Below are 72,089 nucleotides of genomic sequence, written 5' to 3' on the forward strand. Positions count from 1 at the left end.
TTGATGCGGAGTGCTACTTGGCATAATTTTAGTGTAACTCTTCTTAATTGTGGTATGAATATTCAGATCTGAAAGATTCAAGACAAAAATTCATATTGACATAAAAATGATAATACTTAGAGCATACTAACTAAGCAATTATGTCTTCTCAAAATAACATGGCCAAAGAAAGTTCATCCCTACAAAATCATATGGTTTCGTCATGTTTCATTTTCGTCACACAAGAATGCTATCATCATGCACAACCTTGATGACAAGCCAAGCAATTGTTTCATACTTTAGTAATCTCAAACCTATAAACTTTCACGCAATATATGAGCGCGAGCCATGGACATAACACTATAGGTGGAATAGAATATAATGAGGGGGGTTATGTGGAGAAGACAAAAAAGAAGAAAGTCTCACATCAACGAGGCTAATCAATGGGCTATGGGGATGCCCACTGATTGATGTTAATGTAAGTAGTAGGGATTGCCATGCAACGGATGCACTAGAGCTATAAATGTATGAAAGCTCAACAAAAGAAACTATTGGGTGTGCATCCAACTTGCTTGCTCACGAAGACCTAGGGCACTTGAGTAGGCCCATTGTTGGAATATACAAGCCAAGTTCTATAATTAAAAATTCCCACTAGTATATGAAAGTGATAACATGAGAGACTCTCTACTATGAAGATCATGGTGCTACTTTGAAGCACATGTGTGGCAAAGGATAGTAACATTGTCCCTTCTCTCTTTTTCTCTCATTTTTTGGGCCTTTTCTTTTTTTATGGCCTTCCCCTTTTTTGGGCGTTCTCTTTTTTATGGCCTTTCCTCTTTTTTTTTAATATTCCTCACTTGGGACAATGCTCTAGAAAATGATGATCATCACACTTCTATTTATTTACAACTCAATGATTACAACTCGACACTAGAACAAAGATGACTCTATATGAATGCATCCGGCGGTGTATCGGGATATGCAATGAACCAAGAGTGACATGTATGAAAGAATTATGAATGGTGGCTTTGCCACAAATACTATGTCAACTACATGATCATGCTAAGCAATATGACAATGATGAATGTGTCATGATGAACGGAATGATGGAAAGTTGCATGGCAATATATCTCGGAATGGTTATGGAAATGCCATAATAGGTAGGTATGGTGGCTGTTTTGAGGAAGATATAAGGAGGTTTATGTGTGAAAGAGCGTATCATATCATGGGGTTTGGATGCACCGGCGAAGTTTGCGCCAACTCTCAATGTGAGAAAGGGCAATGCACGGTACCGAAGAGGCTAGCAAGGATGGAAGGGTGAGAGTGCGTATAATCCATGGACTCAACATTAGTCATAAAGAACTCACATACTTATTGCAAAAATCTACAAATCATCAAAAACCTCGGTACTACGTGCATGCTCCTAGGGGGATAGATTGGTAGGAAAAGACCATCGCTCGTACCCGACCGCCACTCATAAGGAAGACAATCAAATAACACCTCATGTTTCAAATTTCTTGCATAACATTTACCATACGTGCATGCTACGGGACTTGCAAACCTCAACACAAGTATTTCTCAATTTCACAACTACTCAACTAGCACGACTTTAATATTATTACCACCATGTCTCAAAACAATCATCAAGCATAAAACTTCTCTTAGTATTCAACACACTCATAAGAAAGTTTTATTATTAATCTTGCATACCAAGAATATTAGGATTTTAAGCAAATTACCATGCTATTAAGACTCTCAAAATAATCTAAGTGAAGCATGAGAGATCAATATTTTCTATAAAACAAATCCACCACCGTGCTCTAAAAGATATAAGTGAAGCACATAGAGTATTCTATCAAATTCCAAATTATGTATGGCTCTCTCAAAAGGTGTGTACAGCAAGGATGATTGTGGTAGACTAACAAGCAAAGACTCAAATCATAAAATACGCTCCAAGCAAAACACATATCATGTGGTGAATAAAAATATAGCTCCGAGTAAAGTTACTGATAGAAGTAGACAAAAGAGGGGATGCCTTCCGGGGCATCCCCAAGCTTTGGCTTTTAGGTGTCCTTAGATTATCTTGGGGGTGCCATGGGCATCCCCAAGCTTAGGCTCTTGCCACTCCTTGTTCGATAATCCATCAAATCTTTACCCAAAACTTGAAAACTTCACAACACAAAACTTAAAGTAGAAAACTCGTGAGCTCCGTTAGCGAAAGAAAACTAAAGACCACTTCAAGGCACTGTAATGAACTCATTCTTTATTTATATGGGTGTTATACCTACTGTATTCGAACTTCTCTATGGTTTATAAACTATTTTACTATCCATAGATTCATCAAAATAAGCAAACAACACACGAAAAACAGAATCTGTCAAAAACAGAATAGTCTGTAGTAATCTATAGCTAGAGCAAGATCTGGAACCCCAAAAATTCTAAAATAAATTTCTGGACGTGAGGAATTTATCTATTAAACATCTTCAAAAATAATTAACTAAATAACACTTTCCAAATAAAAATGACAGCAGTTCTCGTGAGCGCTAAAGTTTCTGTTTTTTTACAGCATGTTCAACAAGACTTTCCCCAAGTCTTCCCAACGGTTATACTTGGCACAAACACTAATTAAACACAAAAAACACAACCAAAACAGAGGCTAAATAGTTTATTTATTGAATAACAGTAAGGGAAAATATTGGGTTGTCTCCCAACAAGCGCTTTTCTTTAAAGCCTTATAGCTAGGCATACGATTTTAACGATGCTCACAAGAAAGACAAGAATTGAAGCACAAAGAGAGCATCATAAAACATGTGACAATCACATCTAAGTCTAACATACTTCCTATGCATAGGCATCTTATAGGCAAACAAATTATCAAGGCAAGCAAAAACTAGCATATGCAAGGAAGCGGAAAGAAACAATAGCAATCTCAACATAACGAGAGATAATTTAGTAACATGAAAATTTCTACAACCATATTTTCCTCTCTCATAGTAATTACATGTAGGATCATAAGCAAATTCAACAATATAGCTATCACATAAAATATTCTCAACATGATCCACATGCATGCAAAATTGGCACTTTTTCAAAATAGTGGGATTAACATTAACTAAAGTCATGACCTTTCCAAACGGGCTTTTATCAAAAACTTCATAAGATTGAACATTCTCCAAATACGTGGGATCTAACGTTGATATTCTTCCAAACCCACTTTCAATATTATTGCAAACATTATAATCAATCTCATATTCATCATGGGGCTTAAATAATTTTCAAGCAAAACTCACTAGCAATTGGTTCATCACACTTTTCAGATTCACGAATTTCAAGCAAAACTTCATAAAGATAATCTAGTGCACAAATCTCACTAGCAATTGGTTCATCATAATTCAATCTCTTAAAAAGATTAGCAAGTGGATGAGGATCCATAGATCTTAGGTTCTCTATTTAGTAATAAATAAACAACTATTCCAACCATACGAGCGGGCAAAAAGAGGCAAATAGAGAAAGAGAGGGAGGATAGAGAGAGAGGGCGAATAAAACGACAAGGGTGAAGTGGGGGAGAGGAAAACGAGAGGCAAATGGCAAATAATGTAATGCGGGAGATAGGGATTGTGATGGGTACTTGGTATGTTTACTTTTACGCAGACTCCCCGGCAACGGTGCCAGAAATTATTCTTGCTACCTCTTGAGCACTGCGTTGGATTTCCCCGAAGAGGAGAGGATGATGCAGCAAAGTAGCGTAAGTATTTCTCTCAGTTTTTGAGAACCAAGGTATCAATCCAGTAGGAGGCTACGCACGAGTCCCTCATACCTACACAAAAACAATAGCTCAACGCAACCAACACGGTTAGGGGTTGTCAATCCCTTCACGGTCACTTACGAAAGTGAGATCTGATAGAGATGATAAATAATATTTTTGATATTTTTGGTATAGAGATGCAAAGTGAAAAGTAAAAGGCAAAGTAAAAAAGCAAAGCAATAATAAAGTGATGGAGATTGATATGATGAGAAAGATACTCGGGGGCCATAGGTTTCACTAGTGGCTTCTCTCGAGAGCATAAGTATTCTACGGTGGGTGAACAAATTACTGTTGAGCAATTGACAGAATTGAGCATAGTTATGACAATATCTAGGTATGATCATGTATATAGGCATCACGTCCGAGACAAGTAGACCGACACCTGCCTGCATCTACTACTATTACTCCACTCATGGACCGCTATCCAGCATGCATCTAGAGTATTAAGTTAAAAACAGAGTAACGCCTTAAGCAAGATGACATGATGTAGAGGGATAGTTTCATGCAATATGATAAAAACCCCATCTTGTTATCCTCGATGGCAACAATATAATGCGTGCCTTGCTGCCCCTTCTGTCACTGGGAAAGGACACCGCAAGATCGAACCCAAAGCTAAGCACTTCTCCCATGGCAAGAAAAACCAATCTAGTAGGCCAAACCAAACTGATAATTCGAAGAGACTTGCAAAGACAACCAATCATACATAAAAGAATTTAGAGAAGATTCAAATATTATTCATAGATAGACTGGATCATAAACCCACAATTCATCGGTCTCAACAAACACACCGCAAAAAGAAGATTACATCGAATAGATCTCCACGGGGGAGAACATTGTATTGAGATCCAAAAAGAGAGAAGAAGCCATCTAGCTACTAACTATGGACCTGTAGGTCTGAAGTAAACTACTCACACTTCATCGGAGAGGCTTGGATTATGATGTAGAATCCCTCCGTGATCGATGCCCCCTCCGGCGGAGCTCCGGAACAGGCCCCAAGATGGGATCTCGTGGATACAGAAAGTTGTGGCGGTGGAATTAGGTTTTTGGCTCCCGTTCTGATCGTTTGGGGGTACGTGGATATATGTACGAGGAAGAAGTACGTCAGTGGAGCAACAGGGGCCCCACGAGGGTGGAGAGCACGCCTGGGGGGGGGGAGGGCGCTCCCCCTACCTCGTGGGCTCCTGTTACGTGGCTTGACGTAGGGTCCAAGTCTCCTGAGTTGTATTCGATGAGAAAATCACGTTCCCGAAGGTTTCATTCCGTTTGGACTCCATTTGATATACCTTTTCTTTCAAACCCTAAAACAGGCAAAAACATCAATTCTGGGCTGGGCCTCTGGTTAATAGGTTAGTCCCAAAAATAATATAAAAGTGGATAATAAAGCCCAATAATGTCCAAAACAGTAGATAATATAGCATGGAGCAATAAAAAATTATAGATACGTTGGAGACGTATCATTGTGATCAACACTACTGGTTGGAATGGCTTCTACCCGTTTAGTAATATAATCGACAATAACCAACATATGTGTATACCCATTAGAGGAATGAAAAGGTCCCATGTAATCAAATCCCCAAACATCAAATGGTTCAATGGCAAGTGAATTATTCATAGGCATTTCTTGACGCTTACCGATATCACCTATTCTTTGACATTCATCACAAGAAGAGACAAACTTATGGGCATCCTTGAAGATAGTAGGCCAATAAAATCCAGATTACAATACCTTGTGAGCAGTTGTATCTCTAGCATGAGGCCCTCCATAAGCCTCGGAGTGACATTTCCTTAGGATTTGTCCCTGTTCATGCTCAGGACACAACGTCTAATAATACCATCTACTCCTTTATAAAGATGTGTATCATCCCAAAAGTAATGTCTTAAATCATAGAAGAATTTTTTCTTTTGCTGGTATGTAAAGCTAGGTGGTAAATATTTAGCAACAATGTAATTAGCATAGTCAGCATACCAAGGAGTACCATTAGCAACATTTATTGCAGCTAACTGCTCATCAGGAAAACTATCATCAATAGGAAGTGGGTCATCAAGCACATTTTCAGGCCTAGACAAGTTATCATCTACGGGGTTCTCAGCTCCTTTTCTATCAATGATATGTAAATCAAATTCTTGTAACAAGAGAACCCAACGAATAAGTCTAGGTTTAGCATCTTTCTTTTCCATAAGATATTTAATAGCAACATGGTCTGTGTGAACAGTTACTTTGGAATCAATAATATAAGGTCTAAATTTATCATAAGCAAACACCACTGCTAAGAATTCTTTTTCAGTAGTAGCATAATTTCTTTGAGCACTGTTTAGAGTTTTACTAGCATAATGAATAACATTCAATTTCTTATCAACTCTTTGTCCTAGAACAGCACCAACAGCATAATCACTAGCATCACACATAATTTCAAAAGGCAAGTTCCAATAAGGTGGTTGAACAATAGGTGCAGATATTAAGGCTTTCTTGAGTGTTTCAAAGGCTTCTAAACAATCATCATCAAAAACAAAAGGAATATCCTTTTGCAAAAGATTAGTAAGAGGCCTAGAAGTTTTAGAAAAGTCTTTGATAAATCTCCTATAGAAACCAACATGACCTAGGAAACTATGAATACCTTTGATGTCCTTAGGACATGGCATTTTCTCAATTGCATCAACCTTAGCTTGGTCCACTTCAATACCTCTTTTAGAAATTTTATGACCCAAGACAATGCCTTCATTAACCATAAAGTGGCACTTCTCCCAATTCTAGACAAGATTTGTTTGTTCACATCTCTGCAAAAATCGCCCAAGATTGCTTAAACAATCCTCAAAAGACTTCCCATAAACAGAAAAGTCATCCATGAAAACCTCAACAATATTTTCAAAAAACTCAGAGAATATAGCAATCATACATCCTTGAAAGGTAGCAGGTGCATTACATAAACCAAAAGGCATACGTCTATAAGCATAGGTTCCAAATGGACAAGTAAAAGTGGTCTTTTCTCGATCAGGTTGAGAAAACAGGTATTTGTGAAAAGCCAGAATATCCATCTAGAAAGCAAAAGTGTGTGTGCTTAGATAGTCCTTCAAGCATTTGATCAATACAAGGCAAAGGGTAATGGTCTTTTCTAGTAGCTTTATTTAATTTTCTAAAATCAATTACCACTCTATAACCTGTAACAATTATTTGTGGAATGTGTTCATTCTTATCATTAGGAACAACAGTAATACCTCCTTTCTTAGGGACACAATGAACAGGACTTACCCATCTACTATCAGCTATAGGATAAGTTATACCTGCTTCCAGAAGTTTTAATATTTCCATTCTTACCACCTCTTTCATCTTCGAATTTAACCGACGTTGGTGATCAACAACTAGTTTAGCATCAGGTTCCATATTAATTTTGTGTTGACATAGAGTGGGACTAATGCCCTTTAAATCATCAAGAGTATATCCAATAGCAGCCCAGTGCTTCCTTAGAACTTTCAATAATCTTTCTTCTTCATGTTCTGAAAGGTTAGCACTAATAATTACAGGATATATCTTCTTTTCATCAAGATAAGCATATTTCAAAGTGTCTGGCAATTGTTTTAATTCAAACACAGGATCAGCTTTAGGTGGAGGAGGACCTCCCAGAGTTTCAATAGGCAAATTGTGTTTAAGTAGAGGACGTTGTTCAAAGAAAACTTTATCTATTTCATTTCTTTCATGCACATGTAAATCATTTTCATGGTCTAGCAAATATTGTTCTAAAGGATCACTAGGTGGCATAGCAATAGAAGAAAGACCAATTAATTCATCCTTACTAGGTTGTTCTTTTTTCATGATGATTTCTACTAAACTTGGAAAAATTAAACTCATGAGACTCATCACCAAAGCTAACACCCATAGTTTGTTTCTTGCAATCTATCTTAGCATTAACTGTGTTCAAGAAAGGTCTACCAAAGATAATGGGACAGAAGTCATCTTGCGGGTTACCAAGAACAAGAAAATTAGTAGGATATTTTATTTTCCCACACAAGACTTCAACATCTCTAATAATCCCATAAGGTGATATGGTGTCTCTATTAGCAAGTTTAATAGAAACATCTATGTCTTCTAACTCAGGAGGTGCTATGTCCTTTATAATTTCTTAATATAGAGTGTAAGGAATATCACTCACACTAGCACCCTGATGTCTACTACGCAACTTTATTCTTGTAGACTCGTGTTGGGCCTCCAAGCGCAGAGTTTTGTAGGACAGTAGCATTTTTCCCTCAAGGATGATCTAAGGTTTATCAATCCGTGGGAGGTGTAGGATGAAGATGTTCTCTCTCAAACAACCCTGCAACCAAATACAAGAAATCGCTTGTGTCCCCAACACACCTAATACAACGGCAAATTGTATATGTGCACTAGTGATACGTCTCCAATGTATATATATTTTTTGATTGTTCCATGCTATTATATTATCGGTTTTGGATGTTAATGGGCTTATTTATACACTTTTATATTATTTTTGGGACTAACCTACTAAGCCAAGGCCCAGTGCAAATTGCTGTTTTTTTTGCCTTTTTCCGTGTTTCATATAAAAGGAATATCAAACAGAATCCAAACGGAATGAAACCTTCGGGAGAGTTATTTTTGGAACAAACGTGATCCAAGGGACTTGGAGTGGACGTCAAGAATCAACAAGGAGACCACGAGGCAGGGAGGTGCGCCTGCCCCCTAGGCGCGCCCCCACCCTCGTGGGCCCCTTGTGGCTCCACTGACCTACTTCTTCCTCCTATATATATCCATATACCCTGAAAACATCCAGTAGCACCATGAAACCCTATTTCCACCGCCGCAACCTTCTGTACCCAAGAGATCCCATCTTGGGGCCTTTTCCAGAGCTCCACCGGAGGGGGAACCGATCATGGAGGGCTTCTACATCGACACCATAGCCTCTCCGATGATGTGTGAGTAGTTTACCACAGACCTTCGGGTCGATAGTTATTAGCTAGATGGCTTCTTCTCTCTCTCTTTGGATCTCAATACAATTTTCTCCTCGATCTTCTTGGAGATCTATTTGATGTAACTCTTTTTGCGGTGTGTTTGTCGAGATCCGATGAATTGTGGGTTTATGATCAAGTTTACCTATGAACAATATTTGATTCTTCTCTGAAATCTTTTATGTATGATTGGTTATCTTTGCAAGTCTCTTCGAATTATCAATTTGGTTTGGCCTACTAGATTGATCTTTCTTGCAATGGGAGAAGTGCTTAGCTTTGGGTTCAATCTTGCGGTGTCCTTTCCCAGTGACAGCAGGGGAAGCAAGGCACGTATTGGATTGTTTCCATTGAGGATAAAAAGATGGGATTTATATCATATGTTTATCCCTCTACATCTAGTCATCTTGCCTAATGCGTTACTTTGTTCTTATTAACTTAATACTCTAGATGCATGCTGGATAGCGGTCGATGTGTGGAGTAATAGTAGTAGATGCAAAATCGTTTCGGTCTACTTGTCGTGGACGTGATGCCTATATACATGATCATGCCTAGATATTCTCATAATTATGCACTTTTCTATCAATTGCTCGACAGTAATTTGTTCACCCACCGTAATACGTATGCTATCTTGAGAGAAGCCACTAGTGAAACCTACGGCCCCCGGGTCTATCTTTTATCATATAAGTTTCCAATCTATTTTATTTTGCAATCTTTACTTTCAATCTATATCATAAAAATACCAAAATATTTATCTTATTATTATTATCTCTATCAGATCTCACTCTATTAAGTGACCGTGAAGGGCTTGACAACCCCTTTATCGTGTTGGTTGCGAGGTTCTTATTTGTTTGTGTAGGTACGAGGGACTTGCGTGTAGTCTCCTACTGGATTGATACCTTGGTTCTCAAAAAATGAGGGAAATACTTACGCTACTTTGCTGCATCACCCTTTACTCTTCAAGGGAAAACCAACGCAGTGCTCAAGAGGTAGCAACTAGTTCGGTGAAGAGATGATAATAAAAGTGTAATATGGATGGTAGAAATATATTTTTATAATCTGAATAAATAAAAACAACAAGGTAGCAAATAGTAAACGGGCACAAAAACGGTATTGCAATGCTTGAAAATGAGGCCTAGGGTCTGTACTTTCGCTTGTGCAATCTCTCAACAATGCTAATATAATTGGATCATATAACCACCCCTCAAAGTGCGATGAAGAATCACTCCAAAGTTCCTACCTAGCGGATAACATAAGAATAAATTGTTTGTAGGGTACGAAACCACCTCAAAGCTATTCTTTCTGTTCGATCTATTCAAGAGTTCGTACTAAAACAACACAAAGCTATTCTTTCCGTTTGATCTATCCTAGAGTTCGTACCAAAATAACACCAAAGCAAATTCATATTCATAATACTCAATCCAACACAAAGAACTTCAAAGAGTGCCCCAAGATTTCTATCGCAGAAACAAAGACAAGAACATGCATCAACCCCTATGCATAGATTACCCCAATGTCACCTTGGGAATCCGTGAGTTGAGTGCCAAAACATATATCAAGTGAATCAATACGATACCCCATTGTCACCAAGAGTATTCAATTGAAAGACATATATCAATTATTCTCAAATCCATAAAAGTATTTAATCTGACAACAACGAAATATCAAAGGGAAAAACTCAATTCATCACAACAAGATAGAGAGGGGAAAACACCATATGACCCGACTATATTAACAAAGCCCGTGATGCATCAAGATCATGACATCTTAAGAACACGAGAGAGAGAGAGAGAGAGAGATTAAACACATAGCTACTGGTACAAACCCTCAGTCCCGAGGGTGGACTACCCCCTCCTCATCATGGTGGCCGCCGAGATGATCAAGATGGCCATCGGAGATGATTCCCCCCTCCGGCAGGGTGCCGGAACAGGGTCTACATTGGTTTTCGGTGGCTATAGAGGCCTGCGGTGGCGGAACTTCTGATCTAGGTTCACACCAAGGGTTTCTGGAATTTTGGGGAATTTATAGGGTAAAGAGGGGGTGCGGGAGGCCACCGAGGTGGGCAGAACCCACCTGGGCGCACCTGGGCCCCCTGGCGCGCCCTGGTGGGTTGTGCCCCCGCCCCCGGGGGAACCCCCCAGGTGCTTCTTTGGCCCATTGGAATTCTTCTGGTCCATCAAAAATCCACAAAAAGTTTCGCGGTATTTGGACTCCATTTGATATTGATTTCCTACGATGTAAAAAACAACAACTGGCACTAGGCACTAGGTCAATAGGTTAGTCCCAAAAAATGATATAAAGTTGCTATAAAATGATTGTAAAACATCCAAGAATGATAATATAACAACATGGAACAATAAAAAATTATAGATACGTTGGAGATGTATCAGCATCCCCAAGCTTAGTTCTTGCTCGTCCTCGAGTAGGTAAATGATAAAAACATAATTTTTGATGTGGAATGCTGCCTAACATGTCATCTCATATTCCTTTCTTTATAGCATGGACATTTGGACTTTTATATTGTTCGAAGCAATAGTCTAGTCTTGTCATGATAACTTAAATACTCAAGCATATCAACAAGCAACCATGTTTTTCAAAATATGAACGCTAAAATAAGTTATCCCTAGCCCATCATGCTCAATCATTGATCCATTCACGAAACACACTCGTATATTAGCTACACCCAATGCTCAAGTACGATCATAGTGCCTCCTAGTTGGTGCTTTATAAGAGAAGATGGAGACTCAAATTAAAAAAAATTGCATAAAGTAAAAGAAAGGCCCTTCCCAGAGGGAAGTAGGGATTTGTAGAGGTGCCAGAGCTCAAAGCGAAAATTGTGAGATAAAAACATTTTGAGAGGCATACTTTTCCCACCAACGAAAACGACTTAGAGCTCCCAACAGTTTCCATGCTAGATATATCATAGGCGGTTCCCAAACAGAAAATAAAGTTTATTCCTTTTTCCACCATACTTTCACTTTCCATGGCTAACCGTATCCACTGGTGCCCTCCATACCAACACTTTCCAAGTAATTTATTATTTGACAACATAAAGTAATTCATTTTTCATTTCGGGGCTGGGCATCCCTAATACCTTTGCCTTACTCTCGTGCAATGACAAGTGAATAAACACTCATCGTGAGAATAACACATCTAGCATGGGAAATATTGGCCACCCCTCACTGCCTCGCGAGCGGTACGAGCACACAAAATAGAAATTTATTTTGAAAATTAGAGATGGCACATACAAATTTGCTTAGAACGGCAAGAGAATACCGCATATAGGTAGGTATAGTGGACTCATGTGGCAAAACTGGTTTAAAGGATTTTGGATGCACAAGTAGTGATCATACTTAGTGCAAAATGAAGGCTAGCAAAAGATTGAGAAGCGACCAACCAAGAAATGAATAATCTCATAAGTTGGCATTGAGCATAATTAACACCAAATAATGCACCACAAGTAGGATATACTTTCATTGCACAACTATTGACTTTCATGCTTGCATAGGGAATCGCAAATCTTAACACCAATATTCTTACTAAAGCATAATTACTCATCAAGATGACTCACATATCACATCATCATATCTCAAAACTGTTTATTATATCCTTCTTGGAATGAAGTTTATTTTGTCAAGTTTTTATTATATCCTTCTTGGATATCTATCACTTTGGGACTAATTTTCAAGTGTTGCTTTTGATAAGCTCAAAACAAATTATGTGAAGATCATGAGCATAATATTTCTTTCTCTAAAATTAATTTAAGTGAAGAAAGAGAGAATTTATACAAAAATATTAAAGCACATCGTCCTCAAAAAGATATAAATGAAGCACTAGAGCAATTCCATAAAAAAGAGCTTCATTGACGGGATGTGAATGGCGCTTACTTAGCCTCCCTGGTAACTATTTGAGGGCTCTATTTTATTTAAAAAAATCAGATCTAAGTACTTTATTAAAATAGCAAGAAAAAAATGACAATCCAAGGATAGCACACATCATGTCAAGAAGCAAAAACTTAGGCTCAACCGATACTAACCAATAATTGTTGAAGAAAAAAGGTGGGATGCCTACCGAGGCATCCCCAAGCTTAGATGCTTGAGACTTCTTGAAATATTATCTTGGGGTGACTTGGGCATCCCCAAGCTTGAGCTTTTGTGTCTCCTTAATTCCTCTCATATCACGGTTTTCCTAAATCTCAAAAACTTCATCCACACAAAACTCAACAAGAACTCATGAGATAAGTTAGTATAAATCAATGCAAAACCTTATCATTCTCTACTGTAGAAAATCACTAAAATTAGTATTCAACATTTTACACTAAATTCCTCTTCATATTAAATACTCCTATACTCAAATAGAATCATTAAACAAGCAAACATATGCAAACAATGCAAACATAACAGCAATCTGCCAAAACAGTACAGTCTGTAAAGAATGCAAGAGTATCAATACTTCCCTAACTCCAAAATTTATGAAAAATTGCCACACTGTAGAAATTCATCATAGCTCATTTTTCAAAAAAATTCAACATTATATCACATTCTTAATTTTCTAGGGAATTTTTGCAACAACAGTAAACTTTTTGTTTTCAAACAGCAACATGTATACTTGCAAAATAAGCATGGCAAAGGCTATAATTGCCACTTTTATTGAAATAAAAGATGCAAAACATTATTATAAATAACATAAAGCAAATCCTAACAAAATAAAATGATGCTCCAAGTAACACTCATATCATGTGATGAATGAAGACATAGCTCCAAGTGAGGTTACCGATAATGTTGAAGACGAAAGAGGGGATGCCTTCCGGGGCATCCCCAAGCTTAGTTGCTTAGATCTTACTTGAATATTACCTTGGGGTGCCTTGGGCATCCCCAAGCTTAGGGTCGTGTCACTCTTTATTCTCCTCATATCGACATCTCACCCAAAACATGAAAACTTCAATCACACAAAACTTAACGAAACTTTGTGAGATAGGTTAGTATGATAAAGAGCAAACCATTTCACTTTTGGTAATGTCATAGACAAGATTCATAATTGTTATCACACAATTCCTAATGTATCATATCATTTCCAAAATTTATATTGAGCAATATAAGCCATGGAAATTAGAAAACAAGCAAACTATGCATTGAAAACAGAATCTGTCATAAAGAGAACAGTCTGTAGTAATCTGTACTCCAACCATACTTATAATACTCCAAAAATTCTGAACAAATAGGAAAACCTGTCCAATTTGTCTATTAATCTTCTTCAAAAAGAATCAGCATTTTATCACGCTTCTGTTAAAAATGAGAATTTTTTCCTGAGCGCAAAAGTTTCTGTTTTTCAGCAAGATCAAATCAACTATCACGGTAAGCCATTCCAAAGGTCTTACTTGGAACTTTATTGAAACTAAAGCTATAAAACATGATTACTACAGTAGCTTAATCATGTGAACACACAGAAACAGTAGGTAAAAGTATTGGGTTGTCTCCCAACAAGCGCTTTTCTTTAATGCCTTTTAGCTAGGCATGATGAATTCAATGATGCTCGCATAAAAGATAAGAATTGAAACATAACAAGAGCATCATGAATCACATGGCAAGCACATTTAATTCTAACCCACTTCCTATATATGCATAGGGATTTTGTGAGCAAAAAATTTATGGGAACAAGAATCAACTAGCATAGGAAGGCAAAACAAGTGCAACTTCGAAACTTTCAACATAAAGAGAGGAAACTTGGTATTATTGGGATATGTAAAAGAAGTTCCCCTCTCAAAATAATTTTCAGCAGAATCATGAGTGAATTCAACAAAATAGCTATCACATAAAGCATTCTTTTCATGATACATAAGCATAGAAATTTTCTCACTCTCCACATAAGTAAATTTATTCTCATGAATAGTAGTGGGAGCAAACTCAACAAAATAACTATCATGGGATTGAAAATTAAAATCATGATGACAAGTTTCATGGTTATAATTATACAATATAGCATACATGTCATCACCATAATCATCATAGATAGAAACTTTGTTGTCATAATCAATTGCAACCTCTTCCAAAATAGTGGATTCATCACTAAATAAAGTCATGACCTCTCCAAATCCACTTTCATCATTATAATCATCATAAATAGGAGGCATGCAATCATATAACAAATTTGCACATCAAATCTTGGGGGACTAAAAATATCATCTTCATCAAACATAGCATCCCCAAGCTTATGTCTTTGCATATCATTAGCATCATGGATATTCAAAGAATTCATACTAACAACATTGCAATAATGCTCATCATATATACCAAACATTCTATTGAATTCTTCTTCTATCAACTGAGCACAATTTTCCTTTCCATCATTTTCACGAAATACATTATAAAGATGAATAATATGATGCAACCTCAATTCCATTTTTTTGTATTTTTCTTTTCATAAAGCAAACTAGTGATAAAACAAGAAACTAAAAGATTCGATTGCAAGATCTAAAGATATACCTTCAAGCACTCACCTCCCTGGCAACGGTGCCAGGAAAGAGGTTGATGTCTACTATGCAACTTTATTCTTGTAGACTCGTGTTGGGCCTACAAGAGCAGAGTTTTATAGGATAGTAGCAATTTTCCCTCAAGTGGATGACCTAAGGTTTATCAATCCGTGGGAGGTGTAGGATGAAGATGTTCTCTCTCAAACAACCCTGTAACCAAATACAAGAAATATCTTTTGTCCCCAACACACCTAATACAATGGCAAATTGTAAAGGTGCACTAGTTCGGTGAAGAGATGTTGATAAAAGTGTAATATGGATGGTAGAAATATATTTTTATAATCCGAATAAATAAAAACAGCAAGGTAGCAAATAGTAAACGGGCACAAAAACGGTATTGCAATGCTTGAAAATGAGGCCTAGGGTCCGTACTTTCGCTAGTGCAATCTCTCAACAATGCTAATATAATTGGATCATATAACCACCCCTCAAAGTGCGATGAAGAATCACTCCAATGTTCCTATCTAGCGGAGAACATAAGAATAAATTGTTTGTAGGGTACGAAACCACCTCAAAGCTATCCTTTCCGTTCGATATATTCAAGAGTTCATACTAAAACAACACAAAGCTATTATTTCCGTTCGATCTGTCCTAGAGTTCATACTAAAATAAAACCAAAGCAAATTCATATTCATAATACTCAATCCAACACAAAGAGCTTCAAAGAGTGCCCCAAGATTTCTACCGGAGAAACAAAGACAAGAACATGCATCAACCCCTATGCATATATTACCCCAATGTCACCTCGGGAATCTGCGAGTTGAGTGCCAAAACTTATATCAAGTGAATCAATACGGTGCCCCATTGTCACCACAAGTATTCAATTGCAAGACATATATCAAGTGTTCTCGAATCCATAAAAGTATTCAACCTGACAACAATGAAATCTCAAAGGGAAAAACTCAATTCATCACAACAAGATAGAGAGGGGAAAACACCATATGATCCGACTATATTAACAAAGCCCGCGATACATCAAGATTGTGACATCTCAAGAACACGAGATAGAGAGATTAAACACATAGCTACTGGTACAAACCCTCAGCCCCGAGGGTGGACTACTCCCTCCTCATCGTGGTGGCCGCCGGGATGATGAAGATGGCCACTGGAGATGATTCCCCCCTTCGACAGGGTGCCGGAACGGGGTCTAGATTGTTTTTCATGGCTACAGAGGCCTGCGGTGGTGGAACATCTGATCTAGGTTCACCCCAAGGGTTTCTGGAATTTTTGAGAATTTATAGGGTAAAGAGTGGGTGCGGGAGGCCACCGAGGTGGCACAACCCACCTGGGTGCGCCAGGGCCCCCAGGCGCGCCCTGCTGGGTTGTGCCCCCCTCGGGGCACCCCCCAGGTGCTGCTCTGGCCCATCGGGAGTCTTTTGGTCCATAAAAAATCCAGAAAAAGTTTCGCGGTGTTTAGACTCCGTTTGATATTGATTTATTGCGATGTAAAAAACAAGCAAAAAACAGCAACTGGCACTAGGCACTGGGTCAATAGGTTAGTTCCAAAAAATGATATAAAGTTTCTATAAAAATGATTGTAAAACATCCAAGAATGATAATATAACAAAATGGAACAATTAAAAATTATAGATACGTTGGAGACGTATCACGCCCATATCACATAAACCATGATAAGAGTGATCTCCTATTTTAACTGGAATAATAGGCATGCCAACAACAGGTCTATGTTTATCTTTTCCATCAGGTTTAGCAATTCTAGCAGCTTCTTCACAGAAGTAAATAACATGCCCATCCATATCTTCTTCCAATAGATCTTTAAACATAGCAATGCTAGGTTCTACTTTAATTTTTTCATCCGGTTTAGGTGTTCTAACATATCTTTTGTTAACCACAGTTGAAACTTTAGCATGCTCCTTTATCCTAACAGGAAAAGGGGGTTTCTCAATATAAGGAGAAGGAACAACTGGATCAACATTATAAAATATAGTTTCTTCTTTAACTGGTACTGGTTCTTTAATTTCTTCTTTAGTAGGTGGGTGATATTTAAACCACTTCTCTTTAGGGAGTTCAACATGAGTAGCAAATGATTCACAAAAGGAGGCTACTATCTCAGAGTCAAGTCCATATTTAGTGCTAATTTTTTTAAAAGCATCGGTATCCATAAAAGATTTAACACAATCATACTTAAGTTTAATACATAGCTCTTTACCTTCGCCGAGTTCCCAATCTTTAGAGTTGTGTTTAATTCTTTCCAAAAGATCCAACCGGAATTCAATAGTCTTCTTCATAAAAGAACCAGCACAAGAAGTATCAAGCATGGTTTGATCATTATGAGAAAGCCGAGCATAAAAGTTCTAGATAATAATTTCTCTTGAGAGCTCATGATTGGGGCATGAATATAACATTGACTTAAGCCTCCTCCAAGCTAGAGTGATACTTTCTCCGTCACGATGCCAAAAATTATATATATAATTCCGATCACGATGAACTAGATGCATAGGATAAATTTTTTGGTGGAACACCAATTTCAAACGATTCCAATTCCATGTTCCAATATCATCACATAGCCTATACCATGCCAATGCTCTTCCCTTCAAAGATAAAGGGAAAACATTTCTCATCACCTCATCTCCGGGTAAACCTGCAAGCTTAAACAATCCACAAATTTGTTCCACATATATCAAGTGCATATCAGGATGTTCGGTTCTATCTCCTACATAAGGATTAGCTAGCAGTTGTTCTATCATACCCGAAGGAATTTCATATTCAATATTTTCGGTAGGTGCAGTAGGTTGAGGGGTTGCTAATTGTGGTTCCGGACGAGGTGAAGATACCCCAAACAAACCGCTCAAAGGATTGTTTTCCATAGTAACAGGTGATAATAAATTTCAGCACACTATGTAAATGTTTCCTTACCGAATTCCACTTACCAAAGGCGCTTCACTCCCCAGCAACAGCGCCAGAAAATAGCCTTGATGACCCACAAGTATAGGGGATCAATTGTATCTCTTTTCGATAAGTAAGAGTGTTGAACCCAACGAGGAGCAGAAGGAAATGACAAGTAGTTTTCAGTAAGGTGATGTCTACAAGTGCTGAAACTGTAAGTAGCGAGTAGTTTGATAGCAAGATAATTTGTAATGAGCGAGTTACGATAATAGTAACAAGCATGCAGCAAGGTAGCCCAATCCTTTTGAGGCAAAGGATAGGCCCAAACATTCTCTTATAATAAGCAAAGCGTTCTTGAGGGTACATGGGAATTTCATCTAGTCACTTTCATCATGTTGGTTCGATTTGTGTTCGCTACTTTGATAATTTGATATGTGGGTGGACCGGTGCTTAGGTGTTGTTCTTACTTGAACAAACCTCCTACTTATGATTAACCCTCCCGCAAGCATCTAAAACTATGAGAAAAGTATTAAGAATAAATTCTAACCATAGCACTAAACTCTAGGAACCTATCGGCCCCTTACGGAATAGCGCATAAACTGGGGTTTAAGTTTCTGTCACTATCGCAACCCATCATCTATTTGCTACTCCACAATGCACTCCCTTAGGCCCAAATATGGTGAAGTGTCATGTAGTCGACGTTCACATGACACCACTAAGGGAATAACAACATACATACCATCAAAATATCGAACACATATCAAATTCACATGATTACTTGCAACATGATTTATCCCGTGACCTCAAGAACAAAGGTAACTACTCATAAACAATAAACATGCTCATGATCAGAGGGGTATTAATATGCATAATGGATCTGAACATATAATCCTCCAGCAAATAAACCATATAGTAATCAACTACAAGATGTAATCAACACTACTAGTCACCCCCTAGCACCAATCTACAGTTCCTGTAACAAGATTGAATACAAGTGATGAACTAGGTTTTGAGATGAGATGGTGCTGGTGAAGATGTTGATGGAGATCTCCCTCCCCAAGATGGGAGAGTTGTTGGTGGTGATGATGACGATGATTTCCCCCTCTGGGAGGGAAGTTCCCCCGACAGAATCGCTCCGCCGGAGGGCAAAAGTGCTCCTGCCCAAGTTCCGCCTCGAGGCGGCGGTGCTTCATCCCAAAAGTCCTCCTCTTATTTTTTTCTAGGTCAAAACCACTTATATACCAGAAGATGGGTACCAGAGGTGGGCCGAGGAGGTCACAACCCACCAGGACGCGCCTGGGGGGGTGGGGGGTCCTGGCGCGCCCTGGTGGGTGTGCCCACCTGGTGCCCCCCTCTGGTGTTTATTGACTCTAGTATTTCTTAAATAATCCATAAAAAATCTCCATGAAGTTTCTGCTCATTTGGAGTTGTGCAGAATAGGTGGCCTGACGTAGCTTTTCTAGGTCTAGATTTCCATATGCCGGAATTCTCCCTATTGGTGTGTTCCTTGCAAATTATGAGAGAAAATGCATTAGAATTACTCCAAAAAGCATTATTATGGATAAAAACATTATAAATAACAGTAAGAAAACATGATGCAAAATGGACGTATAAAAGCCATGGTCAGATAATAAGCGAGATTAAGCTTAGAGCGGAAACTTCAACTGTATCTTCACTTTTGAAGGACAAGCTTCTAATTTTGAAGCTCATTTGTTAGCCAAGTACTCTCAGTCTTTAGGTCGGGGCCGCCATCTTTGGTTGGGACAACCCCACGATTCCTTTTGTATTCCAAACTCTGTGATCTTTGAGTAATAAAGACTTGGTTTCCCTCAAAAAAAACTTGCTCCATTTTTGCTTCATTTCTTCACACTCGAGTTGCTGCTCATTTCTCAATCTCTCTCGTGTGAGCTCCGTTTGCAAATTCCTTTGGCAATATTGTTGCTTGGTATGTGGCTCCTCCACCCATCCAATTATATTTTTGATTGGTGCCCCATGCTTAGAGATCCTAGATACTATTATTAGTGATGAATTTGAGCTTGCATGGTGAGTTGAGATTTTTTTTGTTGTGGTTTTGATGCATAAGGAAGTTACTAGAAGCTTTATTAGAGTGGTTACCCCTAGTTTATGTGTGTAAATTTTACTTTTTTTACATGTCCAAAATTTTTAGAACATAGGCACTATGCTCAAGAGCTTAAGAAAGAAGCTCATGGGAGTTCATCCTCATCTTCTTCAAGGAAAATTTGGTCTCAAAACATGGACGATCCTCCCGCAAGACTAGGATACTTTGAACCACCGAGAAGATCCGTGAGGATAGCCAAAGTGCACAACACTCTTTTGGTCAGATTTTCCCTTATCGGAAGCTACAAATCAAAGAAAACTTCATGGATCTTGTCTTCATTGGGTTTGAGTAATTTTATTCAAAGTGAAGTTCCTACTTATGTTGAGCTCACCAGAGAATTTGTAGAAGTTTCTCTGTGAGGCTATCAATGTCACAAGCTTGTGAGGCTATCAATGTCACAAGCTTGTGAGGCTATCAATGTCCCTTGTGAGGGGAGTGTGAAACAAAGTAACTGATGAAAATGGTCATATATTTGTGAATGGTGGGAGTAGGATATAGTGGCCTAGAAAAATTAAGAGCATAGTTCTGGCTCTTCCAATTAGGATTATACTCCCTCCGTAACAGACTTGAAAGTCATACATATGTTTGACCATGATTATAGAATAAATTAGCAACATCCGTCAAAATAAATAAAAAATAAAAAATTCTTTTCATGATGAATCAATTATACAATTGTGGAAATATAGATATTAATACTTTTTTTAATAAAAACTTGAACAAACAGCCACAAGTTTGACTTTTGAAAACCCTAATACACCTTACAAGTTGAAACGGAGGGAGTACTAGTCTCACCAGCCAGAGATTCGTTTCTAAGTGCTTTGATCAGTTAGTTCAGTCCGTACTCCGCAAGTCTTTTTATTTAGGAATTACTCAAACAAAGGTTTTCTCAACAGTACAATAAATATTTTATGCCCCATTTACAGGAGTAAGCGACGTGCTACAAACTAAAAACAATTATGCATACATATTGCTTCTAGATAGCTCTGTATCAAGGTACTCTGAAATATCAACGGACGGACATATATCAGTTTTATACTCACGTGAGCCCAACAACTGAATTTTATGTTTTGTTTCAAACAAAAACTGCATTCATTATTCTCAGATTTTAACAGTACAAAGAGGAATTCCCCTGGGCAGGAAAATTCCCTGTCAAGAGCCAAAAAGAATTTTCGGATAACATAAAAAAGGAAGGAAGATGAAGGCATTGCAGCCTGGCTGCTGGGGTAAAGCTTTAAAAACTCATGAGCTTGTGGAGACACGTACACAGGTACATGTAAGAAGGGGAATAGGGCTACAGAAGAATAGGCAACTGGAGGCCGTGATTGAGCACATGAAGGTTTCAGATCTTCCCATTTCTGTCTAGCACTTTCTTCAGCACCACGGAGAACCCCGGCGATCTCACTAGTCTGATGGATGTTATGCTCCTTCTGTTCATTGGGCAGCCGATGCAATATAAGTCTAGCCATTAAAGCAGGAAGATACAAAAGGCTACCATGGAACATTCTTCTTACACTCTTCTGGGTAGGAGTACAAATGATAAGGCCCCAATGGCGAGGCCCGTCGTTAGAAGCGATGCTTCAAAACTAAACCATTCAGATGTTAGACCCTCCCACAAAGCATTAGTTCCTAGAATAAGAAAGATCCCAAGTTTGACCAACTTTATTATGAATAGAAGCAAATGGAAACTAGAGAACATGTATGATTAGTACTTACAGTTGTATGCAAATAAACCCAATGGTAGCATGTAGAGGCAATTTCTGAGTGAAACCCATGCAGTTCTCTTACCAGTAGGATTAGCAAAAGAGAGCATTCGGTACCTAAATCAAAAATACAATCACATTGAAAGGTTTCATAAAGCATCTCAACTCCCATAACATGGGAGCCCGCATGTATTTATATTCATATTGGCGAGGCCAGCTCTCGCAGAGGCATACATCGATAGATTACATTGTTGGTTTAAACAACCAGAGAGATATGGGGAGATAGAGAAGGATTACATCATTAAGAGATAAAAAAGTGCTAACAAACTAGATCCTCCTAACTAATCTATGTGAGACCCAAGTCATCTGTAGTGTGACATGTTTAACACTCCCCCATATCACAACTGTATCAAGTTGAGATTACGCTTAAACTCTTCAAAACTTCTGGCGGGCAATGCTTTTGTGAATCCATCTACAAGCTGATTTTTGGAAGGTATAAATCTGATATCAAGCTGTTTGTTGACAACACGTTCTCTTACAAAATGAAAGTCTATTTCAATATGTTTTGTTCTGGCATGGAAAACTGGATTGGCAGACAAATAGGTAGCACCAAGATTATCACACCATAGGCAAGGGGATTGATCTTGTGCTATTCCAAGTTCTTTGAGCATGGACTGAACCCAAATGACTTCTGTTGTTGCATTTGCTAATGTCTTATATTCTGCTTCTGTGCTTGACCTGGAAACAGTAGCTTGTTTTCTTGCACACCATGATATTAAATTTGACCCATAAAAGATACCAAAACCACATGTTGACCTTCTGTCATCTAGACAACCAGCCTAGTCTGCATCTGAGAAGGAACTAACAAGTGTGGAAGAAGACTTACTAAATGTGAGAACTGTGGTTATAGTATTCCTTATATACCTTTGGATCCATTTTGCTGTTGTCCAGTGAGCTGTGGTAGGTGCATGAAGGAACTGACACACCTTGTTAACTGCAAAGGAGATGTCAGACCGAGTGAGAGTCAGGTATTGCAGACCACCAACTAAACTTCTATAACCAGTAATGTCCTCTTGGTTCAGTGGCTCACCTTCTGTCAGAGATAGAGATTCCGAACTTGACAACGGTGTTGGAGAAGGTTTACAGTTTTGCATGCCAATTCTACTTAACAGTTCAGTGGCATACTTTGCTTGAGATAGATGAATACCATTACCATGTTTCTTAACTTCAATACCCAAGAAGAAATGCGGATCTCCCAAGTCCTTGAGGGCAAACTCAGAGCCTAGGTCTTTGAGCAGTGCTTTCACAACTCCATCAGAAAAACTAGTAACAATAATATCATCAACATATATGAGAACAAATATGGATGTCTGATGCTTGTTATAGATAAATAGAGATGTGTCAGATTTTGATGGAACAAAACCAAGAGATTGAAGTTTCATACTCAACCGTGAGTACCAAGCCCTAGGTGCTTGTTTCAATCCATACAGGGCCTTATCAAGCTTGCAGACATGAAATGGTGCATCATTGTCTTCAAACCCAGGAGGTTGTTTCATGAACACTTCCTCTCCAGAACACCATGAAGGAACGCGTTCTGTACATCTAGCTGTCCGAGACTCCATCCCCTAGATATAGCTATTGACAGCACAAGACGAATCGTTGCAGCTTTAACAACATGACTAAATGTATCTTCCTAGTCTATACCATACATTTGCTTGAACCCCTTTGCTACAAGTCTTGCCTTGTACCGATCTATAGTGGCATCAAATTTTTTCTTGATTCGATAGACCCACTTGCAATCAATTAAGTTTTTGCCTTGCTGAGGAGGAACTAGATGCCATGTCTTGTTTTTCTGCAACGCCATGATTTCTTCATCCATGGCCAATTTCCACCTAGGATCACCAAGTGTTGTCATTAAATTGTTAGGTTCACCAGTTGCACAAGACATACCAAACTTAGAGAAATTTTTGTAATTTAAGCGAGCTGTAACTCCCTTTTGAAGTCTTGTGCGTGGAGCCATAGGAGGAACTCCAGGGGGCGAAGGCGCAGGAGATCCCCCAGATGCGTCAGCCTCAGGTGCTGGCGCCTCCGATCCCGAGGCGGATCATGTCACGCCTGCTGGAGACAACCGCGGCGTGGGTGACCGGGCCAGACTGGTGGGGCCCGGCGAATTTGGCGCGGGCCAACCAGGTGAGCTAGGCGCAGGTCCAGGAGCGACTACTTGCCACGCGGCATTGGGAGATTGGAGCGGGCCCGAGCCATCGTTGTCTCGTTCGGTAGTGCGCTCCAGGCCCGAGGCAGGACCAGGTGTTGTACGCCCGACTCCCGAGGTGGATTCTAGCCCCTGCTGTGATGAAGATCCTGAGGTGGATACGCCTCGGTTTTTGCCTGTGTCTCCAGCCGGGGGGCACATAAAATGAAGGTTGTTTTCTTTGTGATTTGCACCATCTGAACATTCTACAGCAGTAAACTCAGGCATAATATGATGATTAGGTACAAGTTGATCAGTACTATTATTTAATCCCCCATGATCAACGCCGGATATGGTTGAGGGCAAAAGAAGAATTTCTTTGCCAAGAAGGGCACCGGTATTTGGGTGGAGTTTGGCAAAAGGAAAAACGGTTTCATCAAATACGACATCCCTAGAAATATAAACACGTCTAGTAGAAACATCAAGACACTTGACACCCTTGTGCTGTGCACTATAACCAATGAAGACACATTGGGTTGATCTGAACATGAGTTTATGATTATTGTAAGGACGAAGATTCAGCCAACAAGCGCAACCAAACACACGAAGTGACGAGTAATCTGGTTTGGTGTGAAGAAGACGTTCAGTGGGTGTTTCATGATTGATAACATGGCTAGGCAGAATATTGATGAGATGGACCGCTGTGAGAAAAGCCTCATCCCAGAACTTGAGTGGCATGGACGCGGCGGCAAGGAGGGAGATACCAATGTCAACAATGTGCCTATGCTTACTTCAGCGGAACCGTTTTGCTGATGAGCATGGGGGCAAGAAACGTGATGAGAAATTCCTATCCGTTGAAAAAAGGAGTTGAGTTTCTCATACTCACCACCCCAGTCTGATTGCATAGCAAGTATGTTGCAATCAAATTTTCTTTCTACTTGAGCCTGAAAGTTAAGAAAAACTTGGAAAACATCGGATCATTTCTTAAGAAGATATATCCATGTGTACTTGCTGAAATCATCAATGAAGCTCACATAATAAGTGTGCCTACCAACAGAAGAGGGAGTCGGTCCCCATACATCCGAAAAAATAAGTTGCAAGGGTTTTGTAGACACACTAGTGGAAATTGGGTATGGTAATTGGTGGCTTTTTGCTCTTTGGCAGGAATCACAAATAGTTTCACAATCATGCTCATCAACAAAAGTGAGCTTATTTTTGCTAAGAATTTGATAGACAATAGAAAAAGATGGGTGGCCTAAACGATTATGCCATCATTCTGAAGACACCTTGAAAGCTCCATAGGCTTGCTTATTGAACTTGGAAAACTTGGGAATCAACGGGTAGAGACCTTGCACACATCTACCGCGATAGAGGACCCTCCTCGTGACCTGATCCTTTATAAAGAAGAAAAAAGGGTGAAACTCTATGAAGACACCATTATCAAGAGTAATACGATGAACTGAAAGGAGATTTTTTTGATGCATTGGGGATATGTAGAACTTCATCTACAAGAATATCACGATGTGGGGTTTTAATAATAGACTTGCCAACATGACTTATCATCGTACCTGGACCATTTTCTGCAGTGTGAACCTGCTCTTGGCCATGATATTCTCACGCGTGGTCATTTTCTCTAGCTCGGAGGTGATGTTCTCATTTGCACCAGAGTCAAGATACCATTTGGAATCTACTCCATATGAGGCATCTGCTGCAGCTGCAACTCGTCTCCTCTGAGAGTTGTCCTCTGCATAGCGCCACTTACATTCTTTTGCAATGTGGTTATTTTTTGCAAATCTGACACTTGTTCTCATATTCTTCATAACCGATGAAGCGGCCGCGGCCACCAGCACCTTGACGGCCTTGATTGTTGTTGTAGTTATGGCGTGGGGGCCATTGTTGTTGTAGTAGCCCCCACCATCGCCATCGTTGTAGCCGCTGTTGTAGCCACCACTAGGGCCGCAGTAGCCACCACTGCCGCCCTGGTTGTAGCTGCCACCACCACCTTCGCTGTTGTTGCCGCCGCCACCGTTGCTATAGTTGTTGTTGCCGCCACCGTTTCCACCCTTGGGTGAGTTGCGGTAGCCGCCCTTGGGAGAGCCGTCGTGCCCTCGTGAGGCACTGTTGGCCGAGGACTTGAAAGCCCTGGCGCCTGTGCCCTGGAACAGCTCCATACACTGATCAAAATTCGCCACCATGCTGAAGAGATCATCAACAGATAGTGGTTCGGTGCGAACATCTAGGGCTGAGATGAGTGGTTGGTAGTCCATGTCAAGACCAGGAACTATGAAGGAGATTAGTTCTTCCTCTAGAAGGGGTTTCCCTGCCATAGCAAGTTCATCTGACAGGGATCTCATGTGACCGAAGAAGGCAGCAACAGATTGGGATCCTTTCTGGGTGTTGGTGAGGGCGGTGCGGCAAGTGTTTACTTTCGGTCTGGATTGGGCTACAAACATGTTTGCGAGAGCGGACTGCTACCTCTTTTAGCACTGCGTTGGTTTTTCCCGAAGAGGAAGGGATGATGCAGCAAAGTAGCGTAAGTATTTCCCTCAGTTTTTGAGAACCAAGGTATCAATCCAGTAGGAGGCTACACGCGAGTCCCTCGCACCTGCTCAAAACAAATAAATCCTCGCAACCAACGCAAATAGGGGTTGTCAATCCCTATAGGGCCACTTACGAGAGTGAGATCTGATAGATATGATAAAGATAATATCTTTGGTATTTTTATGATAAAGATGCAAAGTAAAATAAAGGCAAAGTAAATAACTAAGTAGTAGGAGATTGATATGATAAAGATAGACCCGGGGCCATAGGTTTCACTAGTGGCTTCTCTCAAGAGCATAAGTATTCTACGGTGGGTGAACAAATTACTGTTGAGCAATTGATAGAATTGAGCATAGTTATGAGAATATCTAGGTATGATCATGTATATAGGCATCACGTCCGAGACAAGTAGACCGACTCCTGCCTGCATCTACTACTATTACTCTACTCATCGACCGCTATCCAGCATGCATCTAGAGTATTAAGTTAAAAACAGAGTAACGCATTAAGCAAGATGACATGATGTAGAGGGATAGACTCATGCAATATGAATAAAACCCCATCTTGTTATCCTCGATGGCAACAATACAATACGTGCCTTGCTGCCCTTACTGTCACCGGGAAAGGACACCGCAATATTGAACCCAAAGCTAAGCACTTCTCCCATTGCAAGAAAGATCAATCTAGTAGGCCAAACCAAACTGATAATTCTAAGAGACTTGCAAAGATAACCAATCATACATAAACAAATTCAGATAAGATTCAAATATTATTCATAGATAGACTTGATCATAAACCTACAATTCATCGGTCTCAACAAACACACCGCAAAAAGAAGATTACATCGAATAGATCTCCACAAGAGAGGGGGAGAACATTGTATTGAGATCCAAAAAGAGAGAAGAAGCCATCTAGCTACTAACTATGGACCCGTAGGTCTGAGGTAAACTACTCACACTTCATCGGAGGGGCTATGGTGTTGATGAAGAAGCCCTCAGTGATCGATGCCCCCTCCGGCGGAGCTCCGAAACACGCCCCAAGATGGGATCTCGTGGATATAGAAAGTTGCGGCGGTGGAATTAGGTTTTTGGCTCCGTATCTGATCGTTTGGGGGTACGTGGGTATATGTATAGGAGGAAGAAGTACATCGGTGGAGCAACAGGGGGCCCATGAGGGTGGAGGGCGCGCCTGGGGGGGGGGGGGGGGGGGTAGGCGCGCCCCCTACCTCGTGGCCTCCTGTTACGTGTCTTGACGTAGGGTCCAAGTCTCCTGAGTTGTATTCGATGAGAAAATCACGTTCCCGAAGGTTTCATTCTATTTGGACTCCGTTTGATATTCCTTTTCGTCGAAACTCTAAAACAGGCAAAAAACATCAATTCTGGGTTGGGCCTCCGGTTAATAGGTTAGTCCCGAAAATAATATAAAAGTGGATAATAAAGCCCAATAATGTCCAAAACAGTAGATAATATAGCATGGAGCAATCAAAAATTATAGATACATTGGAGACGTATCAAGCATCCCCAAGCTTAATTCCTGCTCGTCCTCGAGTAGGTAAATGGTAAAAAAACAGAATTTTTGATGCGGAGTGCTACTTGGCATAATTTTAATGTAATTCTTCTTAATTGTGGTATGAATATTCAGATCCGAAAGATTCAAGACAAAAGTTCATATTGACATAAAAATGATAATACTTCAAGCATACTAACAAAGCAATTATGTCTTCTCAAAATAACATGGCTAAAGGAAGTTATCCCTACAAAATCATATAGTCTGGCTATGCTCTATCTTCACCACAAAAAATATTTAAATCATGCACAACCCTGATGACAAGCCAAGCAATTGTTTCATACTTTTGACATTCTCAAAACTTTTTCAATCTTCACGCAATACATGAGCGTGAGCCATGGATATAGCACTAAAGGTGGAATAGAGTGGTGGTTGTGGAGAAGACAAAAAGGAGAAGATAGTCTCACATCAACTAGGCGTATGAACGGGCTATGGAGATGCCCATCAATAGATATCAATGTGAGTGAGTAGGGATTGCCATGCAATGGATGCACTAGAGATATAAGTATATGAAATCTCAAAAAGAAACTAAGTGGGTGTGCATCCAACTTGCTTGCTCATGAAGACCTAGAGCAATTTGAGGAAGCCCATCATTGGAATATAGAAGCCAAGTTCTATAATGAAAAATTCCCACTAGTATATGAAAGTGATAACATGAGAGACTCTCTACTATGAAGATCATGGTGCTACTTTGAACACAAGTGTGGTAAAAGGATAGTAACATTGTCCCTTCTCTCTTTTTCACTCATTTTTTTATTTGGGCCTTTTCTCTTTTTTATGGCCTCTTTTCTTTCTCTTTATTTTTTTATTTTTCGTCCGGTGTCTCATCCCGACTTGTGGGAGAATCATAGTCTCCATCATCCTTTACTCACTGGGACAATGCTCTAATAATGATGATCATCACACTTTTATTTTTTCTTACAACTCAACAATTACAACTTGATACTTAGAACAAAATATGACTCTATGTGAACGCCTCCGGCGGTGTACCGGGATATGCAATGATGCATGGGTGACAAGTATGAAAGAATTATGAACGGTGGCTTTGCCACAAATACTATGTCAACTACATGATCATGCTAAGCAATATGACAATGATGGAGTGTGTCATAAACGGAACGGTGGAAAGTTGCATGGCAATATATCTCGGAATGGCTATGGAAATGCCATAATAGGTAGGTATGGTGGCTGTTTTGAGGAAGGTATATGGTGGGTGTACGATATCGGCGAAAGGTGCGCGGTATTAGAGAGGCTAGCAAAGGTGGAAGGGTGAGAGTGCGTATAATCCATGGACTCAACATTAGTCATAAAGAACTCATATACTTATCGCAAAAATCTACAAGTTATCAAAGCAAAGTATTACGCACATGCTCCTAGGGGGATAGATTGGTAGGAAAAGACCATCGCTCGTCCCCGACCGCCACTCATAAGGAAGACAATCAATAAATAAATCATGCTCCGATTTCATCACATAACGGTTCACCATACGTGCATGCTACGGGAATCACAAGCTTCAACACAAGTATTTCTCAAATTCACAACTACTCAACTAGCATGACTTTAATATCACCATCTCCATATCTCAAAACAATTATCAAGTATCAAACTTCTCATAGTATTCAACACACTCATAAGAAAGTTTTATTATTAATCTTGCATACCAAGCATATTAGGATTTTTAGAAAATTACCATGCTATTAAGACTCTCAAAATAATCTAAGTGAAGCATGAGAGATCAATAGTTTCTATAAAACGAATCCACCACCGTGCTCTAAAAGATATAAGTGAAGCACTAGAGCAAAATTATATAACTCAAAAGATATAAGCGAAGCACATAGAGTATTCTAACAAATTCCAAATCATGTATGGCTCTCTCAAAAGGTGTGTACAGCAAGGATGATTGTGGTAAACTAAAAAGCAAAGACTCAAATCATACAAGACGCTCCAAGCAAAACACATATCATGTGGTAAATAAAAATATAGCTCCAAGTAAAGTTACCGATAGAAGTAGACGAAAGAGGGGATGCCTTCCGGGGCATCCCCAAGCTTTGGCTTTTAGGTGTCCTTAGATTATCTTGGGGGTGCCATGGGCATCCCAAAGCTTAGGCTCTTGCCACTCCTTTTTCTATAATCCATCAAATCTTTACCCAAAACTTGAAAACTTCACAACACAAAACTTAATGTAGAAAATCTCGTGAGCTCCGTTAGCGAAAGAAAACAAAAGACCACTTCAAGGTAATGTAATGAACTCATTATTTATTTTTATGGGTGTTATACCTACTGTATTCCAACTTCTCTATGTTTTATAAACTATTTTACTAGCCATAGATTCATCAAAATAAGCAAACAACACACCAAAAACAGAATCTGTCAAAAACAGAACAGTGGTGTAGTAATCTGTAGCTAGCGCAAGATATGGTACCCCCAAAATTCTAAAATAAATTGCTGGACGTGAGGAATTTATCTATTAATCATCTGCAAAAATAATTAACTAAATAGCACTTTCCAAATAAAAATGACAGCAGTTCTCGTGAGCGCTAAAGTTTCTGTTTTTTACAGCAAGTTCAACAAGACTTTCCCCAAGTCTTCCCAACGGTTCTACTTGACACAAACACTAATTAAACACAAAAAACACAACCAAAACAGAGGCTAGATAATTTATTTATTTAATAACAGCAAGGAAAAATATTGGGTTGTCTCCCAACAAGCGCTTTTCTTTAAAGCCTTATAGCTAGGCATAATATTTCAATGATGCTCACATGAAAGACAAGAATTGAAGCACAAACAGAGCATCATAAAAACACTTGAAAAACACATCTAAGTCTAACATACTTCCTATGCATAGGCATCTTATAGGCAAACAAATTATCAAGGCAAACAAAAACTAGCATATGAAAGGAAGCGGAAAGAAACAATAGCAATCTCAACATAACGAGAGGTAATTTAGTAACATGAAAAGTTCTACCACCCTATTTTCCTCTCTCGTAATAATTACATGTAGGGTCATAAGCAAATTCAACAAAATAGCTATCACATAAAATATTTTCAACACGATCCACATGCATGCAAAGTTGACATTCTTCCAAAATAGTGGGATCTAAAGTTGACACTCTTCCAAACCCACTTTCAGTATTATTGCAAACAATATTATCAATCTCATAATCATCATGGGGAGTAAATAAATTTTGAAGATCAAAAGAAGAATCACCCCAATCATGATCATTGCAACAAGTAGAGGACATATCAAAACTAGCATCCCCAAGCTTAGGGTTTTGCATATTATTAGCACAATTTACATAAATAGAATTTATAATAAAATCATTGCGATCATGCTTTTTATTCAAAGATCTATCGTGAATCGCTTCATAAGGTAATTCATCACACTTTTCAGATTCATGAATTTCAAGCAAAACCTCATAAAGATAATCTAGTGCACAAAACTCACTAGCAATTGGTTCATCATAATTGGATCTCTTAAAAAGATTAGCAAGCGGATGAGGATCCATGGATCTTAAGTTCTCTGTTTAGTAATAAATAAACAACTATTCCAACCATACGAGCAAACAAGAAACGGGCAAAAGAGGCAAATAGAGAGGGAGGAGGGGGATAGAGAGAGAGGGCAAATAAAACGGCAAGGGTGAAGTGGCGGAAAGGAAAACGAGAGGCAAATGGCAAATAATGTAATGCGGGAGATAAGGGTATGTGATGGGTACTTGGTATGTTGACTTTTGCGTAGACCTCCCCGGCAACGGCGCCAGAAATCCTTCTTGCTACCTCTTTTAGCACTGCGTTGGTTTTCCCCGAAGAGGAAGGAATGATGCAGCAAAGTAGCGTAAGTATTTCCCTCAGTTGTTGAGAACCAAGGTATCAATCCAGTAGGAGGCTACGCGCGAGTCCCTCGCACCTGCACAAAACAAATAAATCCTCGCAACCAACGCAAATAGGGGTTGTCAATCCCTATAGGGCCACTTACGAGAGTGAGATCTAATAGATATGATAAAGATAATATTTTTGGTATTTTTATGATAAAGATACAAAGTAAAATAAAGGCAAAGTAAATAAGTAAGTAATAGGAGATTGATATGATAAAGATAGACCCGGGGCCATAGGTTTCACTAGTGGCTTCTCTCGAGAGCATAAGTATTCTACGGTGGGTGAACAAATTACTGTTGAGCAATTGACAAAATTGAGCATAGTTATGAGAATATCTAGGTATGATCATGTATATAGGCATCACGTCCGAGACAAGTAGATCGACTCCTGCCTGCATCTACTACTATTACTCCACCCATAGACCGCTATCCAGCATGCATCTAGAGTATTAAGTTAAAAATAGAGTAACGCATTAAGCAAGATGACATGATGTAGAGGGATAGACTCATGCAATATGAAGAAAACCCCATCTTGTTATCCTCGATGGCAACAATACAATACGTGCCTTGCTGCCCTTACTGTCACCGGGAAAGGACACCGCAAGATTGAACCCAAAGCTAAGCACTTCTCCCATTGCAAGAAAGATCAATCTAGTAGGCCAAACCAAACTGATAATTCGAAGAGACTTGCAAAGATAACCAATCATACATAAAAGAATTCAGAGAAGATTCAAATATTATTCATAGATAGACGTGATCATAAACCCACAATTCATCGGTCTCAAAAAACACGCAACAAAAAGAAGATTACATCGAATAGATCTCCACAAGAGAGGGGGAGAACATTTGTAGCGACCCGACCCAAATGGATCAAGTCTCTGTGCTTAGGTGTCATCCCTGGATCGGTATGCTGACACACACAGTACTCGAAGGATTTATAACAGAGGTAAATCACATGTATAGAGTAACGTAAATACTATTACCTCAATCCAAAATAGCGGAAGCAACAAGGTTGTGGATTCCCATCAACACCAACGGCAAAGTTGAGTGTAGAAATCGTAACCCTAACGTATCACTTAATCGTCGTAACAAACATGCAACATGAGACGTTGCAGCCTGAAACGGGTCAGTACATTGAATGTACTGGCAAATTCACACCATAGAGAAAATGATGAACAAAGGCTATCACTATATGCATATATGGCTGGTGGAAAAGCTCTATGGTTATAAGGTTTTTGCATAAAGCCAATTTTTCCCTACTGCAAAGGAATAAATTTATTTAACTATCATGGTGGTTGTGAAACATTGAGAATGGTTGACAGCATTCTCAATCCCAATTAAAATAATTAAAAACCCAACAACATTAATTAGAAGTAACATGTTGAGATTCACAATGATATTCAAGTACTAGATACTCAAGTTGTCCATAACCGGGGACACGGCTAATCATGATTAGTTTGTACACTCTGCAGAGGTTTGCGCAATTTTCCCCACAAGACTCGATCGCCTCCGTTGGATTTCTCGCACTACATGGTGTTTGAGAAACGGATGACCGAGACATAGCCTTTCAGAAGCGCTAGCACCTTACGATTGGGTAGACCGGTACACCTACATCCCCTACATCTGCTAGTCCACCACTGTAAGAGTTCGCACAACTTAGTCAACTATGCCAGAGCCCATAATGGCTTGTGGCTGCACACGGAAGTTTCTAGCATGAAAGATCTTATGATCCCTTTGAGCCTGGGTGGCGGTCCAAAAAAAACAGGCAAGTCCTGATAGACATCAGGTGCCTCAATCCACCCAGATGTGTGTTAGGTTGCCACCTTAGATAAACCATTAAAATTAAATATCTCACATCTGTCATGGATATCACTCACCCAATCCACGTCTACTAGCATAGCATGGCATAAATAGCAAACGTAGAAGTAACTCCCAAAGGTTTCATAATAATACAGGTAATAGGTACTACCTCATCTACTTCCCATCCCACAATTTAATTAGATCCTAATCATGCAATGTGAGAGGATTGATCTAATGCAATAAAACATGGGTTGTGGAAAAAGGTATGATCAAAGTGTGAACTTGCCTGCAATGTAGATGAAGATGATTCGCACTTAAAACTCTTGATAGATCTACTCGTCACACTCCGGTCAATCTATCGTAAGCAAGCAATAGTAACCACACAATAAGTACTCATCTAATGCACAAGTAAAACTCGAACGAGAGAAATGAACCAGAAAGTTCAATTTAAGAACTCCGGTTGCAAAGAAAGAACGAACCGAACAAACGACGGAAAACAAACGGCGGAAGAAAACAACTTGGTTCTAGCAAGTTGAAACTAGGTCAAATTTTACCGTAGCAAAAGCTTATTCAAGTTGATTAGATGGAACGGCGGTTTCGAGACGAAACTCCAGGCGCTTGAATCACCTGATTCCGAAAAACGGGCGAGAAGATAAACTAGAACGAAGATCGGATCTGAGATCGCGATCGCGGAATAAATCCGACGAAAAGAAAGAGACGAACGGTTAAACGAATGGGCGTCGTTAACCGGGAATAATCGGTGACCACGTTTGTTGAGACGAACGGTCCGAAAGAAGAACGAAAACCGATCTAGGGTTTTCAGAAAAGAAACCGAAAAAGAAAACGGAAAACCAATCTAGGGTTTCGGAAAAGAAACCGAAACGAAGAATCGGAGAGAAAAACCGGAAAAGAAAAATGGAACGGTTTCTTTTAAAAGAACCGAACCGTGGGGAAGAAAAAGAGAGGCGCGGGGCTACCTCTGGCGAGGCGGGGCGAACGGTGGCGACGGCGGCGTGCTAGGGCGGCGGCGGCGGCGCTATAGGGGCGGCGGCAGCGGGTGAGGGCGCGATGCACAAGGGCAGCGGCGTGGGTGAGGGGCGGCGGCGGCGGTGGTGAGGGGCGCGGCGTGGGTGAGGGGCGCGGGGTGGGGCGTGGCTTGGGGAGGCGCGGGGTGGTGTGGGGCTTGGGGTTTGATGTGAGGAGAAGGTTTGATTTGATGTTTTGGAGGGGAGGGGTGTGGGGGTATTTATATAGGTGAGGGGGGGAATTTACTTGGGGTAGGGGACAAGAAAAAAAGAGGAAAAAGGAAAACGAAACAAAGGAAAGGGGAGGGGCTAACCGACCTAAGTCCCGCTGGGACTCGGCCAGAGCGACGGCGGCTGGCGCCTGGCGCACGAGGCGCGCAGCGCTGCTGGGGGCGGCGGCTGGCTGGGCCTTTGGCCCGGCTGGCCTGCTCTTTTTTTTAAACAGTTTCGCGCGCAGAAAAACACAGAAAAGAAAATCTAAACGAGCTCCAAAAATTCTAAAGTAAATTTTCCCCGACTCCTAAAAATGAGCCGAACAAAATGAACTTTTCTACAGACCTAAAATGCAATTTTTGAAAACGCGCATTTTTCCCTATCCAAATAAAACGCAAACAAAACTCCGGCAAAAACCAAAAGTGATATATTTATTAAATCTTCATGTTTCCTAAATTTGGGAAAGTCATATTATTCCCTCTCTCATATATTTTGACACCGGAAAAATAATTGAAGATAAAATAAATAAATCAAATGATCCTCTTTTTTCAAAATTTGAGAAAACTCAAATATGAAAATACGAAATCTCCAACTCTCTCCGAGGGTCCTTGAGTTGCGTGAAATTTCTAGGATCAACCAAAATGCAAGAAAATACGATATGCATGATGATCTAATGTGTAACATTCCAAATTGAAAATTTGGGATGTTACAAACCTACCACCCTTAAAAGGAATCTCGTCCTCGAGATTCGGAGAGGCTAGCAAGAAAAGGTTAGGGTTTGGGGTCTTCTCAAAATCCATCGATCATCTCCGGGGTCTGGGGTGCTACCACCCTTAGAAGCATGGTTACGGTTCCATCAAAACTCATATACTCCATCCTTATTCTTGACAGTGTCGGTCTTCTCAGATCCTCGAGAAAATTCCTTCTCTGAACTCTTCTGGTAGTGGCATAACCTTTACCACAATTCTTCTATCCTTTTATTTTGGTAAGGTTATTCCGCGACTGGGTCTTTGTAGCTGACGGGTCTGGCGCCAAAACTAAACAACTATCCATATCTCATGGTGGTCAACAATTTATGGTTTCTCCTGCAGGAAATGGGTCTGGGTTGATCCTCACCGTATAACCTACGGTTGGCAAAAAGCTGCCGTGTACAAGGGAAAAATACTTATACCATTCTAAGGTTTAACAAGGTTTTGATCGTCGTCTCTCTACTATAGGTAAGTCACTCAGATTTACCATCCCACATAGCAAGGCGGATAATAAGAGTAAGTCGGTATGGTGATCAATCCATCCCGCACCCAAATCATTACCTTGTATACGGTTTAGCGAATCTCGCATTCTAACACTCGGTCATCCTCACAAGCATTGCAGAATTTCTCTTGTCGACGAACCAAGTTCGGAATAATCCATTGATTCTGCAAGCCAGACAAACATCTATCGTTCCTTCACAACTCTCAGGTTTTGCGTTACTCCTATAAGATCGTCTACCGATAAGGGCATATCCTCTTCCAGGGTTTTTTTTCCTTTAGCAAGAATGTGCTTGCTTCTTGGCAGGTCCTGGGGCTTGCGGGTTATGGCACATCTCATCACTTGCAAACCTTGAACTCTTCATCGGGGCAGCGGATCTCTAATCCAACATCCAACTTCCTAGTATTCTTAAATCCATCCAATTGTTCTGTCTTCCTTCTATTGGCACCAAACTAGGACATGTTTACTCAGACTCATCATGGAGTTTCCATTGATCCATATTTCCAACATCATACCTCCTTTATGTCCAATAGTAATTCATCTCTTCATCCTCGTGGAATATCCCTCATACCGAGATAAAAACTTATACTCATGAAGTCCATATTCCACTTCGTGGAACATCATTATCCTTTCCGCGGTCAAGCGTCTTTACAGGAGAATATTGGCCATCTCTGCATGGCACTTCTTCAACTGGGAACCGTGAAACACATCCTGAACTCCTGACAGTCCTTCGGGTGACTCCAACTTGTTGGCCACTTCTCCCATATGCTCCAAAACTCGGTATGGTCCTACAAATCTTGGGGCAAATTTTCCCTTAACTCCAATCCATTTAACTCCTCGCACAGGGGACACGCGAAGACATGCTCTGTCTCCAATTTCATAAACTACCTCCTTGAGTTTTTGAGTCTACATAACTCTTTTGCCTGGACTGAACTACCTTCAGTCTATCTCAAATCAACTTAACATTCTCTTCCGACTCCTTTGATCACCTTAGGTCCAAACAACTGTCGGTCTCCAACTTCATCCCACATACTCTTGGGGCATCACACATATCGAGACAAAACTCGTATTCATTTTGTCCGAAATCCACTCAGGGGAGTATCCTTATCGTTTCCAGGGGTCAACGGTTCTTACAGGGTACTACCACCCTTAAAATGCTCCAATATTTTATAGACCATATTTCTCATATCCTCAAAAATGGTCAACATCTTTCCTCATAGGGTAACTCATAAAATCCAAATCAGTACCAACACTGCTAACTTTATTGATTCTCAAATTATTACAATCTCCTGTTTTTCCATTACATGCCTCAACTCAACACCTCAATATAAAGGAAAATGTCCTCACTACTACGACTATATTTCTTCTGGTACAAACTCAACTACTTATCACAAGTCTCCTTCTCCTTCGGACAATCTCTGGCAAAGTGCCCTGCTTTATTACAACTAAAACATATTACTTCTGACAAGTATCGAGGTTTCCTTTTTGGGCATTTGTTGAGGTAGTGCCCTGACTCCTTGCACCCATAACAGGTGACATGACTCAGATCCTTCCTGGAATCCAATCTACTTCTCTTTCCGGACTTTTCCATTCCAATCAGAGCTTCTATTTCCTGTGGGTCATACTCTACTTCCTCAGCCGGGAATTCTACTAGATTCCCATTCATACAATTCTGGGGGATGTGTCCTTCTTCTCCACATGAATAGCAAGACTTGGTGTAGGGTTTAATTGGTTCTTCTTTGGGTGTGTCCTCCACCTCTTTCTTCATCACAAGTTCTTCTAAACTTTCCATAAGAGCTCCTTTCATTGCTTCTTCCTTCTGCTGGATGGTTCTTTGTACCATGGGGTAAATGTGACACTGAGCAGGATAGTGGGTAGTCCCTTCACACAAGAAACAAGTGATCTGCCTAGTTGGGCATTCTTCAGCTGGGTGACTTCCTTCACAATTAGGGCATTCATCCTTGTGTTCTTTATGGGTGTGTCCGATTTCTCCACAAATCTTGCATGCACAAGGTTTCCTTATATCCTTTCCATAAGACTTCAACTTCTGGGACACAAGCTGAGACTTTAGCAAAGTCAACTTAAATTCTTTCCAAGTGGTTACTCCTTGCCATCCATTGATTGTTTGGTACATCCTCCACCAAGTAGCAGCACCTCTTTCAAAGCATTGAAGAGCATGCTGGGCCATATCCTTTTCGGCTATAGGGTTGTTCTCCATGTGATCCTCCATGTTCTGAATCCATCGGTCTATCTCCAATTGACTCGTCGGTCCCGAAAATACAAGCTCATCTCCATTCATCCTCTATTGGGTCCATGGGTTTGGGGTGAGATAAGAGAGATCAAGAGAGAGGAATGCACACAATACAAACAAAAGTTTTGAAAAGACAGATTTTTGTTGTGGCTGTCGAAAAACATCAAACAAATGACAGCTCACAAACGTCGCATCTAACGTAGGTATATAACAGGGGTTTGGTCTTCTAAAGGTCAATAAATCTTCAATGTCTCCAAACTCTTCAAGCCTTGTTCAAGCCTCCAATGGCTTCTTCCAATCATGCTTGTCCTTCTCAAGTTCTTTTGCCAGATCATCTCTGTTGACGTGAAATCTCTCGTGACATCCTTTAATATTCCGGAGTTGCATTTCAAACTTCTGGTTTCAACATCCTTCACATGAACCATGGTCATACTGTCCTTCAGTTCTTGACAATTTTCCGGTATCTCGAGGTTTTACTTCTCTAGCTTGGCTACTCTCATCTTCAGGATCCTGAGTTCCTCATGAAATACTTCCTTGTCTAATACGCCTTCCTGGGGCTCCATTCTAAACTTCTTGATGTACTACTCCAGATCCTGGTGTTATACCGGCTAGGGCTAAAACTTCATCTTATGCTAGGTGCTCTATCAGCCTTCTTCCATCAAATCCATTCTGATGACATGCATCCTTAACTCAGCACGGTGACAATAGCATTAGCGGGGATGACATCACGGATAACCGTGTTTCTGCCCTTGTCATTGCCATGAACTATCTTCCATAATTGATATCCCCTGCCTTAGGGTTTTCTTTGACAAAACTTCGAGTTCTCATGCTCCTTGTTTCAGTCTTTCTCCAATACACCTTGATCTCGGGTATTGACAACTTCCATAATCTGTTAAGTTCCATCAGGGTAGCCTTCCTAGGTCATACAAATCTGGGAATTCTTCAGAGCCTTCAAATTCTACTTGTCTTCGGTTTTCAACCATTGTAGTTTCCATTATTCAGATGCACGGAAAATACTCTTCATTCCGAAGTGGTCTTAGTTGTCCGATATCTTGTACTTCTTGGAGCGGTCTCATCAATCGAATCTTTGTGTGGTCAAAAGGGGAAATGGGTATAGTCTCACTAAAAGGGAATATTTGAATAAGCTCAGAGGAGAAGAGAGATAAAAGGTCTTTTTGAAAGGGAAAGTTGTAGAGAAAAATCTTTGCTATGGGCTTGCCAGTTTCTAGGGTCACGTCCTACAGTCAACATGTGCTCTGATACCATCTTGTAGCGACCCGACCTGAATGGATCAAGTCTCTGTGCTTAGGTGTCATCCCTGGATCGGTATGCTGACACACACAGTACTCGAAGGATTTATAACAGAGGTAAATCACATGTATAGAGTAACGTAAATACTATTACCTCAATCCAAAATAGCGGAAGCAACAAGGTTGTGAATTCCCATCAACGCCAACGGCAGAGTTGAGTGTAGAAATCGTAACCCTAATGTATCACTTACTCGTCGTAAGAAACCTGCAACATGAGACGTTGCAGCCAGAAACGGGTCAGTACATTGAATGTACTGGCAAATTCACACCATAGAGAAAATGATGAACAAAGGCTATCACTATATGCATATATGGCTGGTGGAAAAGCTCTATGGTTATAAGGTTTTTGCGTAAAGCCAATTTTTCCCTACTGCAAAGGAATAAATTTATTTAACTATCATGGTGGTTGTGAAACATTGAGAATGGTTGACAGCATTCTCAATCCCAATTAAAATAATTAAAAACCCAACAACATTAATTAGAAGTAACATGTTGAGATTCACAATGATATTCAAGTACTAGATACTCAAGTTGTCCATAACCGGGGGACACGGCTAATCATGATTAGTTTGTACACTCTGCAGAGGTTTGCGCACTTTTCCCCACAAGATTCGATCGCCTCCGTTGGATTTCTCGCACTACATGGTGTTTGAGAAACGGATGACTGAGACATAGCCTTTCAGAAGCACTAGCACCTTACGATTGGGTAGACCGATACACCTACATCCCCTACATCTGCTAGTCCACCACTGTAAGAGTTCGCACAACTTAGTCAACTATGCCAGAGCCCATAATGGCTTGTGGCTGCACACGGAAGTTTCTAGCATGAAAGATCTTATGATCCCTTTGAGCCTGGGTGGCGGTCCAAAAAAAACAGGCAAGTCCTGATAGACATCAGGTGCCTCAATCCACCCAGATGTGTGTTAGGTTGCCACCTTAGATAAACCATTAAAATTAAATATCTCACATCTGTCATGGATATCACTCACCCAATCCACGTCTACTAGCATAGCATGGCATAAATAGCAAACGTAGAAGTAACTCCCAAAGGTTTCATAATAATACAGGTAATAGGTACTACCTCATCTAATTCCCATCCCACAATTTAATTAGATCCTAATCATGCAATGTGAGAGGATTGATCTAATGCAATAAAACATGGGTTGTGGAAAAAGGTATGATCAAAGTGTGAACTTGCCTGCAATGTAGATGAAGATGATTCGCACTTAAAACTCTTGATAGATCTACTCGTCACACTCCGGTCAATCTATCGTAAGCAAGCAATAGTAACCACACAATAAGTACTCATCTAATGCACAAGTAAAACTCGAACGAGAGAAACGAACCAGAAAGTTCAATTTAAGAACTCCGGTTGCAAAGAAAGAACGAACCGAACAAACGACAGAAAACAAACGGCGGAAGAAAACAACTCGGTTCTAGCAAGTTGAAACTAGGTCAAATTTTACCGTAGCAAAAGCTTGTTCAAGTTGATTAGACGGAACGGCGGTTTCGAGACGAAACTCCAGGTGCTTGAATCACCTGATTCCGAAAAATGGGCGAGAAGATAAACTAGAACGAAGATCGGATCTGAGATCGCGGTCGCGGAATAAATCCGACGAAAAGAAAGAGACGAACGGTTAAACGAACGGGCGTCGTTAACCGGGAATAATCGGTGATCACGTTCGTTGAGACGAACGGTCCGAAAGAAGAACGAAAACCGATCTAGGGTTTTCGGAAAAGAAACCGAAAAAGAAAACAGAAAACCGATCTAGGGTTTCGGAAAAGAAACCGAAATGAAGAATCGGAGAGAAAAACCGGAAAAGAAAACTGGAACGGTTTCTTTTAAAAGAACCGAACCGTGGGGAAGAAAAAGAGAGGCGCGGGGCTACCTCCGGCGAGGCGGGGCGAACGGTGGCGACGGCGGCGTGCTAGGGCGGCGGCGGCGGGTGAGGGCACGATGCACAAGGGCGGCGGCGTGGGTGAGGGGCGGCGGCGGCGGTGGTGAGGGCGCGGCGTGGGTGAGGGGCGCGGGGTGGGGCGCGGCTTGGGGAGGCGCGGGGTGGTGTGGGGCTTGGGGTTTGATGTGAGGAGAAGGTTTGATTTGATGTTTTGGAGGGGGGGTGTGGGGGTATTTATATAGGTGAGGGGGGAATTTACTTGGGGTAGGGGACAAGAAAAAGAGAGGAAAAAGGAAAACGAAACAAAGGAAAGGGGAGGGGCTAACCGACCTAAGTCCCGCTGGGACTCAGCCAGAGTGACGGCGGCTGGCGCCTGGCGCACGAGGCGCGCAGCGCTGCTGGGGGCGGCGGCTGGCTGGGCCTTTGGCCCGGCTGGCCTGCTCTTTTTTTTTAAACGGTTTCGCGCGCAGAAAAACACAGAAAAGAAAATCTAAACGAGCTCCAAAAATTCTAAAGTAAATTTTCCCCGAGTCCTAAAAATGAGCCGAACAAAATGAACTTTTCTACGGACCTAAAATGCAATTTTTGAAAACACACATTTTTCCCTATCCAAATAAAACGCAAACAAAACTCCGGCAAAAACCAAAAGTGATCTATTTATTAAATCTTCATTTTTCCTAAATTTGGGAAAGTCATATTATTCCCTCTCTCATATATTTTGACACCGGAAAAATAATTGAAAATAAAATAAATAAATCAAATGATCCTCTTTTTTCAAAATTTGAGAAAACTCAAATATGAAAATATGAAATCTCCAACTCTCTCCGAGGGTCCTTGAGTTGCGTGAAATTTCTAGGATCAACCAAAATGCAAGAAAATACTATATGCATGATGATCTAATGTGTAACATTCCAAATTGAAAATTTGGGATGTTACAACATTGTATTGAGATCCAAAAAGAGAGAAGAAGCCATCTAGCTACTAACTATGGACACGTAGGTCTGAGGTAAACTACTCACACTTCATCGGAGGGGCTATGGTGTTGATGAAGAAGCCCTCCGTGATCGATGCCCCCTCCGGCGAAGCTCCGGAACAGGCCCCAAGATGGGATCTCGTGGATACATAAAGTTGCGGCGGTGGAATTAGGTTTTTGGCTCTGTATCTGATCGTTTCGGGGTACGTGGGTATATATATAGGAGGAAGAAGTACGTCGATGGAGCAACAGGGGGCCCACGAGGGTGGAGGGAGCGCCTGGGGGTGGGGTAGGCGCGCCCCCCTACCTCGTGGCCTCCTGTTACGTGTCTTGACGTAGGGTCCAAGTCTCCTGAGTTGTATTCGATGACAAAATCACGTTCCCGAAGGTTTCATTTTGTTTGGACTCCGTTTGATATTCCTTTTTTTCGAAACCCTAAAATAGGCAAAAAACAGCAATTCTGGGCTGGGCCTCTGGTTAATAAGTTAGTCCCAAGAATAATATAAAAGTGGATAATAAAGCCCAATAATGTCCAAAACAGTAGATAATATAGCATGGAGCAATCAAAAATTATAGATACGTTGGAGACGTATCACGGACCAGATGGCTTGTGATTTTTTCAGAGAGGCAACTTGCACCAGGACTTCCTTAGAAAGATTCCTTAGCAGATAGGCTACTAGTTGCTGATCTTGGATTAACCAAGCAGCATAGACTGGGTTGGGAACGATCTGTTCCTTCCCTTCAGAGTTTTTGGAGGTGATTTTGGCTGATGGTTCGGGGATGGTTCCATCAAGGTAACCAAAGAGGCCTGCCCCAATGATTTGGGATCGGGCTTGGGCACGCCATAGCACATAGTTTGTGCGGGTTAAGGGTTCAGAGATGGTGTTGTTGAGGCCGGCTAAGGGGACTTGGCTTGAGGAAGACATGGCGGGTAGGAGAGGGACGATGGAAGCTAGATGAGATGGAAGAGGAGGCTCTGTATACCATGAAAGGTTTCATAAAGCGTCTCAACTCCCGTAACATGGGAGCCCACATGTATTTATATTCATATTGGCGAGGCCAGCTCTCGCAGAGGCATATATCGATAGATTACATTGTTGGTTTAAATAACCAGAGAGATATGGGGAGATAGAGAAGGATTACATCATTAAGAGATAAACAAGTGCTAACAAACTAGATCCTCCTAACTACTCTACGTGAGACCCAAGTCATCTGTAACGTGACATGTTTAACACACATGTCAAGGATACAAATTAGGTTGGTTTCACACATGTTAACATTTTGATTGATGTAACTTCTACAGTAGATCTGGTAATAACCGGTTGGAATGACTAAATTACCCTCCAGCAAGGTAGTCATCGCGGCATAAGTACGCAAGGGCCATGAAATGTGGTAACTGCCAATAGTACAAAGCAGCAGGTAGAAGCATAGAGTTGAGTGACACTTCAGATGCTGCTGTTGCCCACCTGTATGAAGATAAATAAGGGCCACATGCCGTGTAAACATAATATTGCACAACCACATTGATATCCATTCAATAAATAAACAGAAATGCAATAATACACAGAATATATGCCCATGATACACAAAAGCATGATAGTCTACACCTGTGTAGGTAGTCTATTAGAGCGATGCTACAAATACTAAAGGGTTTATAAAATAGAAATGTAGGGAAGTGATTATGAATAGCTGCATGCTGTGGTCAAGGACAGATGTAAAGACATGAATTTACAGATAGAAAAACCATACACCCATTCCAGTTCTCAAATCTGAGTCATCATATTCATCTAATGCACCTTTTGCTTTAACCGCACCACAGTGCATTCCAACCCCTAAAGACCTTCTAGTGCAATAATGCTGGCATTCCAGTAAAAGAAGGGTTCAGGTAACATAAAGAGTCGCGTCCAGTTGTAAATTTGCTTTCTTGTATCTCCTTCCTTTATAATGCCAGTGGGAGACTTAGAGCCTTCCTTCTCCTTGAAGTATTACCGGACTCCGAGCCTATATGTGACCCCTTTCTTTTTATTTGCTTGCTTAAGATGTCAGTGTATGGCCTGAAACAGTCTCCAGGGCAGTGGAATCATCCAGTTTGATTCTTTATGTCAGTAGCTATGGATTTGAGAGTAGTTCATAACTTCAATTTGTGTGCTTAAGCTGGTAGGTCCAGATGTCTCTATGATATGTTGCTTTATTCTGATGAGTCTGTTATGGCCGTGGGTGCACAAGGCAGCAGGAAATAGGCTTATCCATGAAGGCGTCAGATACATTATGCTAGAGATAGGAAAGTTAAGAAAAGGAGTAACTCAATTAGTAATTGTCCTTGTTGGATACAGTTGGGTCCATTACAAAAAGGCTAGTTAAATTAAGAAGAGTCCAACTGAACTAGGAAGGTAGCTATGGTTTGGCCTTGAGTTTAATAAACCATAAAAAAGGCACGCCTAGGCTCTAGGCAGTAGCAAAACGCTCAACGCTTAATTGCGGCTAATGTGCGCACTTTGGTCAGAAAAGCGCAAGGCAGTGGCAAAACTCACAATTAGCGCCTAGCGCCTTTTAAAACTTTGGTCTAAACTGAAATACATCTTGCGAATCAAGTTAGTCATCCTACATAAAGGACTAGCATGTATAACATTTAATCATGCAATAAGAGAATAGTTTATCAATCTGTCATCTCCCTCATTCGTCCTCCCTAAGTCATGTTCTATTACCCAATCCCATACGTCGGGCCATGCATGATCTTCATGGCAGTATTAAACCAGATTGTTCCAGTTGCCAGGCCATTAAATGACTATAACCAGGGAGCAGAACAAGAAATTAAAATAGGAGATGAAGAATATACACTCGCTCCATTATTCTACATATAAAATACCACCTTCAACCCGCACCTAGACAATCCAGAAATGTGTCTTCAGCAGTAACATACCCTAGAAGTGGTGGAATGGCGCCAACAACTGCTCCCACCCATGTATTGACAGGGTGTATTTGCTTCAATGGAGTGTATACAAATGCATACATGATGAGATTGGATGCTACAAGCCCAGCAGCTAAGCCATTAGCCTGCACAGACCTTGCCAAAAATTCTCAATGTTTAGTTCCAATAACACAGCACTTTACCAACTTCAGTGGACGTACACACTTAAAACAAAGTGTAAAGCAAGTACAGGCAAATGGCAGAGCCGAACCTTGCAAGCCAGTAATGTTGTTCCTGCAGCTCCAACACTTGTAGCCCACATGGCAGCATGCACAGGACTAATACGCCCTGATGGTAGGGGCCGTCGCATTGTCCTTTTAATTTTAGCATCATTATTTATCTCGAACACCTGAAAAGGATGTCGATGCACCAAGTTCATTGTCTCTAAGTGTGATAACCAGGTGTATAATGATATCTATAAATCCCGAAATAATGTACTCCCTTCGTCCCAAAATAAGTGTCTCAACCTTAGTACAACTTTGTACTAGAGTTAGTACAAAGTTGAGACACTTATTTTGGGACGGAGGGAGTAAATATGTAAGAAAAGCAGAATAACTTCCCAAAAACTGATATTAAAGTGTGACATTGTGTAACAATGAACATAAAAGGATTGCAAGAATTTTAACAAAAATGAATATTGGTTTTGTTAACCATCATGCTAATGGTAAAGGCTACCCCAAAAAACAAGCACACACCTGGTTGAGAGTGTTGGCAGATGCTGCAACCATCATGGTACCAGTGCATGTGTAGCATAGTCCAGCAATGTCTACAATGCTGCCACTCCCGAGCACATGTCCAGCTCCTGTTGTTGCCACAACAAGTGCACTAGATACCATAAAAATGGAATGTATAATCAAATGGAAGAAATGCAACAAGAGGACAAATAATTCATCAGTCACAAGGAGTTCCAAGATGCAAGACACACCATGGAAAATTCAAAATCATAAGGTTGTCTGAATGTATTCCAAAGGACATATATTAACCCATATGGCCACTCTCCAGACGTACATTAAGCCAAATCCCACAGAACAATTTCACCAAAGAAGGCATTACAACTAGCATTTTTCATAGGGAGAATAGATGGTCATGCCTACTGTCTGAGATATTTTAACTAATTGAATTTTGAGGTATTGTATCAAACTCTCGATTCAATTTATGCATTCTAGTCAAAAAGAAGTAATAATGGATGTTAGATGGCACATCAGACTTTCAATAACCTATGAATTGCATTCCCGTTCTAAATAAGGGTATTATGTGGTTCAACAAACAATAGAATATAAATACCGTATGTGCAATATGAATTCTAGAGAGAACATACAACTGAACATTTGGACTACAAACATATGGGATATTGTTTCATATGAGGACAGATTGCTAGAAGTCGAGTGCCATCAAAATTTATGAAATCTGATGAATGGAAAAAACTACAGATAGTAAACACCTTATGACAAAAACATACAGGAAATAATTAAATTATAGTTCATTTTTACCACCATAAAGGTAATCTTAGCTTTTCAGGCACACTAAACCACCAATTGACCACTATGCATATATAGTCAAGGTGGATCGTCCAAGATAGTAATGATTTGGCAGCGGCCACTATCTACCATCTAGGATCGCCACCGGACGCAAAAGTTTTGGTCAGACCCTAATATTTCAGGACATGGTTCCAAAAGCACAACAAAACTGAATGGTGAAGCAAAAACAAGAACAAGAAGAAGAGAAGATGTCATGTTCCAAACAAACCTAAGTATAAAGACATCTACTGCATCACACCTCTGTTAAGTGTGTCAAGGTAAATTGAATGCAGTTCTGCTTATCAAGAAATTTGGGTTTCCATCGTTGTGGTTATAACAAAAAGAGGTGTGGCTTGTCTAGTCTGCAATACACTTACAATTCCATTTCTACAACATAAACAAAAGGGCTACATTAGCTAGTTTGTCACATAGCACCGTATGTTTCCTAAACATCATCATAAGTTAATTTCATAGAGCCAGTATTACGTGTGCGAAGCGGAAAACGTCTTACCTCGTACAGAGGGGACGCTGCGTATATTATAGGCAGGGGTGCGAGTCCTAATAACGCATACAGTTAAGATTACAGGAGGGATTACAACTTGGAGGTCAAGCTAGGAAGAGATAGAGTTATAGTTACAGAAGATAAACATCTCCTAGCCTATAACCGAAGACTCCTGCTAAGATATGCTACAAGTCGCCCTAGTACATTGGACACGTACGACAGACTTGATATCTGAAGTTTAACACCCTCCCTTAATCACAACTTCATCAAGTTGAGATTGTGCTTGAAGTCTTTGAAACTTCTTGTAGGCAAAAGGCTTTGTAAATCCATCTGCGAGTTGATCTTTGGAATGCACAAAGCGAATGTCAAGTTGCTTCTGAGCAACTCTTTCTCTGAAAAAATGAAAATATATCTCTATATGCTTTGTCCTGGCATGGAACACTGGATTTGCAGAGAGATATGTTGCACCAAGGTTGTCACACCACAAACAAGGAGCATGCTTACTTTGTATGCCAAGTTCCTTCAGCATGGACTGAACCCATATTATCTCTGCTGTGGCATTTGCCAACGCCTTGTACTCAGCCTCTGTGCTTGACCTGGATACAGTAGCCTGCTTACGTGCACACCATGATATCAAATTTGGTCCATAGAATACTGCAAAGCCACCAGTGGAGCGTCTGTCATCAAGACAACCTGCCCGGTCAGAGTTAGAAAATGCACTAACAAGAGTGAATGGAAATTTGCTAAAGTTCAGTCCCAAGCTCAAGGTACGCTTAACATATCGAACTATACGTTTTGCAGCTGTCAAATGAACATTGGTGGGTGCATAAAGAAGCTGGCAGACTTTGTTGACAGCAAAGGAAATATCAGGCTTGGTAAGTGTGAGATACTGAAGAGCTCCTACCAGGCTTTTGTATTTAGTGTTGTCCTCTTTATTGAAAAGCTCACCTTCTGCAAGAGATAACTTTTCTGAGCTAGATAATGGAGTAAGTGAGGGTTTACATCCCTGCAATCCAGCTTTCTTAACCAGGTCAGTTGCACATTTTTCTTGAGAGAGGTGAATTCCATCCTTGTGTTTCTTCACCTCAATCCCAAGAAATTAATGCAAGTCACCAAGATCCTTTAGAGCAAAGTCTGCACTTCAATCCTTGAGGAGTCCTGTGATTGCTTCGTCAGATGAGCTAGTCACAATAATATCATCAACATATATAAGAACAAATATGCACGTGTTGGAGTTGTTGTAGATAAACAATGATGTGTCAGACTTGGAAGGAACAAAACCTAGTGCTTGCATTTTGTGACAGAGGCGAGCATACCATGCCCTTGGAGCTTGTTTCAAACCATATAGTGCTATCAAGTTTACACACATGAGAAGGAGCATTCTTACTCTCAAACCCAGGAGGTTGTTTCATATACACTTCCTCTTCCAGAACTCCATGGAGGAACGCATTCTGAACATCGAGCTATCTAATACTCCATCCTCTAGAGACTGCAATAGACAGGACAAGACAAATAGTGGCTGCCTTTACCACTGGACTGAAGGTGTCCTCATAGTCTATGCTATACCTCTGTTTAAACCCCTTTGCAACGAGTCTAGCCTTATATCGACCAATGGTTCCATCAGCTTTCCTCTTAATCCTGAAAACCCACTTGCAATCAATCAAGTTTTTACCTTGCTGTGGGGGAACCAAGTGCCATGTTTTGTTTCTTTTCATTGCCATATATTCTTCATGCATAGCTTTATTCCACTTCTCATCACACAATGCCGCTTCAAGGGTGTTAGGCTCACCTAGTTCACCTGTGGAGCAAACCATACCATACTTTGTCATGTGCTTGTAATTAATAGGTTGAATTACCCCTTGTTGCAGATGTGTATGCCACTGTTGAGACACAGCCAGATCGGCCATAGAGGATCCGCCAGACTGCTCCTGTGTGACATCAGATCCCAAGAGCGATCCTGATGGATTTTCTGCGGCTGTTTGTTGAAGTGGAGCACCTGGAATGACCACAGAGGATCCCGGTGCAGCATCTGCATGTGCATGCAGCCCATCATTGCATGATGATGGCGCATCCACCTGGGTCGCGGCGCCGGTCGCCCCAGTCGAGCCCTCCCTGTGTCGCGCGCCATCGTGCCGCGTGTACGTCACGGGTTCGCTGGCGTACCTCGTACTGCCTGATTGGTGCGGGGCATTCTGCGCTTGAGCGTGCGTGGCCCCATGGGACCGGCACGTGGGTCTAGAGGAGGCACGGGGCGCGCGCATGCGCCTGCCTCGGCAGCAGGGGCGATCCCGAGGCGCCTGCACCTGACGCGGGATCAGGAGGCGATCCCGAGGCGGATTCAATCCGCTGCAACTGGACGGATCCCGAGGGCAAGTTGTCTCCCCTGGTGAAGCACATGGAATATGGCGCTGTTTTAGCTCTATTTTCTTCAGTTCCCGCACGAATTTCTTCTGTTCCATCAACACAAAACGCATGCACATCATTAGATGGGTTAGTCAACAGTAAGTCATCTATATTAGGTCCCCCTTGATCAAAACTAGTGAGATGAGGAGGCAAAAGAAGGATTTCTTTTCGTAGGAGTGCACCAGCATTGGGTTGGAGGTCGGCGAACGGAAATTTGGTTTCATCAAAGACCACATCACGTGAGATGTAGACACGGCCAGTGGAGACATCTAAACACTTGACCCCTTTATGATGTGCACTATACCCTAGGAAAGCACACTGTTTTGAGCGAAACATGAGTTTGCGGTTGTTGTAGGGACGAAGGTTCGGCCAACATGCACACCCAAAAACACAGAGAGACTTATAGTCTGGTTTAGTGTGAAGGAGTCGTTCTACTGGAGTTTCATTGTTAATGACATGACTAGGTAGCATGTTGATAATGTGAACGGCTGTGAGAAAAGCTTCGTCCCAAAACTTGAGAGGCATGGATGCGCAGAGGGCAAGGCCAACCTCGACAATGTGCATGTGCTTGCGTTCGGCGGAACCGTTTTGTTGGTGAGCATGCGAGCATGCCACGATGGTGCGAAATGCCAAGATTTTGGAAGAAGGAATTTAACTTTTCGTATTCCCCTCCCCAATCCGATTGGACAGCGATGATTTTGCTATCAAACTTTCGTTCAACAAGCGCTTGAAAGTTTTGGAAAACTTGAAACACATCGGATCTCCATTTGAGGAGATAGATCCAAGAGAATTTACTATAGTCATCAATGAAACTGGCGTAATAAGTATGTCTATCAACGGAGGTAGGGGCTGGACCCCAAACATCGGAAAAAATGAGTTGCAATGGTTTGGTAGAAACACTAGTGGAGATAGGATATGGCAATTGATGACTTTTAGCTCGTTGACATGAATCACAAATAGTTTCAACATGACGCTCACCAATAAACGGGAGTTTATTTTTCCTAAGTAACTTTTCTACTAAAGAAAAAGAGGCATGTCCTAAACGATCGTGCCATCGTATGGACGAAAGCTTGATAGCACCACAAGCTTGTTTATTGAATCTTCTAAACTTCAGAATCAATGGGTAGAGCCCTCGAACACATCTACCTTGATAGAGAATTGTCCTCGTTGCCTGATCCTTGATCAAAAAGAAAAAAGGATGAAATTCGAGAAAGACATTATTATCAAAGGCAATTCTATGGACGGAAAGTGCACTAGGGACATGCAAAATTTTCTTAATGTGTAGTTTGCGACTAGGGGTACGAAATATAGAGTGACCAATGTGACTTATACCCATACCTTCTCCGCTAGCAGTATGGACTTGATCTTTGCCGCGGTATTTTTTCTTCATGCTGACCTTCTCAAGCTCGTTCGTGATGTGGTTTGTGGCTCCGCTATCGACGTACCAATTGGTGTCAATACCGTAGGAACCATCAGCGGCGGCAGCTACCTTGTCATCGTCTTGAGAATCAGCATCATCATCATAACGGTATCAGCAATATTTTGCTGTGTGGCCGGGCTTCCCGCAGATCTGGCACCTCGGAGTCTCTGGACGCGTTCTGTTGCCACCACAGCGCCCTCGCCCGCGGCCTCGGCCGCCCGAGCGCTGAGGAGAGGGGCCGCGGTTGTTGCCGCCGCCGCCAGATCGCCCCTTGTAGCGAGGAGGGCCACGCGAGCAGGATCCTCCACCCCGGCCGCGCGACGCCGTGTTTGCAGAAGATTTGAAGCCGCTGGATCCGTGGAACTGGGCCATGCGCTGGTCGAAGTTGGACAGCATGGCGAAGAGCTCGTCGAGGGTCGCAGGAGTGACACGGGCGTCGAGAGCCAACACCAGAGGTTGATAGTCTGCCTCCAACCCATGGATGATGTACGAGATGAGCTCATCGTCCTGGATAGGCTTGCCTGTCGCGGCCAGCTCATCGGCATAGCCATGCATGACGGCGAAGTAGGAGGCCACTGAGAGGTTTCCCTTCTGCACGTTGATGAGGGAGGTGCGGATGTTGTTGATGCGACTCGCCGATTGTGAAGACAACATGGCCGTGAGCATCGTCCAGAGCGCGCCCGCCGTGGTGACCGTGGTCACCGTGACCAGGACCTCTTTTGTGAGGTTATTCAGCAGGTAGCCAAGGACCTGCTGATCCTCCCGTACCCATATAGGGTGGAGAGGGTTGGGCGATGAAGTCTTCTTGCCATCCTTGGTTGTGACGAGGAGCTTGGCCAGCTCCGGGTTGGTGCCGTCGATGTAGCCGAAGACGCCGGCACCGCGCAGCTGAGGTGTGATCTGCGTGCGCCACAACACGTAGTTCGTGCGCGACAGCTTCTCTGTGACCTGATTGTTGAGGCTAGGCAAGAAGGAGCCGGAGGAAGACATGGCTAGGCTAGATGGGTTCGACAGAAGCTCTAGATGGGAAAAGGAAAGGCTCTGACTACCATGTGCGAAGCAGAAAACGTCTTACCTCGTATAAAGGGGACGCTGCGTATATTATAGGCAGGGGTGCGAGTCCTGATAACACATACAGTTAAGATTACAGGAGGGATTATAACTTGAAGATCAAGCTAGGAAGAGATAGAGTTATAGTTACAGAAGATAAACATCTCCTAGCCTATAACGAAGACTCCTGCTAATATACACTACAAGTCGCCCGAGTACATTGGACATGTACGGCGGACTTGATATCTGAAGTTTAACATTACGAAGCCCAGGTTCACAATTCAGCACACTAGATCCTACAGCGCATAAACGTTAAGGGGTATTAATGAGTTAGTGCTCAACTGTTACAGATCCCAAATCACAAAGTTAGTGAAATTCATTTCTATGGAATTTAACCATAAGAATTGAAGAGTATATCTTTATTTCATTCTGAAAAACATGAATTGTAAGAATATAAGTCATCTTCTGAAGGGAAACATAAGCAAATCGCACACCTGAGACGGGCTTTGGAGAGCTCCCAGTAGCACACCTGTAGTGCCGCAGCACGTCGGAGGCGGATCTGGCTCCCGACGAAACAGCTACCGAGGAGGCCGCCGCTTCAGCAACGATGGGTGCAGGGGAGGCGGCAGAGGGTACCGAGCAGGTGGCCCGCGCTGAAGCGATGGGAAGAACAGCCGTAGAGGGGTTGCGGATGGGATCAGCGAGCAAGCCCAAGCGGAGAGCCCTCGCGGTGGAGGCGGCAGTGGCGCTGCCTCTCCACATGGCTGTGGAGGCGATAACGAACGACATGAGGCTGGAAAATCTGGTGAACGCTTTCGGCCAAAGAGGTGGAGCTGTCACATCTTACATCTTACGTTCTTAAGAAGTTGATCTTCATTACTACGTATTCTCTTAACATGCAGCCCGTCCACATCATCATCTAGCCACGTCAGCAATTCTTGCCATATATACATGCAATATGTAGGCATACCTGATATGCAATGCAACCTTCCACCGCAGCGTAATTGTTCACGTTATCTCCTGACCATTCATTTATATAAAAAATAATTGTAGCGACCCGACCTCAAACGGTCAAGTCTCTGTGCTTCAGTGTCATCCTTGGATTGGTAATGCTGACACACACAGTACTCGAAGGATTTATAACAAAGTGGCAATCACACATTTATTATATCGAATGTCTCAAGAGAGAACTTATTACAATAAATATGGCTTAAGGCCATCTAATACGATAACAGCGGAAGACTTGGAAGATAAAGTGAATCCATCAACTCCAACGGCATAGCTGAGTGCATGAAAAACGACCTATCGCATCTTACTCCTTGTCTAAAAAGTCTGCAACATGATACGTTGCAGCCCGAAAATGGGTCAGCACATGGAATATGCTGGCAATGTAACACGGGAGAGTAATGAACAAATAAATGCTATCACTACATGCATATATGGCTGGTGGAGGATGTATGGTTAATATGTTTTGCGAAAAGCCAATTTTCCCTATAACAAAGGAATATATTTTATTTAACTATCATGGTAGTTGATCAATATTGAGAAGGTTCGTTCAACTCAATCCCAATTAAAAGTAATTATCAACCCAACAAATTAATTTAGAGTGATGAGATCCATATGATAATCCAATAACCAGATACTCGAGATGTCCATAACCGGGGACACGACTAACCATGATTAGTTTATACACTCTGCAGAGGTTTGCACACTTTTCCCCACAAGACTCGATCTCCTCCGTTGGATTTCTCGCACTACAGGGTGTTTGAGAAACGGATGACCGAGACACAATCTTTCAGAAGCATTTTCTCTCTACTCTGGGCGGACCGGTACACCTACAATCCCCTACATCTGCTAGTCCACCTCTTCAAGAGCTCACGCAACTTACTCAACTATGCCAGAGCCCATAATGGCTTGTGGCTGCACATGAAAGTTTCTACCATGAACAGTCTTATGATTCCTTTGAGCCTAGGTGGTAGACCGTAGGATGATCACACGGGTACTCCAGGACATCCTAGGACAACACTGAATTCTCCAGGTGCCCACAAGTAATCCATCCAGATGTGTATTAAAGTTGCCACCTTAAGTTGAACCATTAATTAACAACTCACAACTGTAATGGATACACTCAAACCCAATCCACGTCTACGAGCATAGCATGGCAATGTAAGCATAACGTACAAGTAACTCCCAAGGGTTTGATAATAAAACAAGTAATAGGTTCTACCTCATCATCTACTTCCCAGACCCACATGTTAGGAGATCCTACTCATGCACTGTGTGAGAGTTGAAACTAATGCATAAAAACTTGGTGATAAAGGGGTATGATCAAAGTGTTACTTGTCTTGCTGATGATCTGCAAATCCTAAAGACTCGTAGTAGCACGCTTCACACTCCGGATGTTCTATCGTAAACAAACAATAGCATACATAAGCAATCAAACAAGGATGCACGGGTAAAACTCAAATAAGAAGATCTAACCAGAAAGTTCAACTGAAGAACTCCGCTTTGCAAAAAGAACCAAATCAAACGGAGCAACAAAACTCAAACTGTGAAAGAAACAAGATCTTATTTACTAGTCTGGACTAAAATCAAATTTTACAGTACCAAAATCCTGTTCAAGTTGGTTAAACAGAAAGAGGGCTTCGAGACAAAGATCCAGGCGCTTGAATTGCCTGATTCCGATAAACGAGTGAAAAGATAAACTAAAACTAAGACCAGGGCAGAAATCGCGATCGAAAATAATCGCGGAAAACCCTGGAAAAAAACTGACGAACAGGCTAACGAACGAACGTTCGTTGTCTGTGACTAATGGATGAATGACATTCGCTAAAACGAACGTACGGACGAACGTCCGCAAAATAAGTAAACCGACGGAAAAACCGATCTAATAGAAAAAAACGAGATCTAGGTTTCGAAAGAAAACCGAACGGTTTTCTCGCGAAAACAGGCGGCGGCGGCTACCTCTGGCGGCAGACGAAGAGGCAGCAGCGGAACGGCGGTGCGGCGGCAGCGCGGCTCCGGTAGGTCGGGCGCGGGGCGGCAAGGCGGCGGCGACGAGCGGGGTCGGCGGCGGCGCGGCGGGAGGCGGGCGGCGGCGCGTGGCGCTGGCTGCGGCGGCGGACGAGCGGCGCTAGGGTTTCGGGGGCTGGGGCGACTTGGGCCTCAGGCCTCGGGGGGCGCGGCTTATAAAGCCCCGGGCTAAGTGTCCTAGCCGGACATGGCCCGGTAAGTCGGTTCACACTTTTTTTAAAAAAAATATTCTGACGCGCAGAAAAATAATTAAAAGAAATGCTAAACGGACTCCAAAAATCCTGAAATAAATTTTTCCTGTCCTCTAAAACTATAGCGGACAAAGTGAACATTTATTTGAGCCTCTAATGCAATTTTGAAAAACACATATTTTTCCTAATCCAAATAAAATAGTGATAAAATCCCAAATAAAAAAATACAAATTGATTTTAATATTTTTCCTCCAACATTTCATTTATTTTGGAGAAGTCATATTATCTCCTCTCATATAATTTTAATATGAAATATTCTTGGGGAGAAAAATAATTAAAACCAAAGTGATCCTTGTTTCAATATTTGAGAAAAGTTCAAATATGAGAACTAGGAAAATCCCCAACTCTCTCTGAGGGTCCTTGAGTTGCTTAGGATTTCAAGGATCGCAAAACGAAATGCAATAAAATATGATATGCATGAATGACCTATGTATAACATTCCAAATTGAAAATTTGGGATGTTACAAACCTACCCCCCTTAAGATGAATCTCGCCCTCGAGGTTCGGGTTGGCTAGAAAATAGGTGTGGGTGGTCTTTGCGTAGATCATCCTCTCTTTCCCAAGTGGCTTCGTCCTCGGTATGGTGGCTCCACTGAAATTTGCAAAACTTGATAACTGTGGGTAACTCGACTGGCAAACTCGAGAATCTTGACTGGTTTCTCCTCATATGTCAAATCACTGTCTAACTGAATTGCTTCTAGGGGCACTGTATCTCTTAGAGGAATATCGGCCATCTCAGCATGGCATTTCTTCATCTGGAAAACGTGAAACACATCATGAACTCCTGACAGTCCTTCAGGTAACTCCAACTTGTAAGCAACCTCTCCCATGCGTTCCAAAACACGGTTCGGTCCTACAAATCTCGGGGCTAACTTTCCCTTAACTCCGAAACGCTTAACTCCTCGTAGAGGTGATACTCGCAGATATGCTTTGTCTCCGATTTCATAAACTACCTCCTTGCGTTTCATGTCTGCATAACTCTTCTGTCTGGACTGAGCTACTTTCAGTCTATCTCGAATTAGCTTAACCCTCTCCTCAGACTCCTTAATCAAATCCGGTCCAAACAACTGGCGGTCTTCAACTTCATCCCACATCAACGGTGTTCGGCATCTTCTTCCGTACAGGGCTTCAAACGGTGCCATCTTCAAACTGGCTTGGTAGCTGTTGTTGTACGAGAACTCCTCGTAGGGTAAATTGTCATCCCAACTAGACCCGTAGTCTAGCGCACAAACTCTCAACCTGTCCTCCAGAATCTGATTGACTCTCTCAGTCTGTCCATCTGTCTACGGGTGAAAAGCTGTACTGAACTCCAGCCTGGTTCCCAAAGTCTGGTGCAGTTGGTGCCAAAACTTTGAAATAAACTGTGTTCCTCTGTCTGATACGATGGTCCTCGGAACTCCATGCAGACATACGATCCTGGTCATATATATCTTGGCCAACTTCGCACTTGTATATGTGGGTTTCACTGGGATAAAGTGAGCTACTTTGGTCAAGCGGTCCACTACTACCCATATAGAATCATATCCCGATCAGGCCCTGGGTAATTCGGTGATAAAGTATGTGCCAAGCTTATCCCACTTCCATTCAGGTATCGGCATAGGCTGCAGTAATCCTGCTGGCTTCTGATGTTATGCCTTCACTCTTTGACATACATCACATACGGCTACATACTCGGCAATATCCTTCTTCATTCCAGTCCACCAGAAACGCTCCTTCAAATCAAAATACATCTTGGTGTTTCCAGGGTGTATCAAGTATGGTGAATCATGAGCTTCCTGTAATATCAACTTCCTGATCTCGGCATTATTGGGCACAAATACACGGTCCTCAAACCACAAGGTGTCGTGCTCATCCTCACGAAAACCTTTGGCTTTGCCTTCACTCATCTTCTCCTTTATCTCAACAATTTCTTTGTCATCATTCTGGGCTTCTCGAATCTTTCCCAACAAGGTCGACTGAACTTCCATGGTTGTAACAAAACTTCTATGAACAATCTCTAAATGTAGCTCCCTGAAATCTTCTGCTAACTCCCTTGGCAAACCTCCTGTTACTAAGGTATTAGCATAACTCTTCCGGCTCAAAGCGTCTGCTACCACATTGGCCTTGCCTGGATGATAGTGCAACTTCATATCATAATACTTTATAAGCTCCATTCATCTCCTTTGCCTGAGGTTCAACTCCTTCTATGTGAAAATGTACTTCACACTCTTATGATCCGTGTACACATCACAATGGTTCCCAATAAGAAAATGTCTCCAGGTCTTGAGTGCATGCACTACGGCTGCCAACTCCAAGTCATGTGTGGCATAATTCAACTCATGCGGTCGAAGTTGTCGTGAGTCATATGAAACAACTCTTCTGTCTTGCATAAGTACTCCTCCAAGTCCTAAGCGAGAGGCGTCGCAATACACCTGGAAATCCTTGCGTATATCCGGCAGAATCAGCACTGGGGCTGTAGTCAAACGTTTCTTTAACTCCTGGAAACTTGCTTCACATTCCTTAGTCCAATGGAACTTGGTATCCTTCTTCAACAACGTCGTCATAGGCTTTGCAATCTTAGAGAAATTTTCAATGAATCTCTGATAGTATCCCGCGAGTCCAAAAAAACTGCGGATCTCTCCAACTGAGGTGGGTGCCAACCACTCAGTGAACGACTGAACTTTGATGGGGTCTACTGCTATACCTTCTCCTGATATAACATGTCCAATAAATCCAACTTCCTTCAACCAAAACTCACATTTGCTAAATTTGGCATACAACTGATGTTCCCTGAGTTTCTCGAGAACTAAACGCAAATGCTCCTTATGTTCCTCTTCATCCTTTGAGTATACTAAAATATCATCAATGAACACCATGACAAACTTATCCAAGAACTCCATGAATACCTTATTCATCATACTCATGAAATAGGTAGGGGCATTAGTCAATCCAAATGACATAACCGTATACTCATAAAGCCCATACCTTGTGGTAAAAGATGTCTTTGGTATATCCTTTTTTCGAATCTTCAGCTGGTGGTAACCTGATCGCAGGTCGATCTTCAAAAACACTTTAGCTCCTTGCAGGTGGTCAAACAGATCATTGATCATCAGTAGTGGGTACTTTGTTCTTGATTGTCACTTCATTCAATGTCCAATAATCAACAACCATTCTCATAGACTTATCCTTCTTCTCAACCAATAGCACTGGGCTCCCCATGGTGATGAACTCCGTCGGATGTAACCTTTCTCCAATAACTCCTTAATATGTTTCTTGATCTCCTCTAGATCATTCGCGGGCATCCGGTACGGTCTCTTTGATATAGGCCCGGTGCCTGGCAACAGATCTATCAAAAACTTGATGTCTCGATCTGGCGGCATGCCTGGTAACTCCTCTGGAAATACATCTGGGTAATCCTTCACAACAAGCACTTCCTCCTAAACAACTCCCGTGAGAGAATGTACTTGGGTTCTCCTTGGCGCATGCCTGGATACATACTTGATCCTTTTTCCCTCCCGGGTAGTAAGCAGAATTGACTTACTGGCGCAATCGATGTTTCCTCCATACATCGACACCCAATCCATTCCTAGTATCACATCCAATCCTTGCGACTCCATAATTATCAAGTCAGAGGGGAAAACATGACTACCTATGGTTAATGGCATCTGAAAACATCCATTGCTTGCCATATACTCGGCTCCGGGTGAGGTTACTAGCATAGGTGTCTTAAGAACTCTAGTGGGCAACTTATACTTATCCACAAATCCCCTTGATATGTATGAATGCGATGCACCAGTATCAAAAAGAACGATTGCAGTAAACAACTTAACTAAAAAATTTCCGATAACTGCATCTGGTTGCTCTTCAACCTCCTCCACGTTCACACGGTTCACTTGTCCTTTGTTAAATGGATTGGGCTTCTTCCCAGAGCTCCCATTACCATTTCCGTTCTTCGCTTCAGGGAACTCAGTGGCATAGTGTCTAGTCTTCCCGCACTTGAAACAAGTAACGTGGCTTAGGTCCCTCTTGGTGGGTGTGGCTGGATTGGAACAGTTCTGATTGCTGCTTGCTCCATTCCCATTCCCATTCTTTGGTCCATTATGATTATGGGAACTTCCTCCATTGTGAGTGTGGCCTCCATGGTTATGGGTAAGCCCTCCCGAGTTCGGGGTAAAACGAGGCTTCTACTGAGATCCTGAATTGTACTTCCCTTGTCCATATTTCCTCTTGCGACTCTCTATCTGCTGCTGCTTCCCTTCGATCATGAGAGCTTTATCTACCAACTCCTGGTAGTTGTTAAATATTGCCACCATTAACTACATACTCATCTCATCATTCAGCCCTTCCATAAACTTCTCCTGCTTCGCGGCATCTATGGCCACATCATCTGGAGCATAGCGGGATAACTTACTAAACTCCTCCACGTACTGGCCTACAATACGGTTCCCTTGGCATAAGTTGCGGAACCCACGCTTCTTCATGCTCATAGCTCCAGTGGATACGTGGGCTGTGCGGAATGCTTGTTGAAACTGCTCCCAGGTGACATTGGCTATAGGAAAAGTGGTTGTGTAATTCTTCCACCATGCGGCTGCGGGTCCATCTAATTGGTGTGCGGCAAAACGCACCTTCTCAGCATCTGTGCAACCTGCGGTGGTCAACTCCCTTCCAATCCTGCGCAGCCAATCATCAGCAACTATTGGCTTGGTGCTACTGGAAAACACCGGTGACTGCAGCCTCAGAAAACGGGCTAAGTTGTCAACTGGGGGTGGTGGCGGTGGGTTGTTGTTGTTGTTGTTGTTGTTGTTGTTGTTGCCTTGGTTCTGAACTAACAACTGCATCAAGGCATTCTGCTGCTGGATCAACTGAGTGAGCTCCGGTGGGAAAGCAAAACCGGGGTCACCTCTCGGAGGCATTTGATGGGTTTAGAGGGAAGAGATTAGAATAGAATGAGTTCTAATGAGAAAACACTACCCATATGCACATGAGACAAACACAATCATATCATATCACTCAATCAATCAAGCAAGGGCATACAATCTGTCTAACTATCATTATAGTGCTCGGACTACTAATGTTTACATGGGGGGTACTACTAATAGTATGGTGGTCTACTAGAAATTTTGATCGGTGGAAGACTCCATGATATCCGCTCTAGCTTCATCTTCATAGTCATCATCACTACTATCCGGGTCGGTGTCGGTATCGTCGATGATGATGTAGTCTTCAGAACGAATCTCCTTGGGTTCGTCGTCTTCTCCTCCTGGCGTGGGGTCTCCCATAAAAACTCCTAGCTTCCTGGTCATGTCGTCATTCCTCTCCACAAGTATCATCATTTCCTCCTCATATCCATCGCGTGTAGACTTAAGCTCCTCTTCTAGCTCCGTGATCCTGATCATCGCCTTCTTCAAATCTATCATGCTTGCGCACATCTGGTTCTCCTGGCGACGAATGTGATGGTTTAATTCCTAGATGAATGCTGCAATGGACATGTCCTTCCTGGTGTTGATCATCTCCTATTGCTCATCTTGGCGCCCACATATCTGGTAGATAGTGTCCTTTAGCTCCTTGTGGTAAACTTCGCCGATGCATCCCATAGCAATGTGGGCTGCCATACTCTTGCCTAGACTACAAGTTGGTGCATCAAAGGAAAACTCTATGGGTTTAGTGACTGGCGAGAACGTCCTTCCTAGAACTTGAACTCGAATCATCTAGCGCTCCTCTTCTGGTAAAGTGGCGGTATAGGTCCTGGTGAAGCTTGGTATTCCAATGTTCAGGTACTTAGTGACTTCCTTCAAGTGTCGTCCAAAAATGTGTGTCTTCATCCGGTTGTGCAAACTTGTTCCTCGAGTCCACCATCCTAAAGAGTAGAAAATGGAGAGGAGTCAGAAATAAGTAGAGAAGAGTGGCATATGGCTTTTCTTAGTGGTCGTGTCCTACATTCAATGTGTGCTCTGATACCATCTTGTAGCGACCCGACCTCAAACGGTCAAGTCTCTGTGCTTCAGTGTCATCCTTGGATCGGTAATGCTGACACACATAGTACTCGAAGGATTTATAATAGAGTGGCAATCACACACTTATTACATCGAATGTCTCAAGAGAGAACTTATTACAATAAATATGGCTTAAGTCCATCTAATAAGATAACAGCGGAAGGCTTGGAAGATAAAGTGAGTCCATCAACTCCAATGGCATAGCTGAGTGCATGACAAAAGACCTATCGCATCTTACTCCTTGTCTGAAAAGTCTGCAACATGATACGTTGCAGCTCGAAAACGGATCAACACATGGAATATGTTGGCAATGTAACACAGGAGAGTAATGAACAGCTAAATGCTATCACTACATGCATATATGTCTGGTGGAGGCTGTATGGTTAATATGTTTTGCGAAAAGCCAATTTTTCCCTACAATAAAGGAATATATTTTATTTAACTATCATGGTAGTTGATCAATATTGAGAAGGTTCCTCCAACTCAATCCCAATTAAAAGTAATTATCAACCCAACAAATTAATTTAGAGTGATGAGATCCATATGATAATCCAAGAACCAGATACTCAAGATGTCCATAACCGGGGGACACGGCTAACCATGATTAGTTTATACACTCTACAGAGGTTTGCGCACTTTTCCCCACAAGACTCGATCTCCTCCGTTGGATTTCTCGCACTATAGGGTGTTTGAGAAACGGATGACCGAGACACAATCTTTCAGAAACATTTGCTCTCTACTCCGGGCGGACCGGTACACCTACAACCCCCTACATCTGCTAGTCCACCTCTTCAAGAGCTCAAGCAACTTACTCAACTATGCCAGAGCCCATAATGGCTTGTGGCTGCACACGGAAGTTTCTAGCATGAATAGTCTTATGATCCCATTGAGCCTGGGTGGCGGACCATAGGATGATCACACGGGTACTCCGGGACATCCTAGGACAACACTGGATTCTCCAGGTGCCCACAAGCAATCCACCCAGATGTGTATTAAAGTTGCCACCTTAAGTTGAACCATTAATTAACAACTCACAACTGTAATGGATACACTCAAACCCAATCCACATCTACGAGCATAGCATGACAATGTAAGCATGACGTAGAAGTAACTCCCAAGGGTTTGATAATAAAACAGGTAATAGGTTCTACCTCATCATCTACTTCCCAGACCCACATGTTAGGAGATCCTACTCATGCAATGTGTGAGGGTTGAAACTAATGCATAAAAACCGGGTGATAAAGGGGTATGATCAATGTGTTACTTGCCTTGCTGACGATCTGCAAATCCTAAAGACTCGTAGTAGCACACTTCGCACTCCGGGTGTTCTATCATAAACAAACAATAGCATACATAATCAATCAAACAAGGATGCACGGGTAAAATTCAAATAAGAAGATCTATCCAGAAAGTTCAACTGAAGAACTCCGGTTTGCAAAAAGAATCAAATCAAACGGAGCAACGAAACTCAAACTGTGAAAGAAACAAGATCTGATTTACTAGTCTAGACTGAAATCAAATTTTACAGTACCAAAATCTTGTTCAAGTTGGTTAAACAAAAAGAGGGCTTCGAGACGAAGATCCAGGCGCTTGAATCACCTGATTCCGATAAAAGAGCGAAAAGATAAAATAAAACTAAGATCAAGGCAGAAATCGCGATCGAAAATAATCACAGAAAACCCTGGAGAAAGAAAAAAACTGACGAATAGGCTAATGAACGAATGTTCACTATCTGTGACTAACGGATGAACGGCGTTCATTAAAACGAACGTCCGCAAAATAAATAAACCGACGGAAAAACCGATCTAATAGAAAAAACGGGATCTGGGGTTTCGAAAGAAAACCGAACGGTTTTCTCGCGAAAACCGGCAGCGGAACGGCGGTGCGGGGGCGGCGCAGCTCCGGCGGACGGCGAGGCGGCGGTGGAATGGCGGTGCGAGGCGGCGCGGCTCCGGCGGGTCGGGTGTGGGGCGGCAAGGCAGTGCGGCGGCGAGCTACACTAGTAGAAAACGGGCCTATTGTCCCGGTTCGTAAGGGCCTTTTGTCCCTGTTCCTGAACCGGGACTAAAGGGTCGGTACTAATGCCCTATCCCTTTAGTCCCGATTCAATCCAGAACCGGGAGAGATGGGCCTCCATGTGGCCTGTGCGCGGAGCCCGGGCAGGAGGATATTTGGTCCCGGTTGGTGGCACCAACCCGGACCAATAGGCATCCACGCGTCAGCATTTCTGTTGCTGGGGTTTTTGTTTTTTTTAAAGGGGGGGTGGGGGTTTTGGGGGGTTAATTTAGGTGTTTCATATATTGTGTTAGCTAGCTATAATTAATAGAGAGAAGTGTCCTCTCTTATGTCCGTGCTTGGTCGACGCTACGTACTATACATACGTATAGAGAGGACTAGACACGCTAGCTAGCTAGTAAGCAAACGAAGGAAACAGAAGATCATCATGAATATATATGCATACAGAGAGAAGTGATATCGACCACCTCTCCTTCTCCAAGAGATTGGTCGGAACAACAAGTTCTCGTATATCTATCCGACACTACCAGCTACATATATACAATAATTATCTCTTACAAATATAATCCCCTAACATACGGACGCATGGTCCACATAGTATTCTCCGTCTTCAGCGATCACGTGGTCAAGAAAGAATGCCGCCAATTCCTCTTGAATTGCTCGCATGCGAGCTGGTGCTAGGAGTTCATCTCGCTTCCGAAACATCTAATTTGAAGAAGGGGGTCAATACATATATGTATGAATGAATGAAACTCAACACAAATGATGGTAATAAAATAAAATTGTGAATGTTGTTATTTATGCACTTCATATTGTTCGTCAGAGTAGCCCCGCTCACAGGTCGTGTGGCAGATGGACTCGCAAACGTAGTATCCACAGAAATCATTCCCTTGTTCCTACCACAACCACTTTACAAGAAATAGAGATCAATCAAACTGATAAGCAAGTATGCCAAATGGTATTGATGAAACTAGCGCTTGAATCACTAGGAGATGCGCGGAACATGCTACTATAGTACTTACTTTTGGGTGTCTAAATTGCAGCTTCTTCGGCAGTCCCGGAGCTTTTTTGGTGAATTTTCTCCAAACCTTGCCAGACAAAGAAAAAAATTACTTGATATATCAGGAAATGAACAAAGTTGCTGATATGGTGGATAATGATCGATTTAACTTACTTCTCGAGCATTTGAGTCATGTCCGCATAGTCTTGGGGATCTTTTCATCTCGAGTCTAAGACGGTTACTAGTCCCTACTCAAGCTTAATCTCTAGGAGAATATAATGGAAACTGCACACGCATGCATAACTCATCAATTACATTACTATAACCTTGACTAATATATAAGGGAAACCGAATATGCACAAGACAGTAACACTCACTTGAAGTTGTAAGGAAATAGTATTATATCTTTGTTTTCATTTATTACCAACGATCGTAGCAAGTTGGCCTCGGTATCTGTGGCATGAAATTTAACCTGAGTTGCATCTATGAGATTTGTGTTAATGAACCCAATATCACCGATTTGTCTTTTCTTCAATTCGATGATCTTCAATCTGCATAATATAGTGAGGACAATTATAAATATATGCAATGAAAGAGCTGAGCTATATAGAGAGAGACTTAATGATAGAAGTAGTACTACTTACAGACAGTAGCAGGTGACCATTGCTTTATCGAGGGCCAATTGATTGAAAAACTGAAAGAACTCCTCAAATGGAACAGGCAACAGTTCAATTCCAACGAGGTCATGCTCCTTTTTAACTCTCACATACAAAGTACTCCTCCCCCCAGACTCTCTGCAGATTTTCAAGTACCAATCATGCAATCTTCGCATCATCGTTGATAGAGATCTTTCATCTTTCACGAGAGGCTTCCCGTACTGGTCTCTTTGTATCTGCACCTCCATGAAATCATAATGTACATCGTCGGGCAGGTAATCTCCAAGATTGCCATAACCGGGCACCATCCTCGGATCATTAGCGACGATGTCGCTAGGAACCTCGAGCGGGGGGCACGATTGCTTCGCTTGTTCGCCGAGCTGGGCAATTTTTTTTCCCAGCTCGTCGTTCTTTCAGCCTTTGATCACTGACAGTACTTCCCGACCGCTCCGCTTCGGCAAATGCCTTTCCAATAATGCGCTCATAGTTGCCTTTTGGTGGAGACTTGGGTGGTTTTGTCAGGGCAGCCAGAGTGCGCTTCGCTTTCACCGGATCTACCTTCTCCTCCGGAGGTGGATGTTTCTTTGCTTTTACCCCTTCAAATAAGTTCCTCACTTATTCTCGCGCGATCTCGGTGTTCTCCTCCGGGGTCCTCTCGTATGGTAACTTCTCTGGAGTCTTCAGAGAAGGACCGAATCTGTATATCCTCCCGCCTTTGGCTGTACTGCTAGACACCGGCAGAGCAGACGGAGCGGCTGTCTTCTTTACTTGCTTACGAGGCGGAGGAGAAGGACTACGATGCCGGAGCAGCCGGAGCGGCGGCGGGTCTCTTCCGCCCTTGCTGACGAGGCGGAGAAGGAGGAGGCTGGCTGCTCGGGCGTGCCGGCGCAGGCGGAGAAGGAGGCGGAGTGCCGCCACGCGCCGGAGAAGGAGTCGGCCGAGTGCCCTGATCGTCACTCACCGGAGGAGGAGGCGGTGGAGGACGCGGAGTGCCCTGACTCGCCGGAGGAGGAGGCGGAGGCGTCCAGTTCGAAAGGTTGATGAGCTCCTTCCACCATAGGCATGGAGTCTTCAGAGCAGAACCAAGCCGAGTCTCCCCTTCACTGGTAGGGTGGTCAAGCTGGAGGTCCTCAAATCCCTCCATTATTTCATCGACCATCACCCTAGCATATCCTTCTGGAATCGGCCGGCAGTGAAAAGTTGCGCCAGGTTCAGTAGGAAAAACAGAGCCAACAGCCGCCTTGACCTTCATATTAATCCATTGCGTCATAAGGTGGAAATTTTGAGACACCGTGATAGCATCCACGGGATAGCTGGCAGGAGCCGTCAAGACATGCTCCGGCTGAAGCAGCTCGGTGGAAGCCATGCTGGTTCTCCGCTGAGATGGCGGGGTAGCTTCGGGGGAAGCTTCGGCAGTTTGTTTGCTGCGATTTGCTTCTCGTTTCTCTATCGCTTGTACCCTAGCGTGCAGCGCCTGCAGTTGGGTCTGCTCCACTTTCTTCCTCCTCTCGTGGCATTTGTAACCGCCTGTGTTCGGAAACCCAGCCTTCCACGGAATGGAGCCTGGCATGCCTCGTGTCCGTCCAGGGTGCTCGGATTCCCGAGGGCCATTGTGAGCTCGCCGTTCTCTCTGTCTGGAACGAATGTCCCTTGCTGTGCTGCTTCGATATAGTGCTTAAGCCTCTTGAATGGTATTTCCATTTGCTCGTCCGTCCAAATGCACTTCCCTGATACAGGGTCCAAGGTTCCACCAGCCCCGAATAACCAAGTCCGGCAACGGTCTGGCCAGTTAATTGTCTCTGGTTCGATCCCTTTATCAACCAGATCATTCTCAGTCTTGGCCCACTTAGGACGGGCTACGAGGTAGCCACCTGACCCCGTGCGATGGTGATGCTTCTTCTTCGCAGCATTTTGCTTGTTTGTCGCCGACATCTTCTTACTCTTTTCCGATGTCTTGTGGGCCACAAATGCGGGTCAGTGATCTCTGATCTTCTCATATCTGCCCTTGAATTCTGGTGTCTCTTTTTTATCGACAAACTTATTCAGCTCTTTCTTCCACCTCCTGAATAGTTCTGCCATCCTCTTAAGAGCAAAAGACTTGATTAATTGATCTTTAACTGGCTACTCCGGATCATCCTCTGGCGGTAGGGTGAAATTTGACTTCATCTCAGTCCAAAGATCATTTTTCTACATATCATTGACATAAGACGCCTCAGGGTCTTCTGTAGCCGCCTTTAACCATTGCTGGATGCTGATCGAGATCTTGTCCCTAACCAGAACCCCGCACTGAGCAACAAATGCGCTCTTTGTCCGGATGGGTTCAATCGGTTGGCCGTCAGGCGCGATTGCTATGATCTCAAACCTTTCATCCGAGCTTAACTTTTTCTTCGGGCCTCGTCTCTTTACCAAAGTTGTGCTCGATCCGGAGGGCTAGAAAAAAGAACAAAGACTTAATTAAGATGTGTACATACCAAAACAATGAATGCATCAATTAGCTAGTCAGCACAGGCTTAACTAATATATATACCTGGCCCGACTCGGTTCGGTCACCGGAGACGTCATCACGGTCTCCTTCTTGCACCGGCATTGGGTCACTGGAGCCGTCCTCACGGTCTCCTTCTTGCACCGGCATTGGGTCACCGAAGCCATCATAATCATAGCAAGCTGCTTCCAGACCATCGGTGTCGTTGAGAAACAATGAGCAGACAGCATCACTTCCTCGTGCGATTATGTCCCCCAACAACTCTTCTTGTACTTCGTCTCGGGTTGTGTCCATAGTTTCTACAAATATTTACAACATGGCAATTATTATTCAAACATGACAGATGGATATATTAGTGGCAAATGTAGAACTAATATTAATTAGTGGCCTCGACGCTGCTTCTCTAGGGTTTGGGGTGGCCTCGACAACGCTTCAAGGATAAAAAAAAAGAGTAAGAAGAAGAAAAAAAGAGGAGAAGAAAGAATAGAGGAGCCCACGTCACTTGTGGGACGTGGATATAGTGTCCGACACCGACGGCCACATGTATCTCACACCGACGATACTTGCTATTTAGGGTTTCCTCTACCGCTCGACGACCCTCTATTCTTTCTTCTCCTTTTTTTCCTCTTCCTCTTCTTTTTTTATCCTCTTCTTCCTCTCAATGTTCGACGACCCTCGACCCCTCGGCGACCCTAAACCCCCTCTCGACCCTCGACCCCTCGGCGACCGTCGACCCCCTCTCGACCCTCATATATAAAACCTTTTCTTCCTTCTTCTTCCTTCCATTCCTTCTTCTTAAATATATAAAACTTTTTATAAAATGAAACTAACCTAAAATGTACTAAATCAGAGAACATATATAGATAAAACTTTTCTAATTAAAAATCTAACTTTTGCATATATGTATTTTTAAAACATCATTACAATTGAAAAAATACATACATACATACAAAAAACATGTAAAAAATACATACATACATATATGAACATACATCAAAAAATACATATATCTAAAAAATACATACATACATATATATATGAAAATGTAAAAACATGTAAAAAAACAGCATGTATAATTTAAAAAATTGCACGGCGGCGGCGGCGGCGGCAGACACGCGGTGCTCGCAGAGGGCGCGGGCGATGGCCGGCGAGGGCGCGGGCGATGGCGACAGCGGGGGCGAGGGCGCGGGCGACGGCCGGCGAGGGCGCGGGCGTCGGCGATGGCGGGCGCGGGCGACGACGGGCGCGGGGGACGGCGACGGCGAGGGCGCGGGCGATGGCCGGCGAGGGTGCGGGCGACGGCGACGACGGGTGCGGGCGACGGCGATGGCGGGGGCGGCGGGCGGCATCGGGGCAGCCTGGCGGCGTCGATGTGCTCGGCGTCGTCGGGGGCAACTGCGAGGGAAATGTGAAAATTTCCTAAGTGTTGGCTTATATAGCAAAGGCATTGGTCCCGGTTCGTGGCTCAAACCGGGACCAATGCCCCCTTCAGTCTCGGTTGGTGCCACCAACCAGGACCAAAGGCCTCTTTTCAGCAGTCCAAAGGGCGGGAAGCGGCGGCCTTTGGTCTCGTTGGTGGCACCAACCAGGACTAAAGGGGGCCATTGGTCCCGGTTTGTGCCACGAACCGGGACCAATGCCCCCTTTAGTCCCGGTTGCTGGCACCAACTGGGACCAAAGGCCTTGTGCTGCCCCGCGCCAAAACTTTAGTCCCACCTCGCTAGCTAAGAGAGCTCGAGAGTGGTTTATAAGCGCTGCTGCGCCTTCCCTCTCGAGCTCCTCTCAAATGCAGGCTTTCGGGCCTAACCCTGCGCTGTGTGCCTGTGGGCCTACTGGGCCTCCTGCGGGTCTGAATCCTGGCCCATGGTAGGGTTTCTAGTCGTATTCAGGCCGTGGGGGCCCAGTAGGTGGCACTTTTTTTCTTTGTTGCTTTATTTATTTTATTTTGTTTCTACTTACAACAAAATACTTATTGTTGCTATTTTTTCCAGTTTTTTTGTTTTGTTTTATACATTATTTATTTTCTTTTGTTTTTTACTTTATTTTTAAATTCTTTTTTGCTTTTAGTTTTAGAAAAATTATGAACTTTCTGTTAGTGCCATTAGTTTTCAAATTTGAAAACACTTTTTTTGTTTTTTTCTTTGTTGCTTTATTTATTTTATTTTGTTTCTACTTACAACAAAATACTTATTGTTGCTATTTTTTCCAGTTTTTTTATTTTGTTTTCTGCATTATTTATTTTCTTTTGTTTTTTGCTTTATTTTTTAATTCTTTTTGCTTTTAGTTTTAGAAAAATTATAAACTTTCTGTTAGTGCCATTAGTTTTCAAATTTGAAAACACTTTTTTAGTTTTTTAGTTTTCTTTGTTGCTTTATTTATTTTATTTTGTTTCTATTTACAAAAAATACTTATTGTTGCTATTTTTATTTTTTCCCGGATTTTTTGTTTTGTTTTCTGCATTATTTATTTTCTTTTGTTTTTTGCTTTATTTTTTATTTCTTTTTGCTTTTAGGTCAGCAAAATTATAAACTTTCTATTAGTGCCATTAGTTTTAGAAAAATTATAAATTTTCTATTAGTGCCATTAGTTTTCAAATTTGAATAGTTAAAATTTGAATTCTTTGAAATTTGTGTGAATCACAAGTTTGTGATTAACTTTACTAAAAAAATGAACATAGATGCACCTATAGAGAAAATTCGACCTAAATTCATAGTGTTCAAATGATCTCTGAAAAAGTTGGCATAGCATACTCGTGTGTTACAAAGTTGGCATGGTATCATCATAATAGTTGCGGGAGAAATTCTTCACTTTTTCTTCGCTTGTATCATTTGCTTATTGCGCCGTAACCATGGATAATCTTCATCGTTTATTAGGATGCTTGGGTCAGCCTTGACATTGAAGGGAGGAATTTCATGAAACTTTTCATAATCTGCAGACATGTCTGTCTTGCTCTCCACTCCCAGGATGTCCCTTTTTCCTGAAAGAACTATGTGGCGCTTTGGCTCATCGTATGATGTATTTGCTTCCTTATCTTTTCTTTTTCTCGGTTTGGTAGACATGTCCTTCATATAGATAACCTGTGCCACATCATTGGCTAGGACGAACGGTTCGTCAATGTACCCAAGATTTTTCAGATCCACTGTTTTCATTCTATACTATGGGTCTACCTGTACCCCGCCTCCTGACAGATTGACCCATTTGCACTTAAACAAAGGGACCTTAAAATCATGTCCGTAGTCAAGTTCCCATATGTCCACTATGTAACCATAATATGTGTCCTTTCCGCTCTCGGTTGCTGCATCAAAGCGGACACCACTGTTTTGGTTGGTGCTCTTTTGATCTTGGGCGATCGTGTAAAATGTATTCCCATTTATCTCGTATTCTTTGTAAGTCAATACAGTCAAAGATGGTCTCCTGGACAACAAGTACAGCTCATCACAAATAGTGGTGTCACCTCTGAGACGTGTTTCCAACCAACTGCTGAAAGTCCTGATGTGTTCACATGTAATCCAGTCGTCGCACTGCTTCGGGTGTTTGGAGCGCAGACTGTTCTTGTGTTCATCGACATACGGGGTCACCAAGGTAGAGTTCTGTAGAACTATGTAGTGTGCTTGAGACCAAGAATATCCGTCCCTGCATATTATTGAGTCACTTCCAAAAGTGCCTTTTCCAGTCGGTCTCCCCTCATACCGCGATTTAGGGAGACCTATCTTCTTAAGGCCAGGAATAAAGTCAATACAAAACCCGATGACATCCTCTATTTGATGGCCCATGGAGATGCTTCCTTCTGGCCTAGCGCGGTTACGGACATATTTCTTTAGGACTCCCATGAACCTCTCAAAGGGGAACATATTGTGTAGAAATATGGGCCCCAGAATGACAATCTCGTCGACTAGATGAACTAGGACGTGCGTCATGATATTGAAGAAGGATGGTGGGAACACCAGCTCGAAACTGACAAGACATTGCGCCACATCACTCCTTATCCTTGGTACGATT

General features: G+C 42.1%; 1 pseudogene; it reads right to left on the reverse strand.

Moving 5' to 3' along the window:
• Window positions 1–21,186: 21,186 nt before the first annotated feature.
• LOC125518384 (protoheme IX farnesyltransferase, mitochondrial-like) lies at window positions 21,187–53,479 on the reverse strand (annotated as a pseudogene).
• Window positions 53,480–72,089: the final 18,610 nt, after the last annotated feature.

This window comes from Triticum urartu, chromosome 7A, assembly GCF_056163025.1.
Source record: "Triticum urartu cultivar PI428250 chromosome 7A, HENAU_Tu73, whole genome shotgun sequence".
In the NCBI taxonomy this organism is placed as follows: Eukaryota; Viridiplantae; Streptophyta; class Magnoliopsida; order Poales; family Poaceae; genus Triticum; species Triticum urartu.